The 71271-nt window shown below is 47.5% G+C and overlaps 2 protein-coding genes across 7 annotated transcripts in view; both read right to left on the bottom strand.

Moving 5' to 3' along the window:
• Positions 1 to 1952: 1952 nt before the first annotated feature.
• LOC107119302 (PHD finger protein 11-like) lies at positions 1953 to 39323 on the bottom strand. 6 transcript variants are annotated; one of them, XM_015421770.1, is made up of 12 exons: positions 39187 to 39323; positions 34713 to 34819; positions 34567 to 34600; positions 28970 to 29115; positions 19507 to 19614; positions 18041 to 18174; positions 15769 to 15815; positions 14003 to 14067; positions 12181 to 12247; positions 9030 to 9152; positions 7913 to 7984; positions 6308 to 7131 (listed from the first exon to the last, which is right to left on the bottom strand). In XM_015421770.1, exons 4-12 carry the CDS (start codon positions 29075 to 29077, stop codon positions 6992 to 6994), a joined length of 864 nt encoding a protein of 287 aa, XP_015277256.1. In that variant the 5' UTR covers positions 29078 to 29115; positions 34567 to 34600; positions 34713 to 34819; positions 39187 to 39323; the 3' UTR covers positions 6308 to 6991. The 6 variants fall into 6 exon arrangements, with proteins under 6 accessions (XP_015277260.1, XP_015277256.1, XP_015277257.1 ...); XM_015421771.1 differs by lacking the exon at positions 34567 to 34600 and adding an exon at positions 36196 to 36232; XM_015421774.1 differs by lacking the exons at positions 6308 to 7131; positions 34567 to 34600 and adding an exon at positions 1953 to 1983.
• A 25401-nt stretch (positions 39324 to 64724) lies between these two features.
• The window catches only part of LOC107119301 (histone-lysine N-methyltransferase SETDB2-like), a gene marked incomplete at its 5' end in the record, with an annotated part of 16870 nt that continues 10323 nt past the window's right edge, over positions 64725 to 71271 (bottom strand). Inside the window, 4 exons of the mRNA XM_015421767.1 lie at positions 64725 to 64842; positions 65811 to 65899; positions 68266 to 68588; positions 70284 to 70380. Coding sequence (XP_015277253.1) covers positions 64725 to 64842; positions 65811 to 65899; positions 68266 to 68588; positions 70284 to 70380 — 627 coding nt within the window. The remainder of the gene's footprint in view (positions 64843 to 65810; positions 65900 to 68265; positions 68589 to 70283; positions 70381 to 71271) is intronic.

The raw sequence follows: 71271 nt of genomic DNA on the forward strand, positions 1-71271 counted from the left end.
GACAACTCAGGATTTTTCAAGAACTCAAGATAAGTAGCTGTGCTAGTCTGTAGCAGTAAAAAAAAAAAGCAAGAGTCCAGTCACACCTGAAAGACTAACGTAATTTGCGGTAGGATATAATGATTTCAAGTTTTGGTGTGTGTGTTTCTTTAAATGTTTAGTTTGACTGTAGTACTGTAAGAAGAGTGATAGAGGGAGACAAGTGTGATGTGATCGGCTGCTGACTGAGAGTGGGAAAGGAGGGGTGTCTATGAGGTGATTCTGTGTGTGAAGTTTGAAGAGAGAGCATAGTCTATGTGACTATGGGAGTTTTTGAGTCTATTATGTGTGAATAAGACAAACAGTTTTGTGTGAATATGAGTTTTGAGTCTATACTGTGTGAATAAGACAAAGAGTTCAGCCTGTGTGGCTATATATAGATGAGCAAGAGAGAGACTGGACTAAGTGTCTATGCCTGTCAGAGTGGAGTTTTGGGAGTTTGAGAGACTGTTTGTGACACCAAGCTTTGCCAGTTATATTTACAAGTTCCTTTCATCAGCAACAGTTCAAAATAACCAGAAACCTATTTTGTTCCTTATTAAATAAATCGTTTTTATTTAAACTTATCCTAGCAATCAAAATAGTCCTTCCTCAGGGCCACATAGTCCTCTGAAGTGCCCAGACCCTAGGTCATTCTACCAAAAGAGAGAGATCTGGAATTTTTAATTCTAGGTGGCAGCAGAAATTTACCAAGTTTAGGTACACAGAGAATGTTCTAAAGGGAAAACCAACTCCCCTATAAGCGAGGACGCCACAGTAGGGTATGAGCTTTCGTGAGTCATTGCTCACTTCTTCAGATACAGATATCTGAAGAAGTGAGCAGTGACTCATGAAAACTCCTACCCTACCACAAATTTTGTTAGTCTTTCAGGTGCTGCTGGACTCTTGCTCTTTCCTACTGTTCAAGAACTCATTCACTAATTGCAAAGTAACTTCCTGTGTTCAGCTACTTGTAGGGAGGGGCTCAGTGGTAGAGCATCTGCTTTGGCATGCTGAAGGTCCCAGGTTCAATCCTCAACATGTCCAATGAAAAAGACCCCGGAGAGCAGCTACCAGTCTCAGCAGGCAATACCAACACTGAAGGACCAGTGGCCTGACTATCAGCCGTGTTAACTGTGTTCATCACATCCTGCCCCAAACCAGAAGAAGTGGGGCAATCTGCTCAGAGGTGGCCTTTCATCCCCTCCCCGGACTCTGTGATTAAGTCAGCCAATGCAAGGCTACAGGGAGCAGCCTTAGATTTAACCATACCACAAAATTCACACCCTCCCCTTCTTCAGATTTTCTTCTTGAAATACCTGTAGAATTGAACACAGGATAAATGACAGGCAGGCAGGCAGGCGGGCAAGCAGACAGCCAGCCCTGACAAAGATCTTTGGGTGCTTTCAATTTCCAAGCCATTTATCGTGCACATATCACTGCAAAACTCACCAAGCAATCCTGATGAACTGCAAGCTTCAGTTCTTTAGTGACATACATAATGGAACAATCTTCAGTTTCTGAGCAAATTGCACACTGTATTTTTGACATATACTCCATTATCTTTATGGTGCCACTGGACTCCTATTTTATTTCACCTTCGGAAAAAAAGAATTTAAAGATTAACCTAGCAGGCATTTTCCCAATTGGCTCAAGGAAGTTAAATATCTGGGGTCAAGTCTTGAAAGTAGCCTTGCTTCTGAAATCCTGCTTAGCTGACAGTTAAATTACATTTTGACAACAGTGTAGGTGTCCGGCCCAGACTTTGGCAAAGCTCTGGGGGGAAGAAAATGCTTGGTACCTTTGCTGTTCTTGTAAAACATGAATACGGCATCCTCAAGAGGGTAACTGCTCCTGGCTATGCCAAACAGGGACGATATTTAGACCGAGAGCCATTGAGAACCAACAGCAAATGAAGCCTTCACTTGGTCCTGCAGCTAGAGACATGCTAACTCACAGATACGTCTGACAGGGAAAGAAAACACATGTAGTCAAAGGACAGTATATATGAAACCCCGCACAAGTATCTTGGAAACTCGTTGCTAAGAATGCCCAAGTGCAATTCATGACCAGGCATTACTTACTAACTAACTAAATAAAAGGAATGCATGTGGATGAAAAGCTTCAGGTGGACTGCACTGTTAAGAAGCAGCCAACACCTTTGAATTGAGAACTCTTTCCTGAAACCCTCCCATAAAGACTGGATTAGCAGCACACCTATCCTCAGGAGAAAATGGTTGGATTTTTCTAACTGCTTTCACACATTAATTATATATATAAATGTGTGTGTGTGTGTGTGTGTATACACACAGCATATATATACTCAGGCAGCCTCATTTTTAACTCATTTTGAGCTTCTTTTGATAGGAGAAAGGATATATATATCCTTTCTCCTATCAAAAGAAGCTCAAAATGAGTTAAAAACGAGGCTGCCAAGAACAAAGAATATACAGACATGGCACCATACAATTAAAAACCAAGATAATAAAATGCCAACTATCGAGATTACAACCCCCAGTTTCCAAACTGGCTGAAAAAGGCCAGAAAGCAGCAAAATTAGCACCCCCAAAAGCCCTTCCAACTGCCCACTCGATAGGGCTTCTGCCTCCTGGGACCTGTTGAGATGGGATCTCTCTCCCAACACCTAGGGATGGTGACACCTCCCCAAAGATGTCCCTGACCGGCCTGAGGCAGGCGAGCAAAGGCGAGGAACAGACTGAAGCTGGACCACACAGGTTCACACCGGGAGAGAGACGGTCCCTTAGGGATGCAGGTCCCAGGTCGCCAAGGGCGTTGAAGGCAAGGACCAGCACCTGGGACGGACCCCACCCCCCCACCCAAACAGACAGGAAGTCAGCAAAGCTCAGGCAGTGACAACAACCAACAGGGAAAAAAACACCCTACTTATTGATTTATATAGGCTGCAGCCACACACACTAAACGACCCACTTTCCATGCACTTTCCAACTGGATTTTGCCAGCTCACACAGTAAAAAGTGCACTGAAAGCGTATTGAAAGTGGATTATTTAGCCTGTGGGCGACCACAGCCAAACTCAATTGATATACCGCCCTTCCCCGAGGGCTCAGGGCGGTTTACGACGACGACGACAAAATACAATATAAACCAAATGAAATGAAATAAGACAAAACAGTCAAATGAAGATGAACCACACTAAAAATTTGGAAGAGCACTGAACGAATGGTGCCTGCTGCAACAGTAGCCCGCAAGCGGGGGCGGGGGGCAAAGCGGGGCGGGGGACGCGGAGGGAGCCCCACCTCTCAAGGCCCGGGCAGGTCCCGATCCAGCCGCTCTCCCTTCCTCCCAGGCAAAGCCCCTCCGAGCTCCCAGCCTGCCCACGGGACAACGCCGCGGGTGAACAGCGAGATCATCCCGCTTTCGGTTTCGCCTCTGAGATCCTGCCCGGCCGGCGGCGACCGAGAACCCAGGCACGCGGAAACTGCCGCTAGGAGGACCGGGCCCCCGTTGCAAGGCCCGGGCAGGTCTCGATCCAGCCGCTCTCCCTTCCCGGGCAGGGCCCCTCCGAGCTCCGAAGGGCTGCGGCTGCAACGCCGCCGCGCCTCCCCTCCCGCCCGCGGCCTCCATGGAGCCCCCAGAGGCAGGGGAGGCCATGGGTCCCGGGGGCGCCGACTTCCCTTCCCCGACGGCCCCCGCAGCGCCTGTGGAGGAGGAAGCGGCCAAGGGCTCCCCGGGGCCGGTCATGTGTGTGTGTGTGTGGGGGGGGGGGTCCTCCTCCCTGTCCCCACCGGCTCCGAAAGCCACAGCGACACGTGAGGGGGTCTTGTGAGCAAAAATTCTACTTTGTGAGAAGCAGTGTTCCCTCTAAGGTGAGTTAGTGTGAGCTAGCTCACCGATTTTTAGCCTCTGGCTCACACATTTTTGTCTTAGCTCAGGAAGGAGGGCTCCAGAGCAAACTAGTTTATGCAGCAGCCAAATTGCTCACTCACAACTTTAATGCCAGGAGCTCACAAAGTAGGATTTTTGCTTGCAAAACTCCACAGCTTAGAGGGAACATTGGTGAGAAGTGGTGGCGGCTACAAGCATGGACGGCTTCAAAAGGGAATTAGATAAGCATATGGAGCAGAGGTCCATCCATCCGTGGCTATTAGCCACAAGGTATAGATAGGGGCTCTGGGGCAAGTGATGCTCTGTCTTCTTGGTGCTTGGGGGGGGGGGCAACAGTGGGAGGGCTTCTAATGTCCTGGCCCCACTGGTGGACCTCCTGATGGCACCTGGTATTTTTGGCGACTGTGAGACAGAGTGTAGGACTAGATGGGCCTTTGGCCTGATCCAACATTGGCGTCTTTTATGTTCTTATGTGAGCGACTGGCATTAAAGTGGTGAGTAAGCCACTTGGAGCTGCGGTGGCTCAAGTGGTTAAGACGCTGAACTGCAGGCTGTGGAAGGTCAGTAGTTCAGCAGTTCAAGACCCGGGTACCGCAAGACAGGGTGAGCTCCTGTCTCTAGTTCCAGCTCCTGCCAACCTAGCAGGTCGAAAGCAAGAAATTGCAAGTAGATAAATAGGGACCACTTCGGTGGGAAGGTAACAGCGGTCCGTGCGCCTTGGTGTTTAGTCATGCCGGCCACATGACCACGGAAACGTCTTCGGACAGCGCTGGCTCTTCGGCTTTGAAACGGAGATGAGCACCGCAACCCTAGAGTCGGATTCGACTGGCTTTCGAGCAAGGGAACCTTTACTTTACCTTTAAGCCACTTGGCTCCTGCACAGATCAGTTTGCTCTGGACTCTGGAGGCATCCCTTCCTGAGCGAAGACAAAAATGTGTGAGCCGGAGGCTAAATAACTGTGAGCTGGCTCACACTAACTCAGCTTAGATGGAACATTGGTCTGAACCAGAGCTTAGGTCATCTGCCTCAGCCCCGAATCTCTTGCTCACATTTGGAATACAAGAGGCTGGCTGAAAGTTGCCCAGCTTGGAGGGACCAAGCGAGGGTTTTGGCCTTTCTCCAGGGGTGTGCTTTATAACCTTGGCATCAATTAAATGTCAGGGCCCCACACATCAGCTTTTCTAGTTTCCACCACTTTTTAGAAAGTGGGTAGGGCCACCGGGGGATTTTGCCCAGCAAGGCTTATTAACAATTGGAGATTTGATTGGCTGTGCAAATTTTGGCTGTGTACCATCACAGCACTACTGCCACAGACAGGCTAACACGGCTACCCATCTTGACCTATCTTACCTTACCTAATAAGGTCTTCCTCAGTCCACCCTCTGCCAGACAGTTACATTCATTCATTCCATTTGTGCCTTGAACTGCCCAAACCTAGCCCTTGCTTAGCAGCAGCTAGGTTGCTCCGTCTTCTGCCTTCCAGCCATTCACATAGCAGACGACTTCTGGATTTGGTCTTCATTGTACAGGAATGACGGGGTGAGGCTGTGCAGGCAGGCAGGGCTTCGTTATCAGTGGTTTCCACTCAGTTCTATAGGATGCTATCAGCAGGTCCTATTGACCAAAGTTGGTAACAGGGCACCATAGGAAGGCTCTTTGGGCTGCTAGTGGTGCCAATAGCCTCTGCTGTATACTTTCCCTTTCATGTCAACGACCCTTAATTGTTTTGAAATTTGAAGAGTGAATTTTTTTTAAAAAAAGAATCGTACTTAGCTCATAAATGAGATGTTCCTTATGTGGCACTGTTTCCATTGTCATATCCTGACTCTCCTCCCCCTCGCTGGAGCAGCAGGCATTGCCTGTGTGTCTGCAGGGAGAGCAAGCATTTGGAAACAGCTGCCTCCAGTATAGGACCATGCTTGGCTTAGACCCTCCAGATGTTTCGTGATGGCACTCTCTGTTTAATGTTCTCACAATTCCAAAAGGGCCTACAGGCGCAACAAAGTTGCGGGTCCCTGTAGTGTGTGACATTACACTCGCAGTAAGGGGACACTTCTGTTTACTGTCTTGTCTGTACCAAAAACTACTTAAAGCCCACTTAATTTTTTTCTAACCACAGCTGGTCTTCTCGTATTCTGTACTGAAATGGCCCGGTAGAGGCACGCATACAAGCCTATCAGCTCAACGCTCATAGCTTGGAAAACATTAAGTCCGGCTGGTTGACCATGTCAAAGCTGACAGCTCCGACGGACACCCTCTCAACTTCGCCCAAAGGTGTTATCAGTCTGCCTGCCGGGATGTGGACACAGTTCTAGAATTTATTTTTTTGCTTTTAAAGGCCTTGAAGGTTCTTAACAACCACATGCACTTTTATATCAAAGATCTTTTATTAAACATTTTGCAATTGTATACCCAAGCAATGCATCGGTATTTAAAGGATTCTGAGCATAATAACCTTTAATACATCAATGTCTACATCTGTAAACTTCTGGGTTCCGTAACACATTTTCACAGGATGAGGGCAAGTCATTGCTAGGGTCCATACCTGACTAATGTCCTGTCCCTCAATCACAGTTACGACCACTTGAATTTTTACACACTTCATTCTATAAAAACACATGTAAAAAGTGCAAGATTTGACCAATTCTCTTTGGACAGTCACACAAGCATGATTCGTGTCTCTTAAATCCTGTTTGTGAGTCCCGAAGTGTAGGGCAGTACCGGAAGGTTAGCACAAGCAGTTTGCCAGAGTCTCCCTTGCAAACTGCGGAGGCGGAGGGCGGGGCTCCATTTGTGAAGAACCTCAAGGGCCAAGGCGATTGGTCAATGCCGTCTTCCACGACTGGTCAGAAGACGGCCTGCGGTAAACTGAGCAGGTTGCCTGTCAGGTTGGGTGTAGACAGAAGGAAGAAGCAGTCACGAGGCTGGAGAGGGCAGCTGGTGTACAAAATGATTTTGAGTTTTTCCTGTAAAAACCCGTCTCTCCCAAGTCACAGGAAAGGGCAGCTATCACCAAAAGAGGTATGAAAAGCCAGCCAGTAAAAGGCTGCTGGTGTATTTTGCAGTCGAGACAAAAGACAGGAGCTGTACTGCAAAAAAATGTCGGTTACTCGGAGGTACAGCTAGATGTGTCTTCCGGAGGAGGCAGTATTACTTTCAGATCTTTTAGAAGCTCTATCTGGGTATCCAGTCTTTTCCGTGTTTCCAGTAGTTCCTGGATTTTTTCCTCTGTCCCTGTATAAGATGCTTATTAATAAACGCAACACAATTTGTTGGAGAGTACTATCAATAGACTGCTGGTGACCTTAAGACTTCTACAGATAGTCACATTAACTAGCTGCAAGCAGTAACACTGGAAATTTTATTTGTGTATTCTCTCTCCTCTCTCTCTCGTGTGTGTGTGTGTGAGAGAGAGAGAGAGAGAGAACGAATGCACCTGGAAGTCGTGGCGACCTCTGGTGACTCACCCCTACTGGGGGCCTAGAAGATATTCAGAGAGGTGGCTGAATAAAGCCTGCCCCTGTCCTCCCAACTACTGGTATTCCAAGGACGTCTCCCATTCCAGTACTTGCCAGAGCCGACCCGGCTTAGCTTCCAAGATCTGACAAGATCGGCCTTGCCTGGGCTATCCAGGTCAGGACATGACACCGGAAATATTCAAGATTCAAAGCTTTCATGGAATCAATGACACAGGGAAACATAAACTACTATTTATGCCAGAGATAGCTGGCAGAACTCCTCTGGCAGGCAGCCAGAAAAGACAGAAAGGCTCCTGTTTCCAGCCCTTGAAAGGAATGTGTTAACACTTAGTGGGTGCTGGTGGGATAGGCCAGAGTTTGGGTTTTTACAAATTCTAGCCCCCAACCTGACTTTAACAAGCCTTCACCAATATCAATCATATAAGTTGTGCCACCGAGTGCTACAGCCGATGGCTCCCTTGTGCCTTAGGATTAGCACAGCCATTCAAGGGCACCCCCCCTCTCTGCTTGCCCCCTGCAGCGGTGTTGGGACTTTGTTTTATACGTACCGGAATGTGCACTGGCAAGGATATTTTCAAACAGGCCACAGTCAAAAAGGGATATTACTGTCTCTTCGTATACTGCAGATAAAAAGACAATTTTTTTTCCTGTTCTCATAAAATAAAACAGATTTTTATAAAACACACACAAATGCCACACTATCCCTTTACATTTATCAGAAATGTTTTTTCAATCACGGTTCTAGGAAATATAGATTTCCTGCTGTGTGCCTAAGAGAAACGTATTGTTTTGACATTGACTTTAATGAGAACCATATGAATTTGCATTAATGAGGTGTGTTCCATTTTAACCCAGACTGGGAACGAAACTTAGACCAGGGATTAATAAGCATTAGCTTCAGTCCAAAACTCACATGTTCAATTGTTATGCTTTTTAGGAGAGTTACTATAAAGGGAGTAGCAATGACATAAAGTCCCCCAAAGCTTCACCGCGCAAGAAATATTCCAGCAGAATGGGAGACTTTATACGCATCTCCTGCCAGGGCAAAATGAAAAGATAGAAAAGGCTGATGTTGCTGCACAATACCCAGACCCTTCACATAAACATTTTTTCACCTGACTCACTGGACACCAACCGTGGCATTTTGTTGTACCAGAAGAGGGGTTGGGGCTTCTCATCTGGACTGGGCTAAGGGACACGCCAATATCAGCGGGTTTCGCTTCTGACTGGACTAAAAGCAGCATGGCTGGCAGGGTGAGACTGTCCGGCATCTTTCGTCAAACATTCAAATTCCATAATGGCGTGTCAATAACTCAACCTCCCCCAAGTTAAGAATGGCCAAATATAATCATTTCCTCCAAGACCAATCCCCTGAAGAGATTTGTCAGAAAATGGCTCTCAAATCTAGATACTGAGGCTTTCACTCTTAGTTTTGTAATGCATAACTACTTGCTCATGCTTGGTTTAATAGAAGATATGTATTCCGTCCCTGCAGGGTAAGAGGAGTCCAACGTTTGAGGTATGCAGAATTTGCCCAATGTGGACCAGAAAGCTGGGCTGAGACAGGGGAGTCAGCCCCTCTCTTCCTTTGAGCAAAAGGTTCCCATTTGCAGGTGGCCCCCCTCAAGAGGGGGCAGTGGGGAAAGCCGGCCCCGCTCACCGTACCTGCGTCTGGAGTGCTGTCGTCCATCAGCTTTTCCTGGGCCAGGTGTAGGGTGTCCAGCATCTCTTCGAAGATTTCATCGAGAAGCCCGGCCCGCTTGCATTTCCTCAAAAACTCTACCCTGACTAGTAAAAGAAAGAAATGCGCCCTTAGTGGAATCGCTTTCCCAGCTCTGTCCCTTGCTGCTGTTATAAAACCTTCTACTGAAGTCACAAGCGATTTCCAAGACGCCTGAAAGGCCATGTCCAGCAAAGGGGGCATTTAAGGCCTTAACTATAATCTGTACTGGATGAATGTTGCTGTATTTTATTGGCGTTTTAACTGCTTTAATTTCAGTATATTGTTTATTGTATCTGATGGAACCCGCCCTGAGCCTGCTATGTGGGGAGGGCGGGATATAAATCCGATAAATAAATAAATAAATAAGAGGCAGCAGCTTCTGTTTCATAGAATCATAGAGTTGGAAGGGACCTCCAGGGTCATCTAGTCCAACCCCCTGAACAATGCAGGAAATTCACAAATACCTCCCCCTCCACACTCACAATTTGCTGTAGTGGTTAAGTGCACGGACTTTAATCTGGGAAAACCGGGTTTGATTCCCCACTCCTTCACTTGCACCTGGCTGGATGACCTTGGGCAAGCCGTAGTTCTGATAAGAGCTGTTCTTGTAAAAGAGCAGTTTCTGTCAAGAGCTCTCCCAGCCCCACCTCCCTCACAGGGTGTCTGTTGTGGGGAGGGGAAGGGAAAGGAGCTTGTAAGCCGCTCTGAGACTCCTTTGGGTAGTGAAGGGGGGGTATAAATCCAATCTCTTCTTCTTCTTCTTCTTTTTCTTCACAGTGACCACGGTTCCACGCTGTTCTGCCAGAGTTCTGCTAAAGGCACCATGGCACTAGGTGGCCCCTGCATTTCTCCACAAGGCTAATGAGGGAGTTCAGAACGAACTTTTCCTGCCTCCTCTTATGGCTTACGAACCATATAAGTTTCAACAAGACAGTAGCTTATGATTCACTGTCTCTAAGGGAGAGCTGAGGTTGCCATCGGCCAGGTCCCCCCCCCCCCGCCGGCGAACAGATGACCGGAGCCCAAAAATTGCATACCAAGGTCCCCCCCCCCCCCCCCCCCCCCCCGTTCTAAAATGCCTTCCCTTACTCACTCAAGGCCAGCAACCAATGTTCCCTCTAAGCTTTGGAGTCTTGTGAGCAAAAATTCCACTTTGTGAGCTACAGGCATTAAAGCTGTGAGTGAGCGATTTGGCTGCTGTATGAATTAGTTTGCTCTGGAGCCATCCCTTCCTGAGCTAAGACAAAAATGTGGGAGCCAGAGGCTAAAAAACTATGAGCTAGCTCACACTAACTCAGCTTAGAGGGAACACTGCCAGCAACTACCTTAAAGCAATACAGAATCCTCCATTTTCTCAGTCCTTCCACGTGGGACACGCTTCCCAGGGCTGCTATGATTGTAAAATGGGGGAGAGCAGAACCATGGAAAATTATGCTGAACTCCTCTGAGTAAAGCAGGCAGAAGCAGACTTGGTTCTTAAACAAGGGCAGAATAGCCTTATTCCCCAACAAATCCCACACGTATCCCTTTACTTTATTCTATATAGTTAGAGGCCACCATGCTGTTCGTTCCTTCATGCCATATTCTTACTTGCTCTGTTTGCTGCAGTGGGAGCAATACTCAGCCACCGGCCTCAACAGTGGGACTCCACAACCCAAAGGGAAGCCGTCGGGGAAGGGGGGGAGGATAGTGTTTTCTCCTCCCTTCTGAAGGCTATATTCCCGTGGTGTCTTGTGAGCTAAAATTCTACTTTGTGAGCTAGTTGTTGAGATCTGCGAAAAGGCCCCTAGCTGAAAAATAGTCCGCAAAATGCTGGTCAAGGGCTCGGAACAAAATGCAGGCCTTTGACAAGCTGAAAGCAGCTGCTCTGTTTTGCTCGCTAACACACTGCTGGAAAATCCCAGATGGGATTCATGCCTGGTAAACTTGCGCAATTGAAAGTTGGCTAAAACCACAGAACAATGAGAAAGGGGGAGAGGGGGCGATGTGCTGCGGACGAGAACTTACATCAGACAGAATACAAAAATCCTTTTTCACTTAGACTACACAGATACTCATAACAGTTTTACAACATATATACATATACAGACACACATAATAGGTAACGCATGATATATATATAGTACTTATAGGAATAAAAATTTATAGGAATGTTAACCATGAAAAAGCATGGGACTTCCCATGCCCATATTAGGAAGTTTGGCATAATAAAAATATCTACATGCTTGCAGAAAGCACAAGGTCGGCTTGCCCCAGGAAAGATAAGGGGAGGGACTGGGACCTCCCTAGATAATCAAATTGAATAAAAACAGCTGTTTTCGACTGATTGAGAAAAACAATTCTAAAGGTCAAAGCTTCTGATTGGTTAGCAGAGGAGCCCAAAAGAACATAAAAAGGAAAGGTTTTGGTATCATAAGGCGGGTCAGAGAGAGACATCGCTCCTGGCTCCACACTTCGATCCTGGTCGCCATAGGAACCAAGAAGGGAAGTCCTCTCCATTCAGCATCAGTGGTGAGAATGTTGTAAAATAATCATGTTCTGACTATTTGGATCAAATTGTAACAGGCAAATCATTGAAGCTGCACAGAATGTAATTTTCTCATAAACTGCTTAGTTGAAGCTATGTCTAAAATAAAACCTTTTAAAATCACAAAGATGCATCTGGTTTTTTTCCTTCGTCAAAGACAAGGTCCCTCATATGCAGAGCATAAATGAAAAAGATCCTGCTTGCACAAGCGGGTGGTGTAGGGCTGAGAGAATAACAGCTAACATACCGGCATTAAAGTTGTGACTTGGCTACTGCATAAATTAGTTTGCTCTGGAGCCCTCCTTCCTGAGCTAAGACAAAAATGTGTGAGCCGGAGGCTTAAAAACGGTGAGCTAGCTCACACTAACTCAGCTTAGAGGCAACACTGCCTACAACCCTGAAGCTTATCTCCCTTGGGACTAAAGCCACAGGGAACAAAGCTTAGTGAAATGGGTCATATTCCTCTTACGGTGTAAAGACAGAGGCCGTGTCTCCACCCCTCTTCCCAAGAGGCTGCTATTATTCCTTTCACAGCAGTGTGCAAACGATCCATCGGCATCATATACCTTTCTGCCGCTCCTGTTTTTTCCTTAAGGCTTCCAGGCTGTCCTCTGCAATCTTCTCCTTTACAATCTGCCAACAAAAAAATCACGGAAGCCTGCCTGTTTATTAGCATCCCACCATCCAACATACTAGTGGCAACATCTGCTTATTCTCCAGAGGTGAGCCCTTCCCCCTCCCTGCACCCCTGGGCAACAGTCTGGAACTAAAAACATCTCCAAGCAATTTTGGCTCATGCATTCTGTGTTCCAGTGTGTAAAAACGAGAACAAAAAGGACGGCGGCATTAACGGAAATGCTGGCTGAAGGCTGCTTACGCGGTCACCTATAAAACGTCTGACGGGACCTTCCCGAGCTATGCCCAAGGAGCCTGGATTCCTGACCGCTCCCAGCTAGAGGATGGATTTCACCCTCTACACAGGCCTCATGGGCCAGCAGCAGTGCAATATTTCTGCTCGGGTGCATGAAAAATTTCCCATCCGCACCCCTGTGAAACAGCTGGAGAAGGGATGGTGATACAACAGTGCGGATGAAGGCTGCCTGCATGGTCACTGAAAGGGCATCAGCTACAGAGAAGGGTCAATATTTCAGAAGGGAGTGTTTATCTACTCAGGGTGTTTTTAATCTGCTTTTCTCGGCTCAGTGCAGGCTCAAAGCAGGCCACGACGTCACAAAAAAGAAGTCATCATATTTCACAAATGTGACTTGCCCAAAACAGACCTGTTCTTCGGAGGAAGACAAGCTGGTGACACCCCTCCCCGCTCGCTTCCCAAAGGCTGACCCAGATTTGGAATTATTAACAAATTCACTGCTAAAATCAGAGATTGTGGGCTGCTTGAAAAGGACTGGGATGACTGCACTATCCTCGAAACAAGCCTGTTACAGAAGGAGTAAGGGGTTGAACCACAAACAGTGAAATCTCATTCCAGAGTGATAGAAACAAAAGCTCACATTCACCTTTGTGTCATCATTTCAAATTTTAAGCAAGTTTGAGAATACGTGGATAATGACTGCGTACCTCTGATGGTTTAATATTATATTATTTATTGATATTTTATGGTGTTTCCTAATTAAAAGTAGTACTAAAATAAATACATATACTCAAAAAGCTATCAAGGTTCTTGAATTTGACTGGCAGCCATTAGAACAAATGGCTACGTGACCTCCTAGAACGGAACTAGTGTGAGAATCTCCCCAACCCACCCAATAATTTCATGTGTTTTATCCTGTTCGCAGTTTAGAACTCTAGAGAGAAAACACAAGGTTGGACGTGTAAATATTAAGATCTTGAAAGACATATTTAACCAAGAATGGGGGGAGGGAGTACCTCAACCAGCTGGTGGGATGCAAGTGTGCATTGTTGGGGGGGAGGCAGCCCAACCCTCCACAGACATAAAGAGTAAGGCTAGTCACCAGGGGTAAAAGCAGTTTCTTTTGGGAGGGCTCTACTTTATAAGACTGTAGGAAACCATATTATATATGGAGCCGTATACGCTTGACCATATGAGGAAGCTGGCGCGAAACGTGGCACTTGGAAGAGTCTTAAGAGGAGCCGCGTCAAGAATTCGTTTTCTGAGGGCAGCTATCTTGGTCAGCAGTAGAGCAGCCAGACTGGAGTCCAGGAGCACCTTTAGGGACCAACAAGGTTTTTTTGGGGGTGTAAGCTTTCAAGTGTGAAAAGTTCCCTGTGTCAGACAAGGAGGGTATCTGGCGAAGGAAGCTTTGACTCTCAGAAGCTTATACCCCCCAAAATCTTACTGGTCTCTAAGGTACTACTGGACTCGAATCTAGCCATCAAGAATTCATTAAGTGTTTGGCTATACATTACCATTTTCTTCTTAGCAGATGAAGACTGCACTGTAATGGGCGACCTTTCCCTTTTACTGTCCTCATCTAGAAACGTCAACAGGCAAGAATAAGTATAGTATAAGAGGCCAACATTTTATAATACTTCAGCAAGTTAGCACGAGATATACCATAAAAACAAAAGAGGATAGCGCCCCCCCCCCCCGCCCCCTTCACCTTTCTTGCTTTTCTGCGGGCTATGATACTATATATATATATTAAAAAAAATATATGGCAGTAGACTCTGCCTCCAGCGTCTTGCTCCACTTGGTCTGTGGCAAATGGGCCCTTTAAACTTTCAAGAACCATCATTTGCTATAGGTAGACCTGGACTCTGGAGGACTATAGGTAGACCTGGACTCTGGAGGACAGGTCTTCCGCCCGTAGAAAATAAAGGTCCTTAAAAGTTTAAAGAACCCATGCACTGCAGACCATCTGGGGTGCATGCCCTCCTCCGCAGCTGCTTCTGCTGCTTCCCTGACACGATTACCAATTCCAGTATTATTGCGAGTGGGAATATTGAGAATTATCGGGGGGGGGGGGTTCCCACAAAATCAGATATTGCCAATCAGATCCCAGAATTACAGGGCATTTTACTTGGGTTGGCAGTATTTGATTGGATACCCCTAGTCCAGACCTCCCACAAAAATCAAAATATAATTAAACTAGGGCTAGTGTGATTACCCGAATGCAGGCCACCCCACTTGTTACGACTGATTTGGATTTGAAGCCCAGCAACAGCAACAAGCCACCACTGGAAACTCTTCCACAATGAGAAGCCCATGCGGGTCCAAATCAACGGTTCCCTCCAATATCTGATCTCTGGCAAACCTGGACCTGCGAAGTTTTAGTGGGCATTCTTGGTTCTCCTAGTTGTTTAGTGGGGTAGTGGAAAAGACACATTGGGTTTTAAGTAGCCCATACAAGCACAGTTGTTTGACAGGTAGTTTCACTGATGGGTACACACAACTCTCCAATGCAAAAAAAAAGAAGCAGCTGTTTTAGCAAGCCCAAAAGTGTCTGAAGCATGAGAAGACAGCCTGGCTCAGGAAACATACCAACACAACATCAACTGACCATTCCAGGCCCTATGGACGCCAGGCTTGCTGCCACCAGGGCCAGGGCCTTTTCAGTGCTGCCACCAGGGCAGTTCCATACTGGTGGAACGAGATCCCGGAAGAGATCAGGGCCCTGCGGGACCTCTTACAGTTCCGCAGGGCCTGCAAGACAGAGCTCTTCCACCAGGCCTTCAATTAGGAGCCGCCACACCACTACCACCAACATCTGTGGCTATAGGTCGGCCCGGGCATGGAGACTGTGCCACACCATCACGCAATGCTGAAGATCCCTGAACTGGAAATAACTGTTTGTATGTTACATAGTATGCCATCTTGATTACTGTACGCTGACTATCATCACTAGCACTTTAATAACTGGATCGTTTTTATGTTTATAATATTTAAAATGTCAACTTTTGTATATTGTTTTATGATACTGGGGTATAAATTGGAAGGCATAAAATAATATAAAATATAAAAGAAATAAATGTGTCACATCGACACACAGGGAGTACGAAAAAGATGCTTTTTCCTTAAGAGCAGCTGAGATCTAAACATCCCCTGGCACAGAAGCAGACTCCTGGATATCTGACGGATGGCAACTGAGGCCTACTTTCCTACAAGATGTGCTTCAAATCAGCAGCTGGTCCAGTGCGAACCGGAGACAACCGTACAATGAAAAGAAACTCACCATAAAGGTTGTTCTTCCTATCTGGGTCATGATTTGGACAGAACACTCTGAAACATTGGGAGAAATTATGAGAGAAGATACACAAGGTTAATACAGCAGTATTCACTGATCAGTGAAACAAATATACAGATAATACTATTTCAGCAGAAAGAGTATTTGGCTTGGGAGGAACCCAGGACAGTGCCCTTGTTTACTGCTTTAAGAGCACTCTGTAAAAGGAATTCAGCAATGGAAAGACAAGATGTTTCACATCCACAACTCTAGCAAGACTTGATTCAATTCTTTCTTGAGAAAAGCATTTTTTTTAAATCCGTTTTAATTTGAGAGATTCCTTTGGCATTGTACTTTCCCCCCATCTAGTTTCACTAACTAATTCAGACGCTGACTCTTGTGCCCTCTGCCATGGGATTATCCTTTTCCAGAATCAACGCCGAGCCTTGGAGCATTCAGCACTCCAAGCCTGCTTCTAGTCATGTTAGCGTAGAAGCACATCCCACTCACTTTTTTAAAAGGGCGTGTTCAAGACCACAGCCTATGTTCACCTAAGATCTTGATAACCATTCCACTGTTCTCCTCTACTTGGCCTCCTGCTCCTTGCTCATATAAGGAATCGTGGAGGTGCAGTTGTTTCCACACCGGTCCAGAGAATAAGGCATAAAAATTGCCCAGTAAAAACATTAAACTCAGAAACTTCCCTTGGCTTAGGAGTATTAAGACATTTCAGCCTCTTATTTGGCCACCAAATTACAAAAGATCTGCCTCAGGTCTTGAGTGGAAATGTGAATAGCAACCTTTGCTTTGCTATGGGGGCTGTGGCACATTGGTAGATCATCTGCTTGGCCCACAGAAGGTCCCAAGTTCAACCCCCAGCATCTCCGGTGGAAAGAGTCAAGCGGCAATAGATGTGAAAGACTTTTCCTGAGACCCTGGAGAGGCACTGCCAGTCAGAGTGGACAATACTGCTTTTGATGGACCAAGGGTCCACTTCAGTATAAGGCAGATTCATATGTTCAAGAAAATATTCTGAGAATCTATCACACTTTATTTGCTCCTTCTATTAGAAAACAAGTCACATGAAACCTTTATCAGGTAATGTCAGCAACACATAAGTACCCCAATCTCACAGTATGCAAGTATCCCCATCTCTAGTGTCTTCCTCTAATAAGAATCAACGTGATTCAGAGCAATGGCTGCCAGCTCTAAACTTTCAATTTTTTTCTTCATGATCTTCAGAGATTTGAAGAGTTGCTCTGATTGAAACAAGCTTCTCTACACATTCTCATATTCACCGTTTGGAGTCTATATTTGCAAAAATAAACAAAAGAGGGGTTTTTTTTTCTTGCACAAGCCAAAGAAGACAGAGGGACCTGAAGCAGGCAAGAGGATTTGGAAGTGGTATGCATCTATAATGGACAGGGATCATCAATACGCAACACTGTAGATTGTGTGAAACAGTTACGAGAAAGCACTTTTAAGAGACAGCGGACACGTGTTAAAACCTTGTTTTGAAAACAACCCGTCTCTCCATTTTAAAAGAGCAAGTCTTTCATAAAGCCCCCCCCAACCAAAATCTCTCCCAATTTTCCCAGCCCTTCTCCTTTCTAACAAGGCCAACACTTTCTCATGCTGGATCCACTTAGCGCACACTCTGATGCAGCGCATTCCCCTTTTAACGTAAGCCTAAATCCGTAATTCTATTCCTTGCTTTTACGAAGATCCCTGTAACTTTTTTCCTTGCGAGACATCTCCACGGAAATAAACCTAACTTCTCATTTCTTCCAGCATGTAGCTGGAATCCACAGCCAACCACAGAGCTTGTGAAAGCTGGGAGGACACCAGGGTGTGCTGCTTTTTTTGTGCCCTCAAGTGGCAGCCGACATATGGCGACCCCGTATGGCTTTCAAGGCAAGGGTCGTTCACGGGTGGTTTGCCATTGCCTGCCGTTGCCATAGCAACCCTGTACCTCTCTGCTGGTCTCCTTTCCAAAGACTAACCAGGGCTGGCCCTTCTAAGCTTCGGAGATCTGACAAGACCAGGCTGGCCTGGGTTATCTGGAGATAACCAAAGACTTACACTGCTGGTGACTGGCTCCGTTTCATGACACCGTGGGATCCACTGATATCGCCCAGCCAATTAAACAGACTCCTTTTACCAGAAAGCGTTATTATTAGACACCATAAGTGATGGTTCCAAATCACAAATAAATGGCAGAGACCACTCAAGGTAAAATACTGATGGCGGTACAGAATTCAGAATAGGTTTTGTTAAATACCGATAAATGCCGTGCACTTCATCTGTTTCTATGGCAGCGTCATCACACAGAGCACAGAAATAATGGTAACTCCTGCGACAGGTTTTCACCTCACACCCAACGGTGGCTCCTCTCTTGCGACAGAAATTACATATCTGCAACAACAGGCATCGCAGGGCCTTAACTACATTTATAATTTATATTACTTCGTTGACGTTTAGTAGCCGTCATTAGGAAATAACGATTTTTTTTTTTTCAGGCGTAGCAAGCCAGTGTGTTATAGAAGTTAAAAAGCGTTGAAGGAAAATCTGGGAGACCCAGGTTCGAATCCTCCCCACTCTGCCATGGAAGATTCCTGGGTGACCCCGGGCCAGTCACACACTCTCAGCCTAACTTACATCGCAGGGTTGTTGTGAGGACAAAACGGCAGGATATAAATAAATACATAGTAGTGAAGGGTTCCGAGGAAATCGCCCTTAGCCAAGCCCCGCCCCCCCCGTCAGTTCAGCATCCGTTTCTTCCCATCCCTCCAAATTCTAATTACCCCAAAGAGACTGCCATCTTGTCTGCTAGAATCTGGAAAATGCACACACCACCCAACTACTCTTACTGAGACGGGACTTGTGACGACCTCTTATTTGGGGAGGTCTGGTTTACCTTTAAAATTTCTTATGTTTTTACTCTGTAGGGTATTCTCGCCGCCACCAGGGAAATTTAAGGCTTTCCCAGCCTCTTACTATAATATATTTCTTCTTCTGGTTTGGTAATGTGGCCCAGGGTCTAGGCATTCATGAAGGGCTATGTGTTATTTCCTGAGGAATTTCGTTCAGAACTGTTATCTTAAATAAAAGTAGATTTATTTGCCGTTTCACACACTTTTCTCTTCACTGACAGGGCTCTGGGCATGTCACTATGTAACAATAGTTTCCTTAGGCCATATATGTTAACTGTTTCTTATACATTCAACTTCAGCTTATATTTGTTTCAACACAGAACTGCTGGTCACTTTCTTTCATGCCCAGCTCTTAACTCTCAGACCTTAAAAGAACAAACTGCTTAACTCTTTTACTAGACAGAACTTATAACAACTGCTTTCACACAGCACTCTCTGCTGACTCTGTTTTACTCCACAGTCATCTCACTAACTGTCTTTCTCACCTGTCATCATAAACTCTCCCCACTCTAACAGTCACTCCTGATAGACACTCAAATCATCCACACAGCATCCATTCCAAAACCCCTCCCCCTCTCTGTCACTCACCAATCACACCACTTGCCTGTTTCAGCATTCTAGATTGTCCCACACAGCCATATAAACCAAACTTTTAAAGACACACACACACATAAACATGAAATCGTTACAGGACTAATCTCACTTGAGACAAAATGAACCACTCTGGCAGCAAGTCAGCTGCAGGATCCACCTATGGGAGGGCCGGAGGAATTTCAGCAGCTAACTTTTAAAGGGCTATCAGTAGGTGACTCACCAGCCTCCTCCCTCTCTTTAGTTCGTTCACAACCGAGGCCACATCAAACCTTATGTCGAGGTTTTCAGGATTGTGTTCTTCGGATTCCACAAATCCAGAGGAATATAACTAAAAAAGAAGAAAAGAAACAAGAGTTAAAATAATAATAATGATTTTGCAGGTCTTATTAAAATGAAGCCGTAAGAAACAGCAACCAGAATTTGCGAGGGATTCAAATCCGCTGGTTTTTGATTCAGAAGTTTCTTTTGTGAGTTCGCTCATCCACCGTCAACCACTCTGAACGACAGACACTCTCGGGTTTTAGTATTATCATCACTGTTGTTGCCTAGCATAAGTTGTCTTGGAACCCCATCTTGAACCTATAGTTGATTATTTTTGGAGCACCGTGGAATGAATTTTTAGTGAATTGTATTTATTATGCTGTTTTGTATTGTTTTATTGTTTTAACTTTGGCATTTATGCCCCTTGTAAGCCGCCCTGAGCCTTCAGGGAGGGCGGGATATAAATTTAAAAATAAATAAATAAATAAATAAAAAAGGCTCATTCACTTCCAGCCGCCTAGAAAATTGAGGATTTGTTCAAGACCTCATTGACTCGTTGCAAGGCAGCTTCTAGCTGCTCAGGAGAGGTCATAGCTCAGCGGCAGAGCATCTGCTCGGCATGCAGAAGCTGCCAGGTACAGTCGCCAGCATACGGAGTGAAAAGGATCAGGAAGCAGGTCATGTGGAAGACCCTGGAGAGCAGCTACAAGTCTAAGTGGGCGATACTGATCTTGAAGGACCAGTGGACTGATTAAGAATCAGGCACGTTACCTGTGTTCGCCTCATCCCACTCCAAACCTGAACCTGAAGAAGTGAGGTAACCTGCTCCCAGAGGCGGCCTTACATCTGCCCCACCTCTGGACTCTGTGGTTCAGTCAGCCAGTGCAAGGCTACAGGGAGGGGAGCAACCTGGAGATATGAAGGCCCAGGAGGAAAAAAACCCAGAATATATTTTTTTGGGGGGGAAACTGTCCCCCCCCCTTTTTTCAGAGGGGTTTTTACAATTCTTCCAATGGAAAAAAATGTAAATTTGGGGGAGTACTAAAAAAACTAAAACCCTCCCTATGAAATATTTTCTCTTTTAAAATGAGTGAAGTACTTTTAAATACAAGATGGGCATGCTGTAGACATACATCAGCTCTTAAATCCAAGATGCATTTCTGCACCTAGAAGCACACTGTTCATTGCTTCCGAACAGTTGTACGCCTTCTGTTTTCCTTTTCACCTGATGAGGCTGACCATAAGCCACTGTACATATTTACAGACTGGGTAAAAAGACTGCCCTGATTTGCAGGGGGGAGAGATCAGAAAGAGATGGGCTACAAGTACTTCTTCACCCAAAGAGTGATTAACACTTGGAATTCACTGCCACAGGAAGTGGTGGCGGCTACAAGCATGGACGGCTTCAAAAGGGAATTAGATCAGCATATGGAGCAGAGGTCCATCAGTGGCTATTAGCCACAAGGTACAGATAGGGACTCTGGGGCAAGTGATGCTCTGTCATCTTGGTGCTTGGGGGGGTCAACAGTGGGAGGGCTTCTAATGTCCTGGCCCCACTGGTGGACCTCCTGATGGCACTGGTATTTCTGGCCACTGTGTGATACAGTGTTGGACTGGATGGGCCTTTGGCCTGATCCAACATTGGCATCTCTTATGTTCTTATGGGGGAGAAAGTGCACCAAAGCCTCAGAGGAAAATGGAAACTTCCATTGAGAACGTAGCTCTTTCTCTAACCACATAGCAAAAATTAAGGTACATGTGTGCTAAGTTAGCATAGGGCACATCATCTTGCAGTTTTCTCTAAGTACCTGTGCAAAACTAATGCACTTAAAACTTTCAAATTCCATAAATATGTCAAATATTACAATTTTATATGCTAAGTTTATAAATACTGCATTTTATGTTGTTAAAGCAAAAAAAAAAATAGTTTAGGTTTGACAGGACAGTAAGCAGTATGTACGCTTCAATTTTCTCCCAAACTTCCCAATATTTTTCCAGAGGGAAAAAACACCAGGGTTGGTTTTTTTTACCATGGCTTCAAAATTTCTGGAAATTATACATCTCTAGAGCAGCCTAAGACTTATCTAACCATTTCATAAAATCCACAGCCTCCCCTTCTTCAGTTTTTCCTCTCAGAATACCTGGAGAATTCCAAAAATGTGAAACACACCATAAAGGCCAAAACCAGAACAGTCAATTTTTCATAATACACCCAGATCTAATGCATAAGACTATTCTTAATATTTTACATTAGAAGAAGAGTTGGTTTTTATATTCTGCTTTTCTCTCCCCAAAGGAGTCTCAGAGCAGCTTACAATCTCCTTCCCTTCCGCTCCCCACAACAGACACTGTGTGAGGTAGGTAGGGCTGAGAGAACTGTGACTGACCCAAAGCCACCCAGCTGGCTTCATGCGGAGGAGCAGAGAATCAAACCCAGTTCTCCAGATTAGAGTTCGCTGCTCTTTACCACTATACCACGTTGGCTTTCCAGGTATTACATTTAAATCCCACTCGTTTCCCATCAAGGTAGTGGAGGCAGCTGACATAGGATTGCTAGGAGACTGCCATCCAGACACTGCTCAGACCGAGGCCTTCCAAGCTTCACCATATGCCTTCCGACCATGCCCCGAGCCCATTATAGTTATTCCTAGTAATCCCATGCATTAGGTCCTTGCGTATTATTGTTTTTTTTAAAATGACTGCTCCAATTTTGAACTTTACTGAAGTATACCGATATTTCTTACTGGACAGAGAAGAACAGACTTCCTTCTTGCGTTTTCAGAACACTTGCCAACACTTTCACTTTGTAGGGGACATTCAAGTGTTCAAATGATCGTCTATTGATTATTGCTGATTTCCAGGAATCTTTGGAAGAAATTCTTTGGGATTCTCCTGGATAATTAACAACCTGTTCCCACTAAGCAGAGTTGTAAAGAAGACAGGTGTTTTAAATCAAATTTAATTGGCAGCAAAGAATATTCTAATGAGCAGGTGAACCATCCCAACTAGATGTTCCAGCCCTTGCGTCAAAGAAAAGGAATTTTAATTGATAGCAAAGGAGTTTTTCTTTTAACTTCAGGTGTTTCTGTCTCAGGCAGTCAGCCAATTTTCAAATAGGACGTACTTTCCACCTGTCAGAGCCCAAGATTTATGACGAAATCTTATACTTCAAAGAAAGAGGTGAAAAGTTTATTATAGCGGTTTATGATTTTTAGTAACTTTAAATAAGAGAAAATCATACTAAGTTTCTCTTTCTTTCATGTTTTAACATATCAATATTGAACTATTGGAGTCTATAAGCAATATCTATATCTATATGTTTGCCTTTTACAGCCTATTATAACACAGAAAACAGTTTGCTTGTTTGAAAAAGCTTTACTTAATTAATTGAATTGGTGCAATGCCAGTAATTCAAATTGGAAAGCACCACTACCAATGTTAGAAATTTATGGTTCCATCCTTTACTACAAAGGAAGAGCCTAACTGAGGTGAACCAAAGGACAGGTGTACACTATAAGAGAAAAAAATCCCCTCTTTTAAGTTATTATGGGCTTTTACAGAAAAGTGGGAAAATAGCAAAGAATAGTTTAAAAGAGTAAATATCTCTGAATGTTTATAACTGATGAAGGCTTATGAATAAAATGTTTTTGAAAAAAAACTAGTTAAGTTTTTAAGGAACTCTGTTTGAAATTAATGAGCTACTAACAAACAGAAAGTTGGGAGATGTTCCAAAAGGTTTAAGAAAACAAAACAATAAATCATGCACACCTGGAAGCCAATTAAAAAGTACAGAACTTGTATTATACAAAAGGGGCCCCCCTGCTGGTTAGATACTACATTTTACAAATTAGAAGTTTCAATCTGGACAAAAGAAGCTTTATAAAATTACCAAAAATATTCTGATGGACCAAAATGAAAACTGATAGATTCAGTGTATCTATAAAAGCTTTATGTCATAGATCACTTTACAATATTAGAAGAGTGCTCATAGAAAGTTAATATTTAAAATAAGTGCTATAATTCTGTAATTCAATGTATCCTTTGTATACCCTTAGTGAAAATAAGCTTATAAAATGTTTTAAGAATATTGTTATACTTTCATATGCATATATTAATGTAAGAGAACCATTTTTGTAAAGAAAACATCTAAGTTTTGTACTGAAAATGAACTCAGCCTGTGAATTCATTCAAAGGTGAAAGGAGTCTATGTAGGCAGCCAAGAAAATGAACAGATGTATAAATCAATATAATGAGACAAGCAACTGCATTGTAGAGTTGAGAGGCAGCCAAGTAACATCCTGTTTGTCAAATATGTGATTGATGACTGGCCAAAGAAATCTAAACTGAGCATGTGCGAATGATGTCAACAATGATGTAAAGTTGGGGGGGAGCAAGAAAAGTATATAAGTCTGCTCCCTGTATTTGTTCACTGAACATCTACAAGCTGTCAGGTGTTCCTTTATTCGAATAAATTCTTTTGTCAAGAGAACACACTGGTCATAGCGAACACTCTTTTCCAACAACCTAAGAGGCGACTCTACACATGGACATCACCGGATGGGCAACACCGAAATCAGATTGATTATATAATTTGCAGTCAAAGATGGAGAAGCTCTATCCAGTCAGTAAAAACAAGACCTGGTGCTGACTGTGGTTCAGATCATGAGCTACTCATTGCAAAATTCAGACTTAAACTGAAGAAAATTGGGAAAACCACAAGGCCATTCAGGTTTGACCTAGATCGCATCCCTGATGAATATACAGTAGAGGTGAAGAATAGATTCAAGGGTCTGGATTTGATAGATAGAGTGCCTGAAGAACTATGGACGGAGGTTCGTGACATTGTACAGGAGGCAGCAATCACCACCATACCAAAGAAAAAGAAATGCAAGAAAGCAAAATGGCTTTCTGATGAGGCTTTACAAATAGCAGAGGAAAGAAGGAAAGCGAAAGGCAAAGGCGAAAAGGAAAGATTTACCCAACTGAACGCAGATTTCCAGAGAACAGCAAGGAGAGATAAGGAGGCCTTCCTGAATGAACAATGCAAAGTAATAGAGGAAAACAATAGATTGGGAAGGACTAGAGATCTCTTCAAGAAAATTGGAGAAATAAAGGGAGCGTTCCATGCAAAGCTGGCCATGATAAAGGACAAAAACGGTAGGGACCTAACAGAAGCAGAAGAGATTAGGAAAAGATGGCAAGAATACACAGAAGAACTATACAAGAAAGACCTCGATGTCCTTGACAACCACGACGGTATAATCACTGACCTCGAGCCAGACATCCTGGAATGTGAAGTTAAATGGGCCTTAGAAAGCATTGCTAACAACAAAGCTAGTGGAGGTGATGGTATTCCAGCTGAGCTATTCAAAGTCTTAGAAGATGATGCTGTTAAAGTGCTGCACTCAATTTGCCAGCAAATTTGGAAAACGCAACAGTGGCCACAGGATTGGAAAAGATCAGTATACATTCCAATCCCAAAGAAGGGCAATGCCAAGGAATGTTCAAACTATCGCACAATTGCACTCATATCACACGCTAGCAAGGTCATGCTCAAGATCCTACAAGCTAGGCTTCAACAGTACGTGGATAGAGAACTACCAGAAGTACAAGCTGGGTTTCGAAGAGGTAGAGGAACGAGAGATCATATTGCCAACATTCGCTGGATTATGGAGAAAGCAAGAGAGTACCAGAAAAATATCTACTTCTGCTTCATTGACTATGCTAAAGCCTTTGACTGTGTGGATCACAACAAACTATGGCAGGTCCTTAAAGAGATGGGAGTACCAGACCACCTCACATGTCTCTTGAGAAACCTGTATAAGGGCCAAGAAGCGACAGTTAGAACCGGATACGGAACAACTGATTGGTTCAGCATAGGAAAAGGAGTACGACAAGGATGTATACTGTCACCTTGCTTATTTAATATATATGCAGAGTACATCATGCGAAATGCTGGCCTGGATGAATCACAAGCGGGAATTAAGATTGCTGGGGAAAAGATCAACAACCTCAGATATGCAGACGATACCACTCTGATGGCAGAAAGTGAAGAGGACCTCAAGAGCCTCTTGCTCAGGGTAAAAGAGGAGAGCGCAAAAGTGGGCTTGAAGCTCAACATCAAAAAAACTAAGATCATGGCATCCGGCCCCATCACTCCTTGGCAAATAGAAGGGGAAGTTGTGGAAGTGGTGACAGACTTCACGTTCCTGGGATCCCAGATCACCGCAGACTGTGACTGCAGCCATGAAATTAAAAGACGCCTGCTCCTTGGGAGGAAAGCGATGGCGAACCTAAACAGCATGATAAAAAGTAGAGACATCACCCTGCCAACAAAAGTCCGCATGGTCAAAGCAATGGTATTCCCAGTAGTCATGTATGGCTGCGAGAGTTGGACTATAAGGAAGGCCGAGCACAGAAGAATAGATTCTTTTGAACTATGGTGCTGGAGAAGACTCTTGAGAGTCCCTTGGACTGCAAGAAGAACAAATCAGTCAATCCTCAAAGAAATCAACCCTGACTGTTCCCTGGAAGGCCAGATAATGAAACTGAAGCTCAAATACTTTGGCCACCAAATGAGAAGGGAGCACTCACTGGAGAAGACCCTGATGCTGGGAAAGATTGAAGGTCAAAGAAGACGGGGACGGCAAAGGATGAGATGGTTAGACAGTGTCATCGATGCAACGAACATGAAGTTGAGCAAACTTCAGAGGATGGCGGAAGACCGGAAGGCCTGGAGGGAGCTGGTCCATGGGGTCGCAAAGAGTCGGACTCGACTGTGCGACTGAACAACAACAACTGCCTGAATAATTGTTTTACTGTGTGGTTTATCAGCTAGCCACACAAGTCAAAGAAACTTAGCGCCCTCAGGGCGTTGCTATCAACTTCATTCCTACCTTTTAAAATTATAAATCAGATTCAAGGGACTTTGGGTTCAAAGGACTGACTTGGAAAACGTGACAAAGATTTCCCCCAAATCTCAGATTTCTGTGTCGGTCCCATAACAACGTCAATTTCTCATGTCAATCTCTATGTGAGCAAGACCTTCACCTTTAAGCATCATTAAAAAATATATATCTCCTAGTATGGAGAAAAGTCATCCCAGCTTGGGAAATCTTCAAATTCAGTGAATCTTTTTACAGGGAATCCGCCCCCCTCCCCGAAAGGAATCTTGATGAATGCACAACTCAGCCCTTTCAGCCTAGAGTGCCACAGAACACGAACAGCTGTACCAGGCCTCAGTTGGCAATGAAGCTGCAGCCCCAATCATGCCTGAAAGACATACTGAGGATGCACACAGCAGGAAGATAGGTTAGATACCCTCCGCCTCCCATTCTCGTTTCCACTGGATGCATCCATAGCACACTGTCTCAGACTTGGCCTCACTTGTAACTTCACCACTGGAGTAGAGGCCATGCAAAACACTAAGGTAGGAGAAGAAAGAAGAAACAAGTGGGGCACACCGCCCCATGTTACAAATCCTACTCAAGGCTTTTTAACAGTCTGAATGGGCCCTCTGTAATAACCATGAACATAAGAACATAAGAGACGCCAATGTTGGATCAGGCCAAAGGCCCATCCCGTCCAACACTCTGTGTCACACAGTGGCCAGAAATACCAGTGCTATCAGGAGGTCCACCAGTGGGGCAAGGACATTAGAAGCCCTCCCACTGTTGACCCCCCCCCAAGCACCAAGAAGACAGAGCATCACTTGCCCCAGAGTCCCTATCTATATCTTGTGGCTAATAGCCACTGAGATCTGCTCCACAGGCTTATCTAATTCCCTTTTGAAGCCGTCCATGCTTGTAGCCGCCACCACTTCCTGTGGCAGTGAATTCCATGTGTTAATCACTCTTTGGGTGAAGGAGTACTTCCTTTTATCCGTTCTAACCCGACCGCTCAGCAGTTTCATGGAGTGCCCACGAGTTCTTATATTGTGAGAAAGGGAGAAAAGTACCTCTTTCTCTACCTGCTCTTTCCCATGCATAATCTTATAAACCTCAATCATGTCACCCCTCATGCTCTGTGATTATTGAATCACAGACAGCGTAAAAGATCTGCCACTCATCTCCCTACTTCACCTCCTCCCGTTGCCTTAGTTTATTTTATTTATTTCTTTATTGCCTAATCCCCATGATCGTGGGGCTCTAGACAATGGACAAATTTTAAAACCATAAAAACATTAAACCATACCCAGCATGTTATACAGTAACTAAAAGCAGGTGGCGAAAATGTTTATCCCCTCCCATATCTGGTCTGGGGGTGCTTTGTAAGCACGGGGAGGGAGTAAACTCCACAAGGAACACGGATACGGGCAGGGTGCCAGGCATCATGTAAACCGCCGCTGTCAGCCAAAAACCTGGCGGAACATCTCTGCCTCACAGGCCCGGAGGAATTGCATAAGATACCACAGAACCCTGATATTATTTGGCAGAGAGTTCCACCAGGTCGGGGCCAGGACTGAAAAGGCCCTGGCTGAGGACAACCAGGTATCTCTCGGGCCAGGGACCACCAATAAATTGTTCTGTGAAGAGTGTGATGCTCTCCCAGGTTTCTCTTCGTGTTATGCTTTCACATATGAAAAAACATAAAAGGCAAGGCCAATAAGGTGCATTAGTTACTTAATTCCCAACACATCTTCATCAGTGGAACCTGATCAGCAGTTCAGAGACTTTTACGGATCTGCTGGTACACAGTGAAGCTGTACAGTGTTTAGATTTCCCCCCGTCAAAAAGACTTGGCACAGGTGTCTTCTCTGCTATTCAGTCATGCCAGTCTACATGGCTGTTATAGAAGTCCATTTCACGCTGTAAAGAGAGGCAACATGCCTGCTCTGATTCCATCTCCTGGCCTCTAAACCACCAGGGATTCCCTACATCAGTGGCAATGAAGTGTTCCCCCTGTCCACTTTCTGCCACAGGAGGTGGCGGCGGCTACAAGCATGGACGGCTTTAAGAGGGAATTAGATAGGCATAGGGAGCAGAGGTCCATCAGTGGCTATTAGCCACAGGGTATAGACAGGAACTCTCAGTCTGGAGCAAGTGATGCTCTGTATTCTTGGTGCTTGGGGGGGGGGGGGGCAACAGTGGGAGGGCTCCTAGTGTCCTGGCCCCACTGCTGGACCTCCTGAGGGCACCTGGCATTTTTGGCCACTGTGTGACAGAGTGTTGGACTGGATGGGCCATTGCCCTGATCCAGCATATGCTTCTCTTATGTTCTTAATGACACCACCATCCTGACCCTCTTAGCCACTTTTATTTGGTCTGTGACAGTGCTCTAACCTCCACGTCTATCACTACAAAGCACATCATGCATCAATTACAGGCAATTGTCATGAATTGCCTCGAAAAGAGATCTTTGGGCATTTTCAGTTTTCCAGCCATTTTATCGTTCACAGGTAAGGAGGCCACTGCAAACCTCACCAAGCAATCTTGATGAACTGCGAGATTCTGTCCTTCAGCGATATACATAATGGAACATTCTTCATCCTCTGGGCAAAAGGCACACTGTCTTCTTAACATCTTCGCCATTTTCTTTATGGTGCCACTGAACTCCTATGTTATTTCACCTTGGGGGGGGGGAAGAAAAGGTTTTAAAGATTAACGTAACAGGCATTCTCTCCTTTGTCTCAAGGAAGTTAAACAACTAGTGTCAATACTTTAACTAAAGCATCCTTGCTTCTGAAATCCCACTTAACTGACAGCTAATAACATTTTGACAGCAATGCAGGTGTCCAGCCCAGACCTTGGCAAAGCTCTAGGAGGGAAGAAAACACTTGGTGCCTTTGGTGTTCTTCTAAAACGTGAACACTGCATCCTCAAGAGGGTGACTGCTCCCAGCTATGCCAAACAGGGAAGATATACAGGACTAAGAGCCACTGAGGCCCAACGGCATATCTGTCATGGATCGCCCTGGGTTAACATAGGAAGAACAGTCCTTGGAGGAGGAGGAGGAGGAGGAGGAGGACAACCTGCCCCCAAGCCCCACCTTCGCAGACACTCCCAGTGCGACAGACTTTCTGATGCCTTCCCAAAGAGACCCTGAGCCAGCACTGGCACCTCCCCCTGAGCCAGTAGGGCCCTCAGGCCTAGAGGTCCCAGCATGGACCTGCCCACGACCAGACCCTCCACAGTCTTCCGAAGCACCCCAGGAGCAGAGAAGCCAAAGGGGGTAGGATTAAGGCACGGACCAGGCACAGGAGTGCCTGGCAGCCCAAGGCCTCACCTCTGCTAAAGCGATGATAGGACAGATAAGTCTCCACAGGATCTGGGCTCCAGCACTCCTCACGAGTAGAGATGCCGACTCAGCTTGTGAGGAGAAGCCCAACGGGAGACCCAGCAACACCTTTAGGGAAACTCCCAATATGAGGCTGCGGCCAGTGTGGGAGCAACTCGTCTGCAACCCTGCTGGCAATCCTACCAGCTACCTGCCTTGTTTAAGCTCTTGGGACCTTGCTACCTGACCCTGGGCTATGATTCTGGACTATGACTTTGAACGGGAATCCTAGAACCCTTGCTGAGCCACCTGTTGTGGCCTGGGACTTGCCTCCCACCTGGTGAGCAGGGCAATATCAAACCCTCGCTTGGACATACAGTGAGAGCCATGCTAAGTCACAGGTACATCTGATAAAGGGTAAAAAAAACAAGCTGCAGTCAGAAAATAGCATACTTAGAAGTCCCACACAAGTATCTTGGAAGCTTGCTACTATTTCAGAAATGCCCAAGTGTGATTCATAACCAGACAGTACCCCCCCCCCCCAAAAAAGGAATGCATGTGGGTGAAATAGGTACAGGTGAACTGCACTGTTAAGAAGCAGTAACAGCTTTGCTTTGAGAATTGTTGGGAATCTTTCCTAAAACTCTCCGATATAGACTGGATTAGTAGCGGAGTAAATTACTCAGTTGACATGAATAAGCTGCCACATCGCCTGGGATATCTTTTGTATGGAATATGCCACAAACTGCATCTCATGATGAGAGGACATCTCCTTGTCACCCAGCCTGTCACCCAGCCTGCCAATCAGAAGTGGCAATCAGCATAGTGTGGAACGGGCTGGGGGCCATGAGAAACCATGCCAGGAGAAAGACCAGGAGTTCATTCTAGTTGTAAGGTGTCAAGCCATTTAGGGCTTTATGGTACAACTAGGAAGAATGCCCGTTGTGGAACTGAAGACAACGGGCCCCTAGCCTAGCTGTGGGTGCGGGTCGCCATCTCCATCTAGCCCCCCCCCCCATGGCGAAGCTGGCCATCCTTGCTCTGCACAGTCAAGGCTCCAGGACCCCCACCCGCTCGAGGCGCCGGCGGGAGAAGCCAGCCAGGCTCGCCCCTCTCCCCGCAATGGGCGCAAGCCCGGCTGGGCGCCGGGCGCCGTCCACTTCCCACCCTCCCCACTTGGGAAACCAGCCCGCATTCCCCCTCGCAGGGTCGAGGCCCCAGCGGGTCAAGGCGCCTGGGTTGGCCGCTCCCACCACGACCCCCAGCCAAGCGAGGCCCCAGCGGGGCGAGCGGACCAGGCTCGTCCATCTCCCTGCAGTGGGCGGCAGCTTGGGCGGCCGGCGGCAGGCCCGCGTCTCCTTCCCCAGCCCCCTCTCCTCTGCCCTCTCCTCTTCCCCAGCCCCCTCTCCTCCACCTGGCCTCGTCTGTCCCCCCGGCACCCCCTCCCAATTGAGGTGCCGACGGGGGAAGCCGGCTAAGCTCACCCCTCTCCCTGCAATGGGCGCGAGGCCGGCCGGGCGCCATCCACTTCCCGGTCTCCCCAACCCGGGGAAGCAGCCCACACTCCCCCCCCACATGGGGTCAAGGCCTCGGCGGGTAAGGTGCCTGGGTTGGCCGCTCCTGCCACCATCCCCGGCCGAGCGAGGCCCTATTGGGGCAAGCGGACCGGGCTTGTCTGTTTCCTGCAATGAGCGGCAGCTCGGGTGGGCGGCTGCGGGCCTGCGTCTCCTTCCCCAGCCCCGTCCTCTGCCCTCCTGCCGTGCAGTTGAGGCTGTGGCGGGCCAAGCCACCTGGCCTCGTCTGTCCCCAGGGCATCCCTGCCCGATCAAGGTGCTGGCGGGGGAAGCCGGCCAGGCTCGCCCCTCCCCGCAATGGGTGTGAGGTCGGCCAGGTGCAGGGCGCCATCCACTTCCCGCCACCCCCACCTCGGGGAAGCAGTCCACACTCCCCCCCGCGGGGTCGAGGCCTCGGCGGGTCACGGTGCCTAGGTTGGCCGCTCCCGCCGCCACCCCCGGCCAAGCGAGGCCCCAGCCGGGCAAGCGGACCAGGCTCGTCCCTCTCCCTGCAATGGGTGGCAGCTCGGGCGGGCGGCTGTGGCCTCGCGTCTCCTTCCCCGGACCCCTCTCCTCAGTCCTCCCTCTGCGCGCTCGAGGCCCTGGCGGGCCAAGCCGCCTGGCCTCATCCATCCCCACCATGGGGCGACAGGACAGGCTGGGCCTGGCTCCCTGGCCGGCCTCAGGCGCGGTGGCACAGCACCATCTCCCCTCATCTGCAGACCACACGGTGGAGGTGTGAGGGAACGGGCCACCCCCGGTGCCTTTCCAGGCGGCTGGGCAGAGCCAGCGTATGTCAGCCTGGGCCTCCTCTTGGCTGGTGGCGGCTCCAGACTGCTGCGGCTCAGCAACAATGGCATGGCCCCGTCTGAGGCCTGCAGGCCGAGTGAGGGTGTCTGGCCAGTGGAGCACCCGGGCCGGGCCGTGGCTCGAAGAAAACTGAGGGCAAAAGGGTGGTCACTGCCTCCGTGGGCAGGAGGACATCCACAAAGGCAGCAGCACAGCGAATGGAGAGAGACGCCCTGTGAGTGACACACCAGGGCGCCAACCAATTCCAGAGCGTGTAGAATGTTCTAGAGAAGTGCCACCACCATTTGGCTTTTATTTATAAGGAAGATACTGGAACCTTGAATTGCAGCCAAACAAGGTGAGCAGGAGCAATCCACAGGGAGTACCAACGGCAGTCCTACACTGAGAGTTATTTGCTCAATTCAACCCAGAACAGGCTAGAACCTTATCATCCGATAGGAGTTGGAGAACAGAGACCCTAGTGAATGCTGCAACCTGACCAGCATAATTTCACATCATTGCATGTATATACACCACCAATTACATTTGCACGGCTTAAGTAATGCCTTTCACAGGGGACAAAATATGGCTTTAAGCCAATGGTGTATGATGATATGTTTGCACAACCAGGTGCCGTGCTTTTAAAAACTCTCTTTCAAAAGCACGCCTACAGAATGTTTCAGATCTATGTCAGTTCAAAAAATTTCAAACTATTTTCACATACTCATTCTAAATACTTATATCCTTCTTCTCCACCATCAAAGGAGCTCAAAATGACTTCCAAAACAAGGCTCCAGCAACAAAATAATTAGTCACAGCACAATACAATTAACAGCCAAGACGATAAAGTGCCAGCTATCAAGATTTCCAAATAGATTTCCAAACCAGTTGACCATAGCCAGAAAGTAGCAAAATTACCACCACCAAAAGTAGAAGAAGAAGAAGAAGAGATTGGATTCATATCCCGCCCTTCACTTGGAGTCTCAGAGCGGCTTACAAACTCCTTTTCCCTTCCCCTCCCCACAACAGACACCCTGTGAGGTGGGTGGGGCTGAGAGAACTCTGACACAAACTGCTCTTTTTCAAGGACAGCTGTACCAGAGCTTGTGACTGACCCAAGGTCACATCAGCAGGTGCAAGTGGAGGAGTGGGGAATCAAACCCGGTTCACCCAGATTAGAGTCCGCACACTTAACCACTACACCAAACTGGCTCTTCTAACAGCCCACTTCAATTCAATTTCCAATAACCTTAACTGGCATAACAATAACTTTAAAAAGAAAGAATAACAGTACAAATCAGCCCATATGTCAACAAAGAGAAACAATCAGAGTACAGCGGATTGTAACACTGTATACAGTAAAGATAATAGGGCAAAATGATAAAAGTTTGGAACAGTAATCTCAAGTATCGCAGTAATTAAAACAGTTACAATAAGAATCTTAACTATCCAAAGAGGATAGATATGCCTTATCTCTCTCGCTCACTCTCCACCTCCTTTCCTCTTCCCTCTCCTCTTTTGCTTGGCCCCTGAGTACATTTGCCAGGATCTCTGCCACCTGCTCAGTAACTTCGTGGTTTTTGTCCGCTAGCAAGAACTCAATACCTCTATTGGTCGCAGCCTTAGAGAGTTGAAGGAGAGGACTAATCAAGTGTAAACGTAGCTAAGTAAACAGCAGGCAGTTTAAGAGAATATGCTGAACAGAGTCAGGTTCTTTGCAGAGGCATCTGCACAGTCTTGCCTCATAGGGCAAAATAGTGCTTCTGCTTCCGGAATCTTGTTGGGACGGGATGTCTCTTCCGAAATCTTCAGGAAGGCAGTTCCATAGGGATGGCAGCACCCCACCAAAGGTATCCGTGACCAGCCCTACACAGGTGAGCAGGGGAGGAACAGGCAGGAGGACTGAAGCTGGACCACAGGTTCACACTGGGAGGGATGGCCTGTTAGGTATGCAGGTTCCAGGTCGCAAAGGGCTTCGAACCAGCACCCGGTACTGAACCCCAGCAACGGACAGGAAACCAGTGAGACTATCCGGAATGGCAGAGAAGAAAGGTTTCATACCTTTCTCTAGGTCAGCCGAAGAGTGGTAAATCCAGACATCACCAACAGAGTGGCAACAATTCACTCCAGATATTCTGTAATCTTGTCCAACAGGGTACAGAAGAGCAAGCCTCATTCTTTTCAGAACTACCAGCCAGATAGTGTAATCATCTTGCTGAAATCCACTGAAAGGTATTTGGCAGAATTGGGGGGGGGGGATATTCCAGTTTTCCAAAGGGGGCTGGGAGATAGCAGTTGCTTAGAAAAATGTTTTTAGCCCTGATGCCCAGGAATTTGAAACTTTAGAAGTCTGAAATATTTTTGCAACCACGATTTAGCAGACATTATAACGGTTGCCAAGGAAGTTTCTTTTTGGTGCTGTATTTACCACAACGTATTTTAAGACAAAGGAGGAGACTGACCTGTTTCTTCAGTTCATCAGGAGTTGAAGTCATACTGAAGCCATAAAAGAAGTTAAGGCACGGTTATGACAATGGTGTAATTTCAACAAAGCCCAACATTCAAAGCACTAGAAGAAAGCTTGATTCGTTCACAGTCTAAATCGTACCTGTCTCTTGGCTTGATTGTGTAAATGAGCTAATGCAGGCTTCTTGCAGACACGACTTTTAAAAGTATCAACAGTGTAGACTTGGACCGCTCAGCCTGAAGACCAGCCTGAAAAGGTAAAGAAATCCCATTTCAGCCTCTTTAAGTATGATTTAAGGTGTTATTTGACTCAAAGTGAAGCCTTTGTTTTAAGTCAAGTGTTTGGCATTTTCCATTTATTTGTAAATAAGAGCTCATTCTTGAACAGTATGGTACATTGTTGGGGAATTCCTGAGCCCAGGAATGTTACCTGGGAACCCAGGCCCTACCAGAATCCAATGGGCTGGAGGGAGATGGGCTAGAGACTGAATCTTTTTCAAGGAAAAGACAGTTCTGCAACACTGGAACTATTTATTGAAGTCCAGAAATGTGCAGAAGAAAAATCTTAACGCATTGAGTACGGTACAAAGAAAAACCCAATACTTCAGATAGGGTGCACTGCATACATGTAATTGGAATATACTCTGCCTGCCTGCCAAGACCCACATAGAATCACCGGTTGGCATGCAGCCCCCAGCAACAAAAACACAAGCAATGTATGAAGCAATGTATACTTTTCTGTGGTCTATAGTATCAAATGTAGGTGTCATTTAGGAATGTGATGAGCTTGACAAGACCCAGCCCCTGTTTAAACTCGGACCTGGTACCCCTGTCTCTTGGAATGTCAATTATGATCATATGTGTTCCACAAATCATGGCTCATGTGTCCCAGGCCCGATGAAGAACACACGAGTGAAGTCCAAGTGTGGAAGAAGAGTCTAAGATGTTTTATTGCAATAAACAAAGATACAGTATAGAGCAATACATAGTTCATAAACCAATACATACATAGCTCATAAAGCCTCCCACAGGAAGGGCAGAAGATTATATACCCAAAATGACACAGGTGCTGGTAACTAAACAGAGAAGGCCCCACTCGTTACAGGTAAGGGGGCATCATCTAACTTGGCACAAATCCATTGGTTGACCCCAGTCTGGGCTGTATTACATTCATCTGCAATTGTTTACCTGACAAGGAACACAGAGGTCTCTTCCTGTAATTATCAAGGGCCCTTTGTTTTAAGTCAAGTGTTTGGCATTTTCCATTTGTTTGTAAATAAGAGCTCATTCTTGAACAGTATGATACATTGTTGGGGAATTCCCACTCAATAGCCCTAAGCGGCCCCAACCAGACTTCCGGGTGCCCACTATATCACAACATGGTTAAATCATCATAGATGCAAGGCACTCCTCTTTCTCCTGACACCAAGCCGGAAATGCAGAAATCTTTCACTAGAAATAGACAGCAGGAAGGATAACTAAAAGCCCCAGATGCTTTGGTTGCCAAACTGGTACTCCCTTTCTTTAAACCTTTTTATTAGCTCTGCTCCTAAAGCCCGTTAGCAAGTAGAACTGTTAAAACCAGAGATACAGATAAGGAAAGTTTGCACATTCTCTCAACTTACATCCCAGACTGCTGTCTTGTCAGCCTGTGTCCAAGGCCTGAGAGAGAGAAGCAAGCTGTTAACCAGCAAGCAAAATATCTAATTAGCTGCTGTAGATTTTCCAGGTTGTGTGGCCATGGTCTTGGCATTGTAGGACTTGACGTTTCGCCAGTAGCTGTGACTGGCATCCTCAGAGGTATAACACAGAAAGATGGAGTACTCTCTGTGTCAAGGTAATTGCTTATAACATCATGAAATCAAATTATGGCTCTATCCTTAAGTTCCACATACATAAAGGGCATAGGCAGGGCAATGCTTATTTGAAGGAATATAGTACTAGCTAGGCAGCAAAGTCTTGTGCGGTCACTGCACGAAAGAATACAAGCTAAAGCCAATTCAAGACGAAGGCCTAATCTCATTTACGAATAAATTCTGCAACATACATACAGAACATAAATCTATGCTATGAGGTTGAAAACTAGGTAGGCAGGACAACTAATAACCTGGAAAGCCTGCGCTGAGGAGGGAGTGCAAGTGATCATGCTATCAGACATCCAGCACTTTGGGCTTAATAGTGTTATTGCAGCCGGCTAGCTAGATACTGTCCAGCAGCCCATTTTAAGGATCAGTGCAGTATTCTGCCAAATCCCCAAGGGTGTAACCCTCTTTGCAGCCTCAGTGCCAGTGCCACAACGAAGAGGTGACCTGGCCCTGCATTATCAACCCCACCATCCTGGGCTGCCTTCCAGGTGCCAGGAGATCTCCCTTTCTCCTCTTCCTGGTCCACTGTCCAGCAGCTAGTCAACAGAAAGAGACTGAGTGTTAATCACCCTCCACTTCCTTGCCAGGGTTCAGGGGGCAAAGTGGACCTTGACACTCACATCCTGCTCTTACATGGGGCTCCCATCCAAATTACTGAGAAAGTTCCCACCCATCTAATTTTCAGAACTTCTGCAGGTAATTCACTGGCTCCCAAAGAAGCACTGCTGCAAAAAGAAAACCAGCACAAAGTCACAAAAGGAAGTCTGGTTCCACTATTTTCTACCTCTTAGGAACATTTACACTGGATGTGAACAATAAAATGGGAACCAAAGTGGCAAACGTTTACTTGTCAGTTTACAGCTCAGCAGTAACATCATGGCCTGTGCCAAACAAAACAAAACAAAAAATCCTTCCCATAATTGTATGCATAATTGCTCTCCTATCCATCTCCCAGAACAATTTGAAAAATCTCAATGGTTACTGTAGCGTACCCTTTCTAATTTTCTTCATCTCACCTTCTTCTCATCTCCAAGGAGCTCAGGGCAGTGTACATGTTCCCCCTCTTTAGTATTTTCTTTCCACAACCACCCCGTGAGGTAGGTTTGGTTGAGAGTTAGTGACTGGGCCAAAGTACCCAGCAAGTCTCCAAGGCAAAGTGGGGATTCAAATCTGGGTCTTCCTGTTTCCAGCACACCATTTTAACCATCACACCACACTAGCCCTTTTGTCCTGGAATAAGTCAACCATCACTTTTGGGCATGTTCTCCTTAGGAACATCCTCCAGTGAGCTATATGCCATCACGTGTCCACAATGCCTCTGTACACAGGCCAAAGAGTTTAGTCCCTAAAGAAAAGAATAAACAGACCTTCCCAAAACAAGCACAAAGCAAGAAGAGAGAGAGATTGGATGTATACCCCACCTTCACTACCCAAAGGAGTCTCAGAGTGGTTTACAATCTCCTTCCCCTTCTTCTCCACACAACAAACACCCTTTGAGGTAGGTGGGGCTGAGAGAGCTCTTTCCAGAACCGAGAGATCTTGTGACTGACCCAAGGCGACGCCAGCAGCTGCATGTGGAGGAGTGGGGAATCAAACCCGGTTCTCCCAGATAAGAGTCCACGGTGTTCCCTCTAAGCTGAGTTAGTGTGAGCTAGCTCAGTTTTTTAGCCTCCGGCTCACACATTTTTGTCTTCGCTCAGGAAGGAGGGCTCCAGAGCAAACCAACTGATGCAGCAGCCAAATCGCTTGCTCACAACTTTAGTGCCAGTAGCTCACAAAGTAGAATTTTTGCTCACAAGACTCCACAGCTTAGAGGGAACATTTGTCCACACTCCTAACTAGTACACCAAACGAATATGGCTTTCCTAAGGGGAGCCATGACCAACAGGAGGGACTCTATGACCCACCTGAGGATGCAGATGGACAGGCTGAAGTCAACCGTGGGAAACAATATTGGGGAGGAAGTCTCCCCTTGTGGGTTGCAAAGTGGTAGTTGTGTTAGTCTGAAACAGAAAAACTAAATAAAAGCCCAGTGTCACCTTGAAGGCTCCGCAAGTTAGAGGAAACACTGGTTGCCAGGTCCCCCCCACCCCCAGCCAGGGATTGGGGGCTGGGGGGGGGGCAGGGTTGCCAGATCCAGGCTGGGAAACTCCTGGGGATGGAGCCTGGGAAGGACGAGGACCTCAGTGGTGGGGGGGGGGGGCGCAATGCCACAGAGTCCCCCCTCCAGAACCTCCAGGGGAACTGATCTCGGTAGTCTGCCGATGAGCTGTAATTCCAGGGGGTTCCCAACCCCCCCGGCTGACCTCCCTATTCTCCCCCCCCCCTTTCAGAGCCGGGGAAGGCCATATAGGGGGTGGGGGGAAGGCCCCGACCCAGCCACTGCCCCCTATCTATAGGGGGTAGTGACCCAGCCCGCTTCCCCTTCCCAGGCAGAGCTCCCTCCCCCCCAAACTCTCAAGGGCGGTGGGAGAAGCCAAGGAGACGACGACGCGGCTCCCCTCCCGCAGGTGGCCTCGGTGTCCCCCCACCCCCACCCGGGACGGCAGAAGAGAGGCCGGCAGGCAGGCAACCTCCCTCCGTGCAGGAGGAAGCAGCCGGGGTTGGAGGAAGCGGCGGCTGGAGCAGGCCGAGGCGCCCTCTCTCTCTCCCTCCCCGTGGCCGACTCCCCCTCCCCCCATTTCCCTGATTGGGGTTCAGAGGCCTGCTGAGGCCCGACGCCGCCTCCCCTCTCGCTCCCGCCGCACTCACCGGCTCCTACGCAGGGCAGCCGCGGGAGGAAGCGCCTCAGGAGAGCAACGGGGGCGTCCTTCTCCTCCTCCTCCTCCTCATGCAGCGCCTCTTCCCCTGCCAGGCCCAACAGCCTCCGCGGCGGCGTCGGATTCGCCTCGGCGCCGCCCGGAACTCCCTCTCTCGCCTTCCTCCCCCCCCCCCTCCTCCTCTGGAGGGAAAAAGGTTCCTCCTCCTCCTCCTCCTCTCCTCGCGGGGAAGCCAATTCCAACCCCCACCGCCCCGTGACGCCTGGGCTGCTGCTTCTCGGGGAGGGGGGTCTCTCTGCGCCCCCCACCCCAAATGCCTCGGGGAAGCCCCCCAGGTCCCCAAGCAAGAGGCTTCTTGCCGTGGACAAAAACCGTCCATCCCCGGGCCCGGGAGGTTTTCGTGCCACCTGCAACGCAGCGGGGTTTGAGCGAAATGCCAGGCTGGAGTGGAAAGGCTTGTTCACCCTGGGCGGTGTGTGTGGGACGGGCTTGGTCTCGGGCTCCAGCCTACCCCCCCCCCCCATGCAAAGCAGATCTCTGGGTGCAGGGCCGGATTTAGACTTGTTGAGGCCCTAAGCTATACAAAACCCAGAGGCCCCCTACTGTTTTAAATTACATCAGCTGGTCTCAGAAAAATTTAAAATCTATACACCTTTTTAATATTTGAAATCATTTTTTATATTGTGTTTTTATTTGAGGCCCCAGCAGATTGCGAGGCCCTAAGCTGTAGCTTATTTAGCTTATGCGTAAATCCGGCTCTGTCTGGGTGCCACCACCACCACACTAAGTTCGGCACATGGGACGGGAGGGGCTCTCTCTGGCACGAATGGGCGACGCCTTGGCACCGGCAGCTGCTGTCTGTGGTGGGTAGAGGCCAAAGTCGGGACAGGTGAAGTCCTTTCTCGCCTCCTGTAAGGTTAGGGTGGCACCAGCAATGCTCCCTCTAAGCTGTGGAGTCTCGAGAGCGACAATTCTACTTTGTGAGCTCCTGGCATTAAAGTTGTGAGTCAGCGATTTGGCTGCTGCATAAATCAGTTTGCTCTGGAGCCCTCCTTCCTGAGCTGGGACAAAAATGTGTGAGCCGGAGGCTAAAAAACTGTGAGCTAGCTCACACTAACACAGCTTAGAGGGAACACTGGTTGCCAGGTCCAATTCAGGAAATGTTTGTTGTTGTTCAGTCGCACTGTTGTTCAGTCCGACTCTTCACGACCCCATGGACCAGATCACGCCATGTGGAGCCTGGAGACTTTCCTGTTCCCTAAAAACACAATACAGCAGTGCCGTTCCCCTAAATACAGTCTTCATTTCCTCGTCCTCTTTTTTTTTTTTTTTGCCTTCAAAGGGCCCCCCCCCCCAGCACCTGCACTTCCACTAAATGAAAGTGTAATTTGTCATACCCCCAACAAGGTCACCAGCCTGTTGATGGGAATTTATCAGAGCACATAAAACACAGTGGAAATAAAGCCCGTCACAGACATGTGTGTTTAGCTTCTACGAAAAGATTTTACTAGGGAAAAACGGAAGGGTTGCATGGGAAGAAAATAATAAACAATATCACCTAACTCATCTTTCTACTTCTAGCGCCATCTTGTATCCCGACTTAGACCGGTGCTGTGTGAACGTGAGAACAAAGGAAAGGAAGTCCCCCCAAAGGCTTCTATAGATGTGCGAAACAACATGTAGCATCTCCCAATAGATTGATTAGCCAATAGTCCTTCTCAAACTAGTCTCGTTATGAATAACACCTCCTCATTCTTGGCAGGAACAACATGCCCAATTGGCTCTGTGCTAACTAGCTAATATAAACATTCATAAACAACAGCTCAGCTCTTTCATGACTGAAGAATGATACTTGCAAAACCTAAGGCAACCTCTTGGGAAGGTCTGGAGATCTCCCAGAATTGCAGCTATCTCATAGACTACAGAGATCAGTTGCCTACGCCATTTCCTCTCTGTTCTCCACAAGCCAATGACAATATGGGCTGTACCTCTGGATCCTTTATCAGCACTCTTTACACCACCCCTCCCACTTTCTGACTGAGATAAAAAGACTCCGAGATCTGCATTTCTGCTCTGCTTGTGTCTGACGAAGGGAGCTTTGGCTCTCCAAAACGTATACCCTGAAAATCATGATAGATCAAGACGGGTAGCCATGTCTGCCTGTGGCAGTAGAACAGAGCAAGAGTCCAGGAGCACCTTCAAGACTAACAAAATATGTGGCAGGGGTAGGAGCTCCCGTGGATCGTGAAGAAGTGAGCAGTGACTCACGAAAGCTCCTACCCTGCCTGAAAACCGTGTTGCTGATACTGGACTCAAGTCTGAGTGTTCTAACTGCAGACCAACATGGCTACCTTCTAAAACTATCTTCCCAGAGAAAATGGCTGCTTTGGAAGGTGGACCTTATGGCATCGTGCCCTGCTGAGGTCCTTCCCCTCCCCAAAACTCACCCACAATCCACCACAGGCTCCAACCCCAAATCTCCAGGGATTTCCCAGACCAGAGTTGGGAACCCTACACTGCCTGCTGCCCCCCTGACCACCTTGACAGTTCTCACTGAGCATTATTGTGCCAGAACTAGAAGGCACACTGTGGACAAAATGCAGGTATGGAGAACACACAAGCCACTTTGGGTCCCCACTGGGAAAAGAGGAAGGGTATACATGGAGCTGCGGTGGCTCAAGTGGTTAAGATGCTGAACTGCAGGCTGTGGAAGGTTGGTAGTTCACCAGTTCGAGACCCGAGTGTGCCGCATGATGGAGTGAGCTCCCGTCTCTGGTCCCAGCTCCTGCCAACCTAGCAGTTCGAAAGCAAGAAATTGCAAGTAGATAAATAGGGACCACTTCGGTGGGAAGGGAACAGCGTTCCGTGCACCTCTGTGTTTAGTCATGCCGGCCACATGACCACGGAAACGTCTTCGGACAAGCGCTGGCTCTTCGGCTTTGAAACGGAGATGAGCACTGCAACCCTAGAGTCGGATTCGACTGGTTTTCGAGCAAGGGAACCTTTACCTTTATACATGAAGTGCATATAATTAAACAAGATAGGCAACTCCTGGCCTAAGGAGGATTTCTGGGGTGCCAGAGGAGGGAGCAGCCCGGTTAAAATGCTGCACTGAGCAGCCTTCAAGGTCACACAAGCCATTCTTGCCCAACAACGTCAATCCTTGGAGAACAAACACAACCATTCAAATCTAGAAGTTGGCTTGTTTGCAGGAGATTCAGTCCTATACCTCCGAACTGGACCTTTTTTGGGGGGTGCTTTTCCCTGAAATCTGATGAATAGCAGGCGGTCAATCACACACTAAACAGCAAGATCCATAAAAGGTGCCCTACTGTATCAGAGAAGGAGCTGCGGTGGCTCAAGTGGTTAAGACGCTGAACTGCAGGCTGTGGAAGGTCGGTAGTTCAGCAGTTCGAGACCCGAGTGTGCCGCGTGACTGAGTGAGCTGCCGTCTCTAGTTCCAGCTCCTGCCAACCTAGCAGTTCGAAAGCAAGAAATTGCAAGTAGATAAACAGGTACCACTTCAGTGGGAAGGTAACAGCGTTCCGTGTGCCTTGGTGTTTAGTCATGCCGGTCACATGACCACGGAAATGTCTTCGGACAGCGCTGGCTCTTCGGCTTTGAAATGGAGATGAGCACCGCAACCCTAGAGTCGGATTCGACCGGCTTTCGAGCAAGGGAACCTTTACCTTCATCTTTACTGTATCAGACTAGTGGTCAGTCACACAGTGGCCAGCCAGCTGCCCTGAAGAAACAACCAACAGGACACAGAGGTTTCCCTTAATGCTGCCTCCTAGCACTGGCATTCAGAGATCTACTGCCCCTGAATATGGAAGTTCCCGTGGATCTCTCCTCCATGAAGCTGTCCTTCAAAGCTTTCGATGCTGCCGCCCTTCACTATTATTTGTTCATTAAATTTCATTTTTAAACCACCCTCCCTTGTAGAGACAGGGCTCAGGGCGATGTACGACACTGGGATACATTCACATAATAAATACGTAGTTTTTATTATAGTTTATTAGCTTTTACTACAGCAACTGGCAGTTAACCCCACTATTTAATCACTTGTTAAGTGAAGAGTGAGTGAAGTACTGCCTTTTGTCCACCCTGCTTCATATTTACGGTCAAGGATGATGTGAAAAGTAGAAAACCTGCCTGGGTAATCAGCTCCAAGATTCCAGGCAGAACAATGTTGGCACCATTCTGCCCACCTGCTCAGTGAGAAATATGTACAGAGGCATAGACCATTTATTGGCTTTGTAGTAAAGGTAAAGGTTTCCCTTGCTCGAAAGCCAGTCGAATCCGACTTTAGGTACGCGGCGCTCACCTCCATTTCCAAGTAGAAGAGCCAGCGCTGTCCAAAAATATTTCCGTGGTCATGTGGTTGGCATGACTAGAAACCAAGGCGCACGGAACGCTGTTACCTTCCCACTGAAGCGGTACCTATTTATCTACTTGCAATTTCTTGCTTTCGAACTGCTAGGTTGGCAGGAGCTGGGACCAGAGACGGGAGCTCACTCCGTCATGCAGCACTCGGGTCTCAAACGGCTGTGCTACTGACCTTCCAGTCTGCAGTTTAGCGTCTTAACCACTTGAGCCACCGCAGCCCCCTATTGGCTTGTATCCCATGGTAAATCTCTGCAAACAGAAGGGGGTACTCTCTCACCCACTCCCAAGTGAACTGCCAAAGTTTAATTCTGGGTATAAGCTTTCATATGCATGCATGCATGCATGCATCTTCAGATACTACTGTGCATGCACACAAAAGCTTATACCCAGAATTAAACTTTGTTAGTCTTAAAGGTGTCACTGGACTCAAACATTGTTCTGCTGCTTCAGACCAACACAGCTACCCACCTGAATCTAAGTGAATTTAAATCTCGTTTGAAACCAGCCTCTCTCTGAAACATCTCTCACCCTGCTCTTTATGTTGTGGCTATAAAAACACTGACTTAACAGATGTACAGGAAGTGAGCTCTGACTCACAAAAGCTTACACTGAAGTATGTTTTATTACTCTCCTCCTGCCTAGTGTTCCCCCTAGCTTACTTGGAAAGGACATTATGGCCCAGGTCACATGGCAAAGTTGCCGTGGGAGAGGGATGGTGGGCGGATTATCCAGGCGTGATCACACCCCAACATCTGGGAAGTGGAGCGCACCCGTGGCTTACCGCCGACAATGCGCCTTAAACAACTAGTACCTCCAAGGTACTAGTAAACGTTTGCCATAGGCTGCCTCCAGACGCCCGTGATCGCTGGCGAGCAGCATTCTCCTCCGATCCCTCGTTTACCCGCCGGAGCGTCTGATCCCCGGGGCAATTAGCTATGCCTCCCCCCCCCCGCGATATCTGGCCTGTGTGACCGGGGCCTATAAGTGTGACTTACTTGCACCATCAACAGGTGTGTGGGATTATCCTTTATAGTCTGTCGTCCTTGTGGGATTCATGAAGAAAGTCCAGGTAGCCTTCCACTTCCTGGCTGTTCTCTAAGAAGGGTCTCCCCCTCCCAGTACAGCAGAAGCTGCCATTCAAACTGGCCAATTAGTGGCCAGAAAGGTAGGCTGTAGTGACCGACAAATTAGGTTTCTCCTCTCCCTAAGAGTGACCAATGAAAGCTGATAGAATTTTGGTTAGCCAATAGCTGGAAAACAGCAGTTGACAAATTAGGTTCCTCCTCTCCCTAAGAGTGACCAATGAAAGCTGATGGAATGTTGGTGAGCCAGCAGCTGGAAGACACCCGTTCAGAGAGCAGTCCGGAGCTGGCATGGCAGTGAGGGGGACTGAGAGGAAAAAGGGTATGTCTGATTGAGTGAAACTGTGGCTGATTCTGCATCCACTTTCCCCTCCATTGTTTCCCCAAAGTTGGAACAGAAATTCCCCTCTGCATTGCATGCTGCTTTCACTTCCTTTGATCATCGGATCTAATTGTAGTCTCCACACTCCATGCCACGTTCACTTTCTTTGATCATTGGGTTTTATTGTACCTTCTGCATAGATTTATAGCCGTTTTATGGCCGTTCAGGGGTGACTTTGCAGTCAGTACGGTGGTATTTGGATGTGGTTTAGAGCTGCACTTTTTTTTCCCAGTGGAGAAAATGTGGAGCGAATGCTAGATGCAGAATCGCCCCCTGCAGAACAACTGATCAGAGCTGGATGAAAAGAGTCAGTTTGTAACAAAGGATCCCATTATCCGGGCTAGGGAGATAGTTCAAAAGTTCAACTGGAAACCAAAGGTTGTAACATCTACCTTACTTTCTTGACTAGAACCAAGTTTGAGTCCCGTGGCACCTTTAAGACAAGCAAACAAAGTTTAGAGGTCTTAAAGGTGCCACTGGACTCAAACTTGGTTCTACTGCTTCAGACTAACACAGCTACTCACCTGGATTTACTTTCTTCACTGTTATGTTCAAACCATAAAAGTTAACTCGTTGGTTTAAATCCATGGGCTATGTGTCTCAGGGAAAGAAATACATACACACTAGTGAATATTATCTATCTATTATCTATCTATTGGTATGAGAAAATGGTGAAAAGAACTGTGTATGAGCCGCCAAACCCAATAACCCTGAAGTGTTTGAGTGAAGGATTGTTATTAAAGGGGGCTGGGCTAGCCTGTCCATAGCTTGAATAAACCTTTGTTGGTGCCACTGGACTCTAAATTTGTTCTGCCGCTTCAGACCAACACGACCGACCACCTGGATCTATCTTCATGTCTCTGGGAGAGAGAGAGGACCTGAGAGGTGAAAAGGCCACGGCTCTCTAGAGATTTCAAAAGAGACCAGAAGGGTAGGTTTCTAGAAATTGGGTGGGGCACTTGCCCATCAGTGCTTCTGACTGGCCAGTGGAGATCCAGTTGGCTAGGCATAGTAAAGATAGGGTTGCCAGGTCCCCCCTGTGGCCGCTGGCAAGGGATGGGGGGTATAGTTGCCATATCCAGGTTGGGAAGCTCCTGGAGACTGATGGATGGAGCCTGGGGAGGACAGAAGAAGAGCTGGTTTTATACCCTGCCCTTCACTACCTGAAGGAGTCTCGGAGCAGCTCACAATCACCTTCCTTTCCTCTCCCCACAACAGACACCCTGTGAGGTAGGTGGGGCTGAGAGAGCTCTGAAAGGACTGTAACTGACCCAAGGGCACTCAGCTGACTGTATGTGGAGGAGGAGTGGGGAATCAGACCCGGTTCTCCAGATTACAGTCTGCTGCGCTCAGCCACGACACCATGCTGGCTCTCAGAAGAAAAAGAGATTCAATTTATATCCCACCTTTCACTACCTGAAGGAGTCTCTCAGAGTGGCTTACCATGTCCTTTCCTTCCCCTCCCCACAACAGACTCCCTGTGAGGTAGGTGAGGCTGAGAGAGCTCTGTCGAGGACAGCTCTGAAAGAACTTGTGACAAGCTCACCAGCAGCTGCATGTGGAGAAGTGGGGAATCAAACCGGGTTCTCCCAGATTAGAGTCCACACTCTTAACTACTACATCAAACTGGAGACCTCAGTGGGGTTCAGTATCATAGAGCCAACCAGTGTTCCCTCTAAACTGAGTCAGTGTGAGCTAGCTCACAGTTTTTTAGCCTCTGGCTCACACATTTTTGCCTTCGCTCAGGAAGGATGGCCCCAGAGCAATTTATGCAGTAGCCAGATCACTTGCTCACAACTTTAATGCCAGTAGCTCACAAAGTAGAATTTTTGTTCACAAGACTCCACAGCTTAGAGGGAACATTGGAGCCCACCCTCCAAAGCATCCATTGTCTCCAGTGGAACCGATCTCTGTAAGTCTGGAGATGAGCTGTAATTCCAGAGAATCCCCAGGTCCCACCTGGAGGCTGGCATCCCAAATTAAGGAACACTGGAAAACAGCAGCAGCTGCTGCCACCCCAGGATTGGTTTTATTCTTTCACCCCTCTTTCCCAGGATATTTTGAAAAAATTATCCCTCATGCCCTGCACTTTGGCTTCCTCTGTGTGTGTGTGTCTTCACCTTCTGCACCAGTCATTTTGTGGTTGTGTCCACCACTCTGTAACAGAATTCCAAAGGTGTCCTTATGCTCAAAAAGGTCAGGCACCCTGCCCTAAAAAGTTAATCAGGTTTTTTCCCAGTTTGGAAAAAACATAGAAAAGGGACTCCGAAATGTGTGTCTGGGCAAGAGAGAAAGGCATTCATTTAAGGCTGTGAAATAGGTTTGAAAGTCACAGAACTCCATTAGATGTGTTCAGAATCCTGGTTTGTTGAAATGAAGTACGATTTGCCCAGGTGCCCACATTCAGATGTCTTGGCAAACTGGAGACTGAAGTCTTCTGAAACCAGGAAGCCTGTGGCGTGCTTGCTATTTGGGGAAGACTGTTTTTCCTGTAAATCACCCTCTGTGTATATATACTTGGTAGTTTTCTGCTGCCACCAGGAATTAAAAATTCTAATTCTCTCTCATCTGGTAGTATGACCCAGGGTCTGGGCACTTCAGAGGCCTATGTGGCCCTGAGGAAGGATTGTACTGATTTCTGGGATATGTTTAAACAAAACTTGATTTTTGAATAAAGAACAAAAGTTTCTGGTTATCTTTAACGGTTTCTGGAAAAGGAACTTGTAAATATAACTGCAAGGTGTCACACACAGACACTAAAATTCCACGCTGACAGGCTTCTCTCTCTCATATATGTAGCCACACTGGCTAAGCTCTTTGTCTTAGGCACATAAGATAAAACATTTGTCTAACCGCACAGTTTAGACACTACTTGTTTCTTTGCCATATAGACTCTCTCACAAAACTTTTAGAGTCACACAGACTCTCTTCATAGCTCTTCCAACTTCACTTTCCAAGGACATATACACAGAACTCTGTCATAAAAAACACACAGATTCCTCTCAGACATCTCCTCCCACACTCTCAGTCATCAGCCAGTCACAGCATACTCATCTCCACCTATTGCACTCCTTGCATTACTGCAGTCAAACTCAACATTTAAAGACACACACACACCAAAACATGGAATCATTACAAAACCCTCCATCGTGCTTTGTGTATGTCAGCAAGCTGCCATTCTGTTTTCTGTGACCTCTGTGTACATATCCTTTCCCTGTTGCACCCGGCTTGGTTTCTATCATCCTGCTCCTGCGTTGGAATGCAAAAGATAACTGCTGGAGGTTGTGTGGGGGAGAAGATGCTGTAATGCTTGCCTATTGCTTTTCTCATGAGTACTGCACCTGTGTTTTGTCTGATGTTCTGCCTGGTTCCCATGGACTGGGCGCGCAACCGTTTCATTAGCCCGCCAGCGGGAAAGCTATTCATTGGATCTGTATCTGTTTGAAGTTCCTTTATTATGCTTGACCTAACTGTGTATCCCCAGTTCTAACAAAGAACGTGTTTGAGTATGTCTTCAACGCTTTGAAATAAATTTTGCTTTTCTTGAAAACGTGGATTTATTCTCGATGCTTGGGGATCCAACATATTGTTAGAACTGGGGATACACAGTTAGGTCAAGCATAATAAAGGAACTTCAAACAGATAGTTCATAGGTCCATTCAAAGTGCGTAAAGTCATAAATGATGTGGCGGTTGATGTTGTTTTGCCTAAGAACTTACGTGCTCTGCATTCTGTATTTCACATGAGCCTGTTGAAGAAGGATCCTGGCCCGTCTCCCTGGAGACCAGCGACTACTCCTCCTCCACCTGTCATTTTGGAAGGGGATGAACATTTTGAGATCGCCGATATCCTTGATTGTAAATTGAAACGTGGTAAACTCTGGTACCTTATCGAATGGGTTGATTTCGGTCCCCAGCACCGCGAATGGGTGGAAGAAGGGGATATTCGGGCCCCTTACCTGATCCGTAGTTTCCACAGAAGGTTCCCGGACAAACCGGGAGGTCTCCCGCCCAGCCCGGGAGATCTCCCGCCCAGGCCGGGAGGTGTGTTGTAAGTGTATTTTAAGGGGGGCAGTATGTCAGCAAGCTGCCATTCTGTTTTCTGTGACCTCTGTGTACATATCCTTTCCCTGTTACACCCGGCTTGGCTTCTATCATCCTGCTCCTGCTTTGGAATGCAAAAGATAACTGCTGGAGGTTGTGTGGGGGAGAAGATGCTGTAATGCTTGCCTATTGATTTTCCCAGGACTACTGCACCTGTGTTTTGTCTGATGTTCTGCCTGGTTCCCATGGACTGGGCGCGCAACCGTTCCATTAGCCCGCCAGCGGGAAAGCTCTCCATTGGATCTGTATCTATTTGAAGTTCCTTTATTATGCTTGACCTAACTGTGTATCCCCAGTTCTAACAAAGAACGTGTTTGAGTATGTCTTCAACGCTTTGAAATAAATTTTGCTTTTCTTGAAAACGTGGATTTATTCTCGATGCTTGGGGATCCAACATATTGTTAGAACTCCCTTTTCCTATCGTTCCGAATCTGACAAGATCATGAGCGGAATTGAGGGAAATCTACCTAACACGGAGGGGGACTCGGGATCGGTCCCACAAACCTCCGCGTCTTTGGTGTTCACGACTGCAGCCTCGATGGAGGGTGCCGTGGGGGGAACGATTCCCCGCCTGCCTGCACATCTGTCTTGGCCGCCTCCGACCCCTTCGCAATGGGGTCCGCGGAAGACTCACCAGCAGGATGATTGGACTATGTACAACACCCAAGGCACCCGTGAGGTGTACTCCCGTCGGGGGAGCGGATTACGTGAGAGTCTGTTTGACAAGGGATTGTTCCCGGAACCTGGGTCTACCTCGGAGAAGGGGAGCCCCAAGCAGGACCTCGAGGAGTGGATGTTCGAGCCGTCGGGACCGCGTGGTCACGCAGAAGATGAGGAGGGCACCGGAGCCTTCCAAACGGAAGAGGACTATGACCCACCCCCGGACTACCGCCCTCGGGACCCCATCCCGGAGGAAACTACCGGGGAACGTCTAGCAGAACTGGAAGACTCGGTGAGAGACTTAATGCGGGCATTCCAGGATGTGATGGAAGGCCTGCCGGGAATGTTGGACGTTAGAATGGCCAATTTCCTGGACGCACACGCCGCGCAGTTACAAGTTGCTCCTGCACCGGGATTTCCCGCGCCGCCGATGCCTGCTCAACCGCTGATGGGACCTCCGCTGCAAGCACCGGGAGTTCCCGCGCAGCAGGTACCTGCCCAGCAGCCGGTGAGACCGCCTCCGCAAGTGCCTGTGCAACCGCCGATGCCGGGGGGTCCGCCGGTGCCGGGTCTGCCGCCGCCGCTGAGGCCAATGCCAGCGGGGCCACCGGTTGTGCCGGGTTTCCCTCCCAGGGGAGTTCCGGGTCAGCTGGGCCCGTTGGTAAGGCCTCCACGGCCCAGACCCAAGGATCTACTGGAGGCTACCTTCGACGGCAACCCAGATGAACTCGCTTTCTTCACGGTGAGGGTGCATAAATTCGTAGAAGAAAGTCGACACCTGTTCCGAAATGAAGCTGGTCTTATTGATGTCATCTCGGCAAGACTGAAAGGAGACGCCGCCACATGGTATGTTGGACTGCACAATGACCGCGGTCCGGAACTTTTGAATTTGCGAGCATTCATGTGGGCGCTGCGGGCGAGATTTGAAGATGTCAACGCGAGTCAAAGAGCTAAAGCGTTTCTCCGCACCTACCGCCAGAACAAGAAGTCGGTTCGCGAGTACACTCTGGAATTCCACAAGCAAGCAGCAAAGCTCCGAGACTACCCTGATCATATATTGGCTGAGATGTATCGCTTGGGTCTCAACGCAGACATCCGAGAAACGGTTCTGAAAACTGTCAACCCTGTCTCCCTGATGGCCTGGACCCAGGAAGCTGAAAATGCTGAAGACCGGCTCACCACCATCAAACTCGACCTGGCTGCTACGACCAACAGACCCGCCGCTGCCGGTGCCTCCAAACCCAAGCCTCAACGCCTGTCGGAATCAGCACGAGAACTACGTATGAAGATGGGGCTCTGTCTCAAGTGCGGGGAGAAGGGGCACTTCGCTGTGGATTGTGGCAGCCGTAAAGTACAGCCGCCTACTCCAAGCCCGAAGACACCGCTGACGGGGAAGAAGGGGATGGCTAACCCGCGTTTCTCCAAAGCTCTGCAGGCGGCCCAAGGTTCGGAGGGAAACGAACCGTCTGCTGCCGAGTCAGAAGAAGAGGTGGTGCCTGAAACGGCGGAAAACGACAACGGCCTGTTGTGAGAGGCGCAAAACGACAAGGCCATTCTAATGCTGCGCCCAAGGTGGTGAGAGAAACCCCTTCCCTATTTTTCGTGACTGTCTCATTAATGAATCCGCTCCTGGGAACCCACGTTAGGGTGAGAGCGTTGATTGATTCTGGGTGTGGGAGGGATCTCATCAGCCCTAGAGTGTTATTGGCACTGGAAGCGGGGATAGTCCCCTTGAAGTCTCCCATCATTTTTACCCAGATGGATGGGGCACCCATGGAACCTTGTACGCACGAGACTATGGCTTTGCGGTTGGGGGCGGGCGATCATTGGGAATCCAGATCCTTCATTGTCACCCCTAAATCGCAGTTCGACTTAGTACTGGGGAGTCCCTGGTTGTTTACCCATGACCCTTACATCTTGTGGGAAGAAGGGGTTGTCAAATTTGTGTCGGCTAAGTGTGTAGATCACTGCTGGGTGGACTCGTGGGGGGACCAGCCGACCGCGCAGTTCCCCTGCGGCACTTTGCAACCGGAAGAGTTAGCTTCTTTGCCTCGAGAGTATAGAGACTTGGCGAAAGTGTTTGGCGAAGAGGAAGCTAACGAATTGCCCCCCCATCGCTCGACTGACTGTGCTATTGAACTTTTGCCTGACTGTAAATTGCCCAAAGGTAAAATTTATGCGATGGGGCCGGCTGAGAAAGTTGAACTGCGGAACTTTATTGATAAAAACCTAGCCCGAGGTTTCATTCGCCCGGCTTCCTCCCCTTTCGCCGCGCCTGTACTTTTCCGAAAGAAGAAAGACGGGGGGCTTAGATTGTGCACTGATTATAGGGGTCTGAACGCTGTTTCTTTGTCCAATGCTTACCCCCTCCCGCTAATCAAGGACTTGGTAGCTGAGGCCACCAAGGGCAAAATCTTCTCGAAACTTGACCTCCGAGATGCATATTTCCGTGTGCGCATTCGGGAGGGGGATGAAAGTAAGACTGCATTTAATACCCCTTTGGGGCAGTTTGAGTACCTCGTTATGCCCTTCGGCCTTCAAGGGGCTCCGGGGGTCTTCATGAACCTAATCAATGAGGTCCTACATGAGTTCTTGTTCAAAGGAGTGGTCCTTTACCTTGATGATGTGTTGCTGTACTCTCAGGACCTCCCGTCGCATATTAAATTGGTGCGCCAGGTCCTTAAGCGACTTTATGAACACCACTTGTTTGCAAAGCTGTCAAAATGTGAATTCCACAAGACATGCATTGACTTTTTGGGGTATCGCATCTCTGGGGGGAAGGTTGAAATGGACCCTGCTAAAATTCAAGCTGTACTTGACTGGGAGCCCCCCAGGACCCGCAAACAATTGCAAATGTTCCTCGGATTTGCCAATTTTTACAGAAATTTCATCCAGAATTTCGCTCAAATTGCCCTTCCCCTGACTGATTTGCTAAAGACCAAGGGGAAGGGTTTTGATGCTACGAAACCAGGCGCCCCGCTTAAATGGTCCCCTGCTTGCGCAGAGGCTTTTGAGAAACTTAAACTGATGTTCACCTCTGAGCCAGTGCTGGCGCGCCCTGATGAAACTAAAAAATTCATTGTCCAAACTGATGCCTCGGATGTGGCAATGGGGGCCGCTATTTTGCAAGAAGGGGAAGATGGTCGTTTACACCCCCTCGCATTTGTGTCTAAAAAGTTTTCTGACGCTGAACGAAACTGGGGGATTTGGGAGAAGGAGGCGTCAGCGATCCGGCTGGCTCTCTCCACTTGGAGGCAGTGGTTGGAGGGGGCGCAACTGCCATTTGAAGTCTGGACTGACCATAAGAATTTGGAGATGCTGAAATCCCCCCGTTCTCTCAACGCTAAACAACTTCGTTGGGCGGACTTCTTTGCTAAGTTTCGATTCACTCTTCGTCATTTCCCTGGGGCGGCTAATTCCCTGGCTGACGCGCTTTCACGCCTCCCACAACATGACAGTCAGCGTGAAATCATCATGGACTCTGTTTTTTCCCCCTCCCACCTGGGGGGGGCTGTGGTCACCCGTGCGCAAGCGCGATCCATTCCGCGTTCTGATGAAACTTCGCCTTCCCTTTTCCCTGGGGGGGGGGGGGCTGGGTCCAGAAATATATGTCTGCTTTTACTGCTGATGATGATGCCTCCCTGAAAGCGTTGCCAGATTGTGTCCGTAGCCCTGAAGGTCTGATTTATTCTGGAGACAAACTGTATGTGCCTATTTCAATGAGGAGGGAGGTGATGGAGTCTGCTCACGGTTCGAAACTGGCAGGGCATTGGAGTTTTGTTAAATCTCTGCAACTCATCCGCAGACAGTTCTGGTGGCCACAGATGCGCAAAGACCTCTTGACTTTTGTTCGGTCCTGCCAAACCTGTGCCTTGACTAAACCCAGAGTGGGCAAGCCTCCTGGTCTTCTGCAGCCACTCCCTACCCCATCGAGACCGTGGGAAGTGGTGTCCATGGACTTTATTACTGACCTCCCTGCGAGCAAAGGGAACACTGTTATTTGGGTGGTTGTTGATTTGTTTTCTAAGCAAGCTCATTTTGTGCCTTTTCCTTCCTTGCCTACAGCTCAGAGGTTGGCGAAATCGTTTATGTCCCACGTGGTGAAAATTCATCAATTACCTGCTAAGTTAATTTCTGACAGGGGGACCCAATTTGTTTCTAAGTTTTGGAGGGAACTTCTTTCCATTTTAGGGGTGGAACAAGGGCTCAGCAGCGCGTATCATCCTGAAACTGACGGACAAACGGAACGAGTTAATCAGACCCTGGAGCAATATCTGCGTTGTTTTACTAATTATCAACAGAATGATTGGTGTGAATTGTTGCCTCTTGCTGAATATTGTTATAACAATACTGTCCATAGCTCCACGGGCATGTCTCCTTATAAAGCTGTCTCTGGTTACGACAGCCCCCCCCTCCCTTTCCTGGAGGGGATGGGCCAACGTCCTGTGGGGGATGCTGATACCTGGTGTATGTCCTTGCAAAAAGCATGGCCTCTGCTATGCCAAACACTTGACGCAGCCAAGGCTGCTTACAAGACCCAGGCAGACAAGGGTAGGGTGGTGGGGTTTGATCTGAAACCTGGGGATCTTGTGTATGTCTCGACCAAGAACATTAAGATGCTGCGACCTAGCAGGAAATTGGGGTGGAAGTTCATTGGTCCATTCAAAGTGCGTAAAGTCATAAATGATGTGGCGGTTGATGTTGTTTTGCCTAAGAATTTACGTGCTCTGCATTCTGTTTTTCACATGAGCCTGTTGAAGAAGGATCCTGGCCCGTCTCCCTGGAGACCAGCAGTTACTCCTCCTCCACCTGTCATTTTGGAAGGGGATGAACATTTTGAGATCGCTGATATCCTTGATTGTAAAGTGAAACGTGGTAAACTCTGGTACCTTATCGAATGGGTTGATTTCGGTCCCCAGCACCGCGAATGGGTGGAAGAAGGGGATATTCGGGCCCCTTACCTGATCCGTAGTTTCCACAGACGGTTCCCGGACAAACCGGGAGGTCTCCCGCCCAGCCCGGGAGATCTCCCGCCCGACCCGGGAGGTGTGTTGTAAGTGTATTTTAAGGGGGGCAGTATGTCAGCAAGCTGCCATTCTGTTTTCTGTGACCTCTGTGTACATATCCTTTCCCTGTTGCACCCGGCTTGGTTTCTATCATCCTGCTCCTGCGTTGGAATGCAAAAGATAACTGCTGGAGGTTGTGTGGGGGAGAAGATGCTGTAATGCTTGCCTATTGCTTTTCTCATGAGTACTGCACCTGTGTTTTGTCTGATGTTCTGCCTGGTTCCCATGGACTGGGCGCGCAACCGTTTCATTAGCCCGCCAGCGGGAAAGCTATTCATTGGATCTGTATCTGTTTGAAGTTCCTTTATTATGCTTGACCTAACTGTGTATCCCCAGTTCTAACAAAGAACGTGTTTGAGTATGTCTTCAACGCTTTGAAATAAATTTTGCTTTTCTTGAAAACGTGGATTTATTCTCGATGCTTGGGGATCCAACAGTGTATAATGCAGGTAGCATAATATTTTGAAAAATCAGTAGACAATCCAGAAGGTGAGAAGCATCGTTTTAATACTGGGGGGGAAAATCAAAAAACCAGAAACTGAAACAATGGAAACAGCAACAAATTGGAAGTAACACTGGAAGCAGGATCTAGGATGGGTCAACTAACAATAATGGGTCAACTAACAACTAATAAACAGTATAAAACAATTAAACATGCTCCAGGCTGCAACACCAAGAAGAGAGAAAATGTTTTGTACGAACTGTTGTATTCCAGCGATGGAACTAAAAGGAACAACTCTCATCAACGGTAACAAGGAAGGGGAAACATAGTTGATTTTTGATTATTTCCTTTTTTTTTGCAATTGATTTCTGGGATAAGAAGATTCAACAAAAAACGGACGCAGGGCAAATTATTGGATAGGATCCAAAGGTGCTTGTCCAACAATATACCAGCACTTCTACCCACCCAGCCCTCCCCATTCTTCTCCAGCTGCAGAGCTCCACTTTGCCCCTCATGCTAATATGAGGATCCCCAAAATCACAAATGGGGGGAAGAAAAAGAAGAATAGATTGGATATATACCCCACCCTTCACTACCCGAAGGAGTCTCAGAGTGGCTTACAAACTCCTTTCCCTTCCCCTCCCCACAACAGACACCCTGTGAGGTAGGTAGGGCTGAGAGAGCTCTTTCCGGAACTGTTCTTGAGAGAACAGCTCTGACAGAACTATGGCTTGCCCAAGGTCATCCAGCAGCTGCGAGTGGAGGAGTGGGGAATCAACCAGATTAGAGTCCGCGCACTTAACCACTACACCAAACTGGGAGGGACTCAGTGAACTGCAGCATGGAGGGGGGAAGGTAGAAAAGCCCCTAAATAATCCAGAAGAAGAAGAAGAAGAAGAAGAGATTGGATTTATACCCCACCCTTCACTACCCAAAGGTGTCTCAGAGTGGCTTACAAATTCCTTCCCCTTCCCCTCCCCACAACAGACACCCTGTGAGGTAGGTGGGGCTGAGAGAGCTCTGGCAGAAACTGCTCTTTTGCAAGGACAGCTCTTATCAGAACTACGGCTTGCCCAAGGCCATCCAGCCAGGTGCAAGTGGGGGAGTGGGGAATCAAACCCGGTTCTCATAGATTAGAGTCCACTGAACCACTACACCAAACTGGCAATAAGACACAGCATTAAAGAAAAGCAGGGAGAACCAATTCAAAATTAAACAGCTGGCCCAGCAGAATATCGTATATACCCAGAGGAAGCTAGTACATAATCTAGTCCTATGTAAAGATACTTGGGGCAGGGTCTGTGTGTAAAATATATTTTGCCTGTTCGATGAGAAGGGGGGAGGTCTGCCGCTTAGAATTTCTTTTCTTTCTTTTTTAAGCAGAATATTGAGCGGGCAAACTGAGATCTATTACTATCTCAAATATATAAAATCATGATCTATTACTGCATCAGTTGTGAAATTGACAATGATAACGTGATGTAAAGCCCCATTCTTGAGCTTTGCTCCGCTTGAGGAACTTGGGAATCACCCTGCTGAATATTTACTAGTAAACCAGATAATGAGTGAAACAAAAGCAAATTACATTGAGCAGGGGTCGTTTCGTAGAAAAAGAGCTAGGGGAACTCATTAGCATAACTCATTAGCATATGCTACACCCCCTGACATTAGGGGCCCGGCGGTGGACCTGCAAGGCCGGCGGGAGTGCGAGGAAGCCTCGCCAAGGCCCTCCCTGGCTCCAGGCAGGCAGGGGTGGGGAGAGGCGGGGAGGAAGCAACTTACCCTCCCTCTTCTCTTGCCTCCTCCTGGCTGAATGAGGGCCGGGGCGGGGCTTCGTCATGTGCCCCGCCCCCTGCACCTCACCCGGGGGAACTGCGATCCCCCCCAAATCAACCTCTGACATTGAGTGTTACAAGTTCATAAAAGTTAGAGGAAACGAATGTAATGCGAATCCCAACGAAAGGGGAATGGAGTAGGCTACCTGGTGATGACCTGGTAGGGCAGGACACACCCCTGGGCCCAGCAACAAGACTCGTGCGGGTGGAGCAGGGTGGGACCAGGGGCAGAAAGGTGCAGCCAGGGTACTCTCAGCAACAGGGCAGCTTTGGCAGTCGACCACAGGGAAACTCAGCAGGCATGGAGGTGGCAGGAGAGCCTTAGCAAGGGAGCAATGGCTCTCTGGGCCCAGGTGGTTTAAGTCAAGGCATGGCTATGGAGACTAGGAGCTGGCTAAAGAACAGGGAACAGGAAAGGGGAGGGTGGAGCTTCACAAAAGAACCAGGCAGGCCCGTAGCTATGGTGGGGCTTTTGGGGGCTCCGCCCCCTTTCTTAAAGGCACAGCCCCAAAAGAATTTCTCCTGTAGATGTTATTTTCAATCATTTGTAAACATTTTTAAAAGGCATGCACTCCTCTAAGCAGAGTGGAATGCTGTAGTTGACTAATTCCTGCAATGAGCAAGGGGGTTGGAGTAGGTGACCTCTAGGATCCCTTCTAACTCGGTGTCAAGAAACTGGTCTCCTTTAGAGAGAATTTTTCTGCCTAAGTCTTAGCTTTCTTGACTATCGAAGTCATCCCCCCCACCTGCCAGCTGGTTATCAGATTTGTAGCTTAGGCTGGCAGAAGTGATTAACTTGCAGCAGCTGAGAACTGTCCTCTAAAGTGGTTGACAGCTTGCAATGTAGAGATCTATTCCGGTCACAGCTTTCTATTGGCTTAAATGGCTTTTCTTTCTGCGCTGAGAACTTCAGCCCCACCAGAAAAAAGACTGCCCCATAAGTCACAAAATCCTGGCTACGGGCCTGGAACCAGGGCTGTAAAGAGGAAGGAAGAGGAAAGGGCTGGAGGGAGAAGGTACAGGAGAGGAAACTGGGCCAGCTAGGATGAAGAGGGAGAAGCCAAAGAAGAGGCGTTGTTTCAAGTTTGTTCCTAGCCAACGACCAGGTTACAGTCCCGTAGCTCTTCTCACTTGTAAGGTGTTATAAAATGGGTGAAGCAAACCACATCTTCAGGGGCTTGGAACGGTCAACTTGAAATAAAACAACCTGTGCAAGAAAGAGGTGACTGGGCTGGTGCTTTCAAAACCCTGTAGACCCCAGGTAGGATGTTTCCCTGCCCCCTGAGGGCATCACAGGGAATCGTAAATGAATACGAGCCGTTACCATTTTAACTTTGCAAATCCACGAAAACCTGAAGGAGACCAAAGGGTTCTGACAGGACCCAGTGTGACCAATACGCTTACCATAAAGGTAAAGGTTCCCTTGCTCGAAAGCCAGTCGAATCCGACTCTAGGGTTGCGGTGCTCATCTCCATTTCAAAGCCGAAAAGCCAGCGCTGTCCGAAGACGTTTCCGTGGTCATGTGGCCGGCATGACTAAACACCAAGGCGCACGGAACACTGTTACCTTCCCACCGAAGTGGTCCCTATTTATCTACTTGCAATTTCTTGCTTTCGAACTGCTAGGTTGGCAGGAGCTGGAACTAGAGACGGGAGCTCACCCCGTCTTGCGGCACCCGGGTCTTGAACTGCTGAACTGCTGACCTTCCACAGCCTGCAGTTCAGCATCTTAACCACTTGAGCCACTGCAGCTCCTACGCTTACCATATCTGGTAGCAAAAAGGAAGAAAAGAACCAGGGTGTCCTTGCTTAAGAACCCATAATTCCCCAGTGACAGTAGAAGAAAAATGGGGTGAGAAAGATAAAATATTGCAGGCACCATAAGATCCAAATGCATTTCAGAAATCCACTGGTGTCATTCAAAATGGACACACACTAGGGGAAATGACAGTAAAAACATGTTCCAGAAATGTCCAGGTCCGGGCATTCCTCAACTGATATTCATTTGATACGACAATGCATCGTAGAAAAGGTATTAATGTCTTTCAAAATTAGTACCTGAAACTATTTTGTTGCAGAAATGATCAAATGTTGAATTTCTCCCATAGAGCAAAAGTTTCTTTATAGTTTTAGTTCAGGGGTGTCAAACATATGGCCATTCAGGGCTCTCGTCCGGCCCGCAAGCAACTGGTCATTACCTTTACTGTCAGATGACAGAGGCTGTGTGCATTATGTCCCGGTAGACTGTCCCAGTGCTAACCAGTAATGGGTGGTGGATGTGGGAGAGTGGGCAGCAGGGAGATACCTTAATGGAATACTGTAAAGAGTGTTAATGTTTTAAGCATGCTAGTATTTTGAGTAAAAAATTAATATCGTTTATTGGTTTGCCTGTGTCCTTTATAACATTTACATCACCCCGTACCTGGCATTACATTTGATGGCACACATGGCCCAGCTCGACAAAGTAACACTTATGTCAGATCCGGCTCTCGTAACAAATGAGTTTGATACCTCTGTTTTAGGTATTTACTTCATTTATACCCCGCCTTTCTTCCCAATGTGGACCCAAAGTGGCTTACATAATTCTCCTTCATTTTACCCTCACAACAACCATGTGAGGTAGGTTACCCAGGTCACCCAGCAAGTTTCCATGGCAGAGTGGGGATTCAAACCTGGGTCTCCCAGACCCTAGCCCAATTCTAACTACACCACACCGGCCATTAATTGATAAATTTAGAAATTCAGTCATGTGGCACATCTTCCCAAATATCACAGCTGTACTGCCTATGACACAAAGCCAGGAGGTGCCCACTGAGCTTTTTAGAATGTTGGTTGGGCTACTTTAAGGCAGGTTGCCCTCCTTCAAATGAAGGAGTTTTCCACTGGAGAATCAGAACTGTTCAGCACCTGGTTTTTCCTCAGCCATTGTTTGGTTCCATTTACTGTTCAGGCTTTCCTTCTTCCCAGGGGATGTTAGGTACCAATGACGGGGAAGGTCCCAGAACGCGACAGGGAGAAGTCCCCAGTTCACAAGCTGACATCAAAGGTGAAATTGCTAATGCTACGCACAAGGCGTTCATTTGGTGCAGGTCCACATAATATCAGACAACTGAAGACAGGTGTTTTGCGTGTGATGTGCAACACTTTTGTATATGTTAAAAGGTGTATTGAGAACAGGTGGGCATTAAGAAGAAAACTGGGCCCATTTAATGATGGGACATAGTTGCCCATGAAAAAGATGCATGTTGGTTTACTCCTTGATTCTCTGAAGGGGAACCTCCAGGCACCAAGATGTGGCTTTTATCTAGGGTCACTCACCAATTACAACTTGCCAAAAAGCTGAAGAACATGCAATAGAGAATAAAGTATACAAAGTAGCTACAGTAAAAAAGTACAACATGTAAACAATAGAGAACTGGTATGTACAACATGTAAACAATAGAGTACAACATGTAAACAATAGAGAATTGGTATGTATAAACAATGGAGAACTACTAAATAATAGGACGTTGTGTCCGGATGTTTGAATACAACGTTTCAAAGTTCATTCTTCATCAGGGTGTTCCCATTAAGCTGCCGTGGTTCTCATACCCTTATTGACATGCATTGAGAACAGTAACAATTCAATACAAAATCGAACACCAATCTCCAACATGTAATCAGCTTCAGACTTGCAGTGGGACCGGCAGTAATCAAACATCCGGACACAACCTTGTACTATTTAGTAGTTCTCTATTGTTTACCAGTTCTCTATTGTTTACATTTTGTACTTTTTCACTGTAGCTACTTTGTATACATTGCTATTACATGTTCTTCAGCTTTTTGGCAAGTTGTAATGGGTGAGTCTGTTAACTACACTTGTTTTTGCCTTCTATTACCATTTTATTATATAATAATGTAGCAAACATCATTGAATTTTATCTATGGTTGCAAGGTCCCCCCCTCCTGGCCACCGGTGGGGGAATGGGGGGGGGCAGGGTTGCCAGATCCAGGTTGGGAAACTCCTGGAGATTTGGGGGTGGAGCCTCGTGAGGACAGGGACCTCAGTGGGGTACAAAGCCACAGAGTCCACTCTCCAAAGCATCCATTTCCCCCAGGGAAACTGATCTCTGTCGTCTGGAAATGGGCTGTAATTCCAGGGGATCCCCAGGTCCCACCTGGAGGAAGGCATCCCTACTTTCATCTGATTTATGACTCTGGGACCGATTTCACACAAGAGCTGCGCCACAGTCGCGCCTCCCTTTGCCCCGCTTCTATTGGTCAATCTCCCACTTGAAGCCGTGCGGCTGCATTTTGACCCGCGGCTTTGCCCGATTTCCCCCGCGGTTTCGTAATCCTCAAAAAACAGGACCTAGTGGGAAATTGACCAATAGAAGCAGGGCAAAGGGAGGCACGACCGCAGCACAGCTCTTGTGCGAAATTGGTCTGAGTGGATGAAAGAGGGGAAGATGTCATATCTGCATCTGGGCACTGGAGGCCATCCACCCAGGAGGGTATCTTCGGCTTCCGTTCAAACTACCAGGGTAGCCATTGATTCCTCTCCTCTCTTTGTGCTATTGTCTCAAAGGACCCTCCGACCTGTTCCTCTCTTCCCCTGCCCCTCCCTTTACAAGAGCAGGTGGGGTACACATTGAAGTTCTTGCCAGGGGTCATTTCCTGCAGGAACGCACAGGAGCGGAGCTCCGGCAGTAAAGAGCCCAGGGGGCGGGCACATGCAACAAGCCCCGCCCCCTGCTCCCCGCAGCCCCGGGCCACAAGGAGGAAGAAGCATCCAGGTAAGATGCAGAGTGCGTTCCCTCCCCCCAGCTAGCAATCCAAAACAGTCCAGTTGCCCCTTTAAGGCCAAGGTTTATTCAGGTACAAGCCCTCCCTCTTCTGTGAGGACAGATCTGCACGTCCCCCCCCCCAATAGCTAGCAATCCAAAGGAGTCCAGTGGAGCCTGAGCAGTGGGTGTTGCCTTCTGACACACTTCTGGTGATGTCAGGGGGTGCGGCATATGCTAATGAGTTATGCTAATGAGCTCCTGCACCTCTTTTTCTACGAAATGACCCCTGGTTCTTGCGTGCTTCTACTGCTCTGACCTGGATGGTCCAGGCTAGCCCGATCTCGTCAGATCTCGGAAGCTAAGCAGGCTCTGCTCTGGATCAGTATTCGGATGGGAGACTGCTGAGGAAGTCCAAGGTTGCTATGCAGAGGAAGGCAATGGCAAACCGCCTCTGAATGTCTCTTGCCTTGAAAAACCCCACCAGGGGTTGCCATAAGTCATTCAGACTTGACGGCGCTTTCCACCACTAGCATCCCTCCACTCCTCCAAGGACTCTCATGCTGCATCAGAAGGGGTGCATCCACAAGTCTAATACGCTGGGCAAATAGGTTTTTATGTCAATTCAGTAAATAACTTTTCTGTCACGGGGGAAACAGTGTGTGACCTCTTTCTCAGTACCGTCCCAAGGCTCAACATAAACACGGGCAATTTACAACTGGTCACCCGCTTCTGTCTCCTTACAAGGAGGTTCTCGCCAGTTTGGTGTAGTGGTTAAGTGCGCGGACTCTAATCTGGGAGAACCGGGTTTGATCCCCCACTCCTCCACTTGCACCTGGCTGATGTGACCTTGGGTCAGTCGCAAGCTCTGGCACTGCTGTCCTTGAAAAAGAGCAGTTTGTGTCAAGAGTTCTCTCAGCCCCACCCACCTCACAGGGTGTCTGTTGTGGGGAGGGGAAGGGAAAGGAGTTTGTAAGCCGCTCTGAGACACCTTAGGGTAGTGAAGGGCAGGGTATAAATCCAATCTCTTCTTCTTCTTCTTCTAGACAACCCTAACATTTTTTTTATTCCTCTCACAAGCAGTGCTCCCTCTAAGCTGTGGAGTCTTGTTTCCCCCCCCACAAAACAGTTTATTAGGATATGATACATATAGTCCAATATAACTCTAAGCTGTGGAGACTTGTGAGCAAAAATTCTGCTTTGTGAGCTACTGGCATGAAAGTTGTGAGCAAGGGATTGGGCTACTGCATAAATTAGTTTGCTCTGGAGCCATCCTCCTGAGCGAAGACAAAAATATGTGAATTGGAGGCTAGAAAACTGTGAGCTAGCTCACACTAACTCAGCTTAGAGGGAACACTGCTCACAAGCTCATCATGGCATATAAGGGACTCCCTTTCCCACTTTATCATCACCACAACCTGCAAAGAAGGTTAGGATGAGGGAGGGTGGCTTGGCCCAGGGTTACCCAGAGAGCTTCCATGGATCTGAACCCATGTCATCTACATCTGACCTACATCTGACCTAATCTGAAGTGAGCAGTGACTCACGAGAGCCCCTCCCCTGCCACGTATTTTGTTAGTCTTTAAGGTGTTCCTGGACTCTTGCTCTTTTCTACCTTTCACCACCACGCGACGCTGACTCTCCACTAGACTAAAACACCCCTCTGAGAAGACGTGTCCAAAGTGCATTTAGAACAGTATCATTTGTTTCGTCTGTCAAGCGACAGGCAAAATCACCAGATCAGCTATCCCCCGAGCTGCGTGCTGAACTCCACACAGAAAAGGGGGACCTGTGACTAACATTTCAAGCAGCCAATTCAATGATATCTTCTTTTTTTAAAAAAAAATATTTTAAAACGTTCAAAGACTTATGTAAGAAAGATCAAGATGGGCAGCCACGTTTGTCTGTCTGTAGCAGCAGGAAAGAGCAAGAATCCAGTAGAACATTAAAGAGTGAAGCCTCGGGTGAGCCACGGGAGCTCTACACTTCCCAGATGTGGCGGTGAGATCGCGCCCGGATAATCCTCCTATCTTCCGTCTCTCTAGCGTGCCTAATGCTCCGTGTGACCAGGGCCTGTGTGTGATAAATTTGATAGACATATCTTCAAGTCCCTTTATCCAAGATAGTTACAGAATAACCAACCTCAAATTTCTTCTTACTTCAATAAATCATCTTTTGTTCAAGTTTATCCCCGAATTTAGTTCTATCCTCAGGACCACATAGATCCATTAAAAGCCCCAACTCCAGGTCACCTTACCAGCAAAAGAAACAGAGAGAAGGTTTGGAAATCCTTAAATTCCTGGTGGCAGCAGAAACTACCCCGTTTACAAAAGCAAAGAGCACATTTAAAGGGAAAACAAGTCCTCCCTAATAAGAGGACGCCACAGAAGTGATTTCAGATGCCGAATGACATTAGTAGGCAAATGACAATAGCAGGTGAATGACAATAGCAGGTGTGGATTTGCCTGCTAATGTCATTTGACATCTGAAATCATCCCCTTTCTTTAAGGTGCTACTGGACTCTTGCTGTTTTCTTACGTATGAAACAAATTTCAAACAAAGTACCATACAAGTAACAATACAACATAAACTAATGACAAAGAGGGAGAGATCAGTTACAATATAATAATACCCCTAGGAAATAAATGACCTTTCTCAGACCCGAAGAAACATGTGTAAAATCAAAAATAGAAATGATACCTTCTTTTATAGATCTATGCTGATGCCAACTGGCCCCAATTAACACACAATGCCTTCTTTCCTATAAACAAAGTGCTAATCAGTCTAGAAGAACAGCAACAAAAGCGTACTATAGGATTTTCTTTCTGCACTTATGAGACCCGCACTGACAGGGGATCTCTGTCTCCGGCATACTTCCAGGTAAGTAACCATAGTCCCACGTGAGCTCAGTTCCAGCTTTTATATGCCTGGGAAGCAAACAAATCATCTCATTAATAGTAAGAATCAAAGAGACAGCTGCACTTATATTTTGTGTCATGACTGCTAGCAAGTCCAGGTGGAAGCCATTCTCCCCCCTGCTCCAGTTCCAATTTTGGTTACTCCACGGATAGTATGCACATGGAAATACCAGCAAAGCTGGAGAGGCAAGCCATAACCACTTAGTCATGGTTTGACAGTCTTCTTCAAGCCGTGACTTCATACTTTGCCTGGAGGACAACTTTCAGCTATGGCTGACCAAGCTGTTTCCATAGTTCCGCAGGCACTGTATAAAGAGCCACCAATGAAGAAGAGTTGGTTTTTATACCCCACCCCCCCTCTCTCTACCTTAAGGTGTCTCAAAGGGACTTACAATCTCCTTCCCTTCCTCTCCCCACAACAGGCCCCTTGTGAGGTAGGTGGGGCTGAGAGAGTTCAGAGAGAACTGTGACTGGCCTCAGGTCACCCAGCAGGCCTCACGTGTCTCGAAGAGGCTTACAGTCTCCTTCCCTTCCTCGCCCCTTATGAAGCAGGTGGGGCTGGGAGAGTTCTGAGAGAACGGTGACTCGCCCAAGGTCATCCAGGAGGCCTCACATGTCTCAAAGAGGCTTACAATCTCCTTCCCTTCCTCTCCTCACAACAAGCCCCTTATGAAGCAGGTGGGGCTGAGAGAGTTCTGAGAAAACTGTGACTGGCCTGAGGTCACCCAGCAGACTTCTTATGGAGAAGTGGGAATCAAACCTGGTTCTCCAGATTAGAGACTGCCGCTCTTAACCAACACCATGCTGCCTCCCAGCCCACACTCTGGTGATCTTTCTGCTGGGAAGTGCAGAATCCAGCAATCGAGGGTTAAAGTCTAATACAACTTTTCTTTCTGGGGAATTCCTGCACCCACTCCTCCTCCTCATGATGTTGGCACCATTTCTACTGAACGGAAGGCACGAAAGAAATTTCAAACCTGTTTGTGAAGAATGCAACCCAGGGGAAATTCCTGTTGTGAGTCTCAACAAACACACTCTGCACAAAGAGATTAGGGCAGCAGCTATGCTGTAAATGAAACAAAAGAACAGAAAGTCAAACAAGAGGATTTGCTTTCCTTTTGAACAGACTTATAGTGTTATATTGGAGGTGGCAAAACTGGCCATTTCCAGAAGCAGGGCAATTTTTTTAGAAGTCTACTCCCTCCTTTCCTAACAACGAAAGTTAAAAAAAAATCCAAACATGGACAATTATCATCATTAGCACAGGAGGAAAGGGTGGATTGCTATAAAATGAAGAGCATAAATGAAGAGCATAAAAGAAGCCGATGTTGGATCAGGCCAATGGCTCATCCAGTCCAACACTCTGTCACACAGTGGCCAAAAATACCAGGTGCCATCAGGAGATCCAGCAGTGGGGCCAGGACACTAGAAGCCCTCCCACTGTTGACCCCCCCAAGCACCAAGAAGACAGAGCATCACTTGTCCCAGACTGAGAGTTCCTATCTATACCTTGTGGCTAATAGCCACTGATGGACCCCTGCACAATATGCTTATCTAATTCCCTCTTGAAGCTGTCCATGATTGTAGCCGCCACCACCTCCTGTGTCAGTGAATTTCATGTCTTAATCACTCTTTGGGTGAAGAAGTACTTCTTTTATCTGTTCTAACTACACAAACATTTACTCTATATGTTTGTAAATTGGTTACAAACACATTACTGCACTTTCTAGATACACAAAGTCCACAAATATAGATGTGATCATGCTTGCTCAAGCAACAAATACAAAAATACATAATTATTGGAAAGTGAAGAAAGAAGATCCCTTCCCCCGATTTATAAAGGTACAATTAAATACTGGGAGTCCAGCCCACACAACAATTTATCCAATTCTTGTAATACAAAGAACAAAGTTTAGAGTCCTGCCACTCAAGTGGCTCAAGTGCTTAAGACGCTGAACTGCAGGCTGCGGAAGGTCAGTAGTTCAGCAGTTCGAGACCCGGGTGCCGCAAGACAGAGTGTGCTCCCGTCTCTAGTTCCAGCTCCTGCCAACCTAGCAGTTTGAAAGCAAGAAATTGCAAGTAGATAAATAGGTACCACTTCAGTGGGAAGGTAACAGCGTTCGATGCACCTTGGTGTTTAGTCAGGCCGGCCACATGACCACAGAAATGTCTTCGGACAGCGCTGGCTCTTCGGCTTGGAAACGGAGATGAGCACCGCAACCCTAGAGTCGGATTCGACTGGCTTTCGAGCAAGGGAACCTTTACCTTTACCTTTTTACTCTTAGCCACTATACCAAACCAACACTGTCGTGGTAGCTGCTATTGAAAAAGGGTTTTTTAAAATCTGTACAGCCATTCAGCTCTTTAGTGGCCAATCAAGAGCCATGCTGGGCAGGAGCCCCACCTGGACACAGCCACTTTCTAAAAACACTTGGGGGAGCACCAGGAAAGGTGTCAGTGGGCCCCACGTTGAGGACCCCGAGCTAAGCTTATTCAAACGCACTCCAGTTGTATGTTTGTATCTACTATTTACCCTGAGCTTCAAATTTCAGTTGTACATCATCTAGCGAAACGAAATAAAAATAATCCAACAACACCCAAACCAAAGCCCTGTTCGCAACTTACAACGAAGGCACATTATGATCCATGTGCACTTGACTTTTTAAAAATACACAGGCTGAGTTATTCTCATGTTACGCTCAGTGCACGTATAGGGAGCACGCAATCCAAACCCCATTTTTTAAAACCCAGCTACTGGTTGCCAGTTTCGACTGCAAAGTGAATACACATTTGGCTCTGCCTTACAAACATATGTATGCACACCCAGGCAGGAGGTACGTGCGTTCACTGTAACATGTGAACAGGGATTCAGTGTATTAGTCTCTCTTAGGAGCTGAGACATGTGGGGGAGGTCCGCGTTCCGTGCTGCTCACGGAGCTGGGTGCAGGGGTCACACCAGGCCTGTAGGCAGAATTTTTTATCCTGGGGTGCTTTGGGGTGCTGCTGGTGCTGGGGGGGCCTTAATTTAAAATAAAAATTTAAACCCCAAAAGGGTTTAAATGTGCCTCCCCTCTCTTCCCCCCCCCCGCCAGACAGCTGAGCAAAGGGAGGGTTTAAAGTTTAACCCCCCCCCCCCCCTCTGCTCAGCTGGCTGGCAGGTGAAGAGAGGGTAGCATTGTGGCCTCCATTGCTGGTCGCGGAGTCTTCTTCCTGCCAGGAAGCAGGGAGAAGACTCCCCTGGCAAGGGAGGAGGGAAACCTTGTGGGGCTGTCCCTTTAAAGGGAGGAACTGAGCCCGCAATAGCCCCACCGTAGCTGCGGGCCGGGGTCACACAGTCCCCAGCCAGAGGCGCACACGCCATTTATCCACCAGCCTTTTTCAAAAACCACCATCCAAGTATCAAGACAAGGAGACAGACGGCTGCTTACTCACGTTGAGAAACCTGCCCACGTTGCCTTCCTTGGTGGCATCCAGCAAACAAAGATCCTCTCTGTCAAACTGCTTCGGGGTAGACGCCTTACGTTCTGCAGCTTCCTCACGAGCAAGTTCCTGTCTGCCGCTCCCGCTTTCCTCCTCGGATGCACCGTCCGTCCTGAAGATGGACATGGGCTGCTTATCACCGCTTCCCTCATCCTGCCCAAGAGGCTTACAGGGCAAACTGGGACTGGGTAGAGGACTCTGGCCAGGGTGGTCCGCTTCAGCGTCCGACAGTCCAGCGGTTGCTTGTTCTCTGAACTCTCCTTGTACGCTTGGTTCTGTCCACAAAACATTTCATGGGTGGGGGAAACATTCATATTTATTTATTTATTTAACTTTCAATTTATAGACCGCTCACCGCCTAAGGGCTCCGTTCCTGTGTGTTCCTGCCCAAAAATAGCCCTGGAATATCCTCCAAAATGTCCTCTCATTAACAGCCTTGCTCGGGTCCTGCAGACTGAGGGTTGTGGTTTCATCGATTGAACCAATTTATCTCCTGTTGGGTCGTCCTCTTTTCTGGCTGCCTTCAGCTTTTCCAAGCATTACTGTCTTTTGTCCCCTCATGATTCTGATGTTTTATTCAGGTTTAAAAGCCTGTAGGCCACGCACCATTATTTAAGAATTAAGAACAACGAAGCAAAAAGTAGCTGCTTCAAGAGTACAAGTTTTGTTGTGGCCACTCGGAAGTAATCTTAGCTCATGAGTGTCCCCAGTAGGTGAATATTTTAATTCCCATTTCAAAAGGAATTTCTCCCAGGCCTCAGCACGTTTTGGGCAATAAAAAAACTGCTGGTAAAGAGCAGTCATAAAAGCATTGTTCTGGAGATGTCCTGAGAAAGCGACCTTTCATCTGAGCTGTGGGTAATGCATTACAGTGCGCGATCATGTATGATCGTCTCAGTTTAGGAACCGTCAACATGTGACGATAGTGTGGAGATTCAAATTCAGCTGGATATTTAATTCCTGTGTAAAGTGGAGAACATTTCCTTCCTGGCATCCTTTAGCAAGAAGTCCCAATCCTGTTTAAGTCATTTCTTGATGAGTAGCTCTCTTTTCTTCTTTGTTATTGGGCTCAAAGGCCTCACCGGGCACAACCGAGTAATTTGAAAATCTATAGCTCTGTTCCACAAAGAGTGACAGCACTCAACAGCTGTCGATCAAGTGAAAGCGGGGAGGTCTTAATTGTTAAGCAATCTAAATTTAACGATCGCTTTCCACATCAAAGTAGAAACGACTGGGAAGACCCAATTCAAGCCGCATGACTGCAGAGGCTGTACATGGGGGAAGTGCAAGAATTTTACAGGGGAAAAAGTTGTCTGAAGCTTATTCAGTCGTTTAACTTGACCTGAAAACCAAATTGGTGAGCCACAGAGCATACATGGTAGCACAAGTGCCCTGTATACCCCCAAGAGTGCTGCTATATGCTGGGCTCCGAAATACCTGGAGATTTTGAGGGTGGAGCCTGAGGAAGGCGGGGTTTGGGGAGGGGAGGGACTTCAGCGGGGTATTCTGCCATAGCCTCTACCTTCCAAAGCAGCCATTTTCTCCAGGTGAACTGATCTCTGTCGCCTGGAGAGCAGTTATAATCCCAGGAGAACTCCAGCCACCACCTGGAGATTGGCAGCCCTACTCCTAGGGTTAAAAAAAATCCTTAATGCTAACAGTGTTAATTCATTTTTCTGTTTACCATACTGAATATGCTTAGACCGTGATCGATTCGATTGGAATATAATCCCCTCATGATGTGACCAAAGAACAATAGCCTGAGTTTATCCAGGTAGTCATCTATTTTACACAACACATTGAATTTATTTTAAGCATGAATTAGATATTCTCAATGAATTTAGAACTGGATGACTGAATTGATAAGATATGAAAGTCGCAAATGAGAGTCCCCTACGGCTTTGATAAGCTCTGAATTTGTTTTATGTCCATGATAACCCCCCACCATAAAAAAAATCCCGCAAACCTACTTTTGCCCCCTTTTGTGGTTCCCATGTCCAGCCGTCTCCTTGCCAAACTGTGGCACACAGGGCCCTCGTCTTCAGAAGAAGTTGCATCGGTGATTCCCTAAGAAAGAAAGCCATCAGGGGTCTTTGTGCCAAATGTGACCGCCTTTTTTCCTCAGTGTGAGATTTCGACCCAGTGAGCGTAAATCTCTCCAAGCCAATCATTGCAATACAGTCTTACTTGAAACCAGGGTTCATTTCCTGCAAGAGCACACAGGAGTGGTGCTCCAGCAGTAAGGAGCCCAGGGGGCGGGCACATGCAACGAGCCCCGCCCCCTGCTCCCAGCAGCCCTCACCCGGGCCACAAGGAGCAAGAAGCAGCCAGGTAAGTTGCAGAGCCCCCCCCCCAGCCCGCCTTCATGTACCAGCTTTCCCTCCTCTGTGAGGGCAGATCTGTGTGCCTCCCCCCCATAGCTAGCAATCCAAAACAGTCCAGTGGCACCAATAAGACCAAGTTTTTATTCAGGTACAAGCTCTCCCTCCTCTGTGAGGACAGATCTGCACGTTCTCCCCCCCCCCCAATAGCTAGCAATCCAAAACAGTCCAGTGGAGCCTGAGCGGTGGGTGTTGCCTTCTGACACACTTCCGGTGATGTCAGGGGGTGTGGCATATGCAAATGAGTTATGCTAATAAATTATGCTCATGAGCTTCTGCACCTCTTTTTCTATGAAATGACCCCTGCTTGAAACTGTAACCTTGAAAAATTCTGTTACAGTTCAACAACATGTTTCACTTAGCAGAGAGGGAATGGACATTTTAGTTATGCTTTATTTAAAAAAAAACACAACACTATTGAATTTAAGGGTGATTCAAGGACGTGTTTAAAGAGGCTGCTTCTCTGGGCTGCGGGAGGGCAGGCAGCACTATGGGGGGGGGGCAAACACCACAGGGCCTCAGCTCTCTCCTAGTCAGCAGCAATGCCGGGGGTGACAGGCTTTGTCTCCTGGATCCA

This window comes from Gekko japonicus, unplaced genomic scaffold (assembly GCF_001447785.1).
Source record: "Gekko japonicus isolate JY-2015 unplaced genomic scaffold, Gekko_japonicus_V1.1 scaffold4368, whole genome shotgun sequence".
Lineage (NCBI taxonomy): Eukaryota > Metazoa > Chordata > Lepidosauria > Squamata > Gekkonidae > Gekko > Gekko japonicus.

Bases quoted from the DNA above. Each gene is read 5' to 3' on its own strand.
- LOC107119302 (XM_015421769.1), bottom strand. From the start codon at position 29,077: ATGGCGAAGATGTTAAGAAGACAGTGTGCCTTTTGCCCAGAGGATGAA. The intron at 15,816-18,040 runs GTATTTAACAAA...CCAATGTTTCAG, and splicing joins GAAGTGCACGGCATTTATCG to AGTGTTCTGTCCAAATCATG. The intron at 7,132-7,912 runs GTACGTATAAAA...TTTATTAATAAG, and splicing joins CCTTGCCAGTGCACATTCCG to CATCTTATACAGGGACAGAG.